Below are 64,525 nucleotides of genomic sequence, written 5' to 3'. Positions count from 1 at the left end.
GTGTTTTTGAGTAAATAATAGGAATTCGTTGATTTGAAAAGCCTAGTTTTTCTATTTTTTTCAAATGTGTAATAATTACTGGTGATGGTTTTCTCATGCGTTTATTAATAAATTGTATGAGTATTTGGCAAAAACCTTAAGTTGGTTTCAGGCTTGAAGTATCCAGTAGAAACAAGAAAATCTATCGTTTTTTGACTTAAATAAAATGTTGATTTCTTTAAATGAGCTAATAATATCATAAAAGAGAACAAAAACTGTAGGTCAATCTTTTCTTTGAATTATTATTTAATTATTTTCTATTTTGTTTTTGTTTTGTTTTTAGATTTCTTTTTTTTTAATGCACATTTGATTGAAAAATAACATCACCGACTCATCTGTTCACACAACAAGCAGGAGTCAAACTTACAATTTTAGTTGGAACCGTAAATTCTCAGGAGGCGGCGCCTCTCCTCCTCGTTCCGCGCCAATGGGAGCAGCCTCCTCAGAAGAACCTGACGACAGAATAAAAAACAATATTTGACTTCACAAGGAAAAACTTCAATCTGCGTGTATAAAATTGTTTAAATAAGAAAATGACGTGAAATTTTAAACGTTGGGCCTACACAAAGCATTTCTACATAGGTCAGTGTAATAGACGGGAAAAGTTTAATGATGAAAACTCTAAAAAGGCTAAAATGTGTCTGTTTTCATTTGAAATCAATTTCAAAAGAGTATTTGTAACTATAAATTGTACTTCTTTGAATAAAAATCGTGGAGAAATGAGGTGTGTCGTATGTGAGAAAGATGACATGTTTTTGAGCAAACACTTTCAACTCACCTGATTTTCCCACGCGATTCTTTGGTCGCACCTCGCCCGAAGTATGGCGGAGTGCCAGACTAGGGGCCTGGGGACAGGGTTGGGGGCAGGTTGGGGGTTCCTTGGAGGGGGTGAGGGTGGGGGGTTATCTTCCTGGGGGGGGTGGGGGGGGGGGTGGTGGGGATTTTGATGTTCCATTTCTTTCTGTTATTCTGCAAAAATGCATGAAACGGTTAACGTTGAAGTATCTACAAGCTGAGTGGTTAGCTTACATTTTATTGCACAATGGGCAAAGAAAAAAAACACTGAAAGCATATTTATCTAACAAACAATGTATCTAACTATAGTTTGTTTCCACACACAACAAATTGTAATATCAAGACAAATGTCTCACCTTGACGGGGTTCTCTTCTGTGATTTGCGTCCGTTAGTTTGAAAAGAAAACAAATATATTGTTAGCATTGTCGTTATTAATTGTAACTATGGATGTCACATCCAGCAAAATTATATCTATTGTAATGATCCGGCCGGACCGTCACTTTAGTGGGGTAGCGAAAGCCAACTGCTCATTTGGATAGCTTCGTTGGAGAGCTGTCCGTGCCCCATACACCGCACGACCCCGGACAGTCTCAAGCAGAATAAACAGGAGGAGAGACAATGTTAGCTTTTAAGCAACAAGCAGTAAGCAGTAAGCAGTAATACCCCCCAACACAAAATCCTCCGGCGGGCGGCCGTGTCGCGCACTCAAGAATGCACGCAGCTTGTAATGGAAATGAATACAATGGAAATGAATAATTAGAACGCAGCAAATTTGTCGTATTTCCTCGCAAGACACAAACTTATGTAGAATGAGGACATGTGTGTTTTTTGAAACAGCGCACGTGCCGCGTGCTTCTGAGACAGTGACAGCCGCGGGCGCGCGCAGGCGGGTGCGACGAGGAGAGAAGAAGAGTGATAAAAGGTTTCCCATATAGAAACTATGGAAGCGATTATGTAGCATATATAAAAAGCAAAGTCAAAACCAGAAATGCTTTTTAATTTTCAAAATGAAGCTGCATTTTTTGACTCAAAAATAAAATGAAAAAGCAATATTTCAAAATGCTTTTTCATTTCTTTCCTCAACACAGCTTATTCTGTCACTTAATTAAAATTAAAATGAAAATGGTATTTGACATTTCATTTTCAAGACGTTCTCTGGTAAATGTGTAGCATAATTTATTTAGAAATGTCTAATTTGACAGTTAAAATGGACCTCATTTTGATGACCTCATCACCGCATTGATGCGGTTATCGTCAAAGCCCTAGATCTAACATAACTTTTTTAAGCAAAAAATGACAAATGTTTCTATTCAAAAAAATGAAAAATGTTTCTATTTGTACATAAACTCAATTAAAAAGGTGTTCAAATCAGAAATATACATTTCTAATTATTACTGAAACGTCCACATGCAAATTTGTTTTTTAAAAATGAGACAAAAATGTGTGTTTTTGAGTAAATAATAGGAATTCGTTGATTTGAAAAGCCTAGTTTTTCTATTTTTTTCAAATGTGTAATAATTACTGGTGATGGTTTTCTCATGCGTTTATTAATAAATTGTATGAGTATTTGGCAAAAACCTTAAGTTGGTTTCAGGCTTGAAGTATCCAGTAGAAACAAGAAAATCTATCGTTTTTTGACTTAAATAAAATGTTGATTTCTTTAAATGAGCTAATAATATCATAAAAGAGAACAAAAACTGTAGGTCAATCTTTTCTTTGAATTATTATTTAATTATTTTCTATTTTGTTTTTGTTTTGTTTTTAGATTTCTTTTTTTTTAATGCACATTTGATTGAAAAATAACATCACCGACTCATCTGTTCACACAACAAGCAGGAGTCAAACTTACAATTTTAGTTGGAACCGTAAATTCTCAGGAGGCGGCGCCTCTCCTCCTCGTTCCGCGCCAATGGGAGCAGCCTCCTCAGAAGAACCTGACGACAGAATAAAAAACAATATTTGACTTCACAAGGAAAAACTTCAATCTGCGTGTATAAAATTGTTTAAATAAGAAAATGACGTGAAATTTTAAACGTTGGGCCTACACAAAGCATTTCTACATAGGTCAGTGTAATAGACGGGAAAAGTTTAATGATGAAAACTCTAAAAAGGCTAAAATGTGTCTGTTTTCATTTGAAATCAATTTCAAAAGAGTATTTGTAACTATAAATTGTACTTCTTTGAAAAAAAATCGTGGAGAAATGAGGTGTGTCGTATGTGAGAAAGATGACATGTTTTTGAGCAAACACTTTCAACTCACCTGATTTTCCCACGCGATTCTTTGGTCGCGCCTCGCCCGAAGTATGGCGGAGTGCCAGACTAGGGGCCTGGGGACAGGGTTGGGGGCAGGTTGAGGGTTCCTTGGAGGGGGTGGGGGGTTATCTTCCTGGGGGGGTGGGGGTGGTGGGGGGGATTTTGATGTTCCATTTCTTTCTGTTATTCTGCAAAAATGCATGAAACGGTTAACGTTGAAGTACCTACAAGCTGAGTGGTTAGCTTACATTTTATTGTACAATGGGCAAAGAAAAAAAACACTGAAAGCATATTTATCTAACAAACAATGTATCTAACTATAGTTTGTTTCCACACACAACAAATTGTAATATCAAGACAAATGTCTCACCTTGACGGGGTTCTCTTCTGTGATTTGCGTCCGTTAGTTTGAAAAGAAAACAAATATATTGTTAGCATTGTCGTTATTAATTGTAACTATGGATGTCACATCCAGCAAAATTATATCTATTGTAATGATCCGGCCGGACCGTCACTTTAGTGGGGTAGCGAAAGCCAACTGCTCATTTGGATAGCTTCGTTGGAGAGCTGTCCGTGCCCCATACACCGCACGACCCCGGACAGTCTCAAGCAGAATAAACAGGAGGAGAGACAATGTTAGCTTTTAAGCAACAAGCAGTAAGCAGTAAGCAGTAATACCCCCCAACACAAAATCCTCCGGCGGGCGGCCGTGTCGCGCACTCAAGAATGCACGCAGCTTGTAATGGAAATGAATACAATGGAAATGAATAATTAGAACGCAGCAAATTTGTCGTATTTCCTCGCAAGACACAAACTTATGTAGAATGAGGACATGTGTGTTTCTGAAACAGCGCACGTGCCGCGTGCTTCTGAGACAGTGACAGCCGCGGGCGCGCGCAGGCGGGTGCGACGAGGAGAGAAGAAGAGTGATAAAAGGTTTCCCATATAGAAACTATGGAAGCGATTATGTAGCATATATAAAAAGCAAAGTCAAAACCAGAAATGCTTTTTAATTTTCAAAATGAAGCTGCATTTTTTGACTCAAAAATAAAATGAAAAAGCAATATTTCAAAATGCTTTTTCATTTCTTTCCTCAACACAGCTTATTCTGTCACTTAATTAAAATTAAAATGGTATTTGACATTTCATTTTCAAGACGTTCTCTGGTAAATGTGTAGCATAATTTATTTAGAAATGTCTAATTTGACAGTTAAAATGGACCTCATTTTGATGACCTCATCACCGCATTGATGCGGTTATCGTCACAGCCCTAGATCTAACATAACTTTTTTAAGCAAAAAATGACAAATGTTTCTATTCAAAAAAATGAAAAATGTTTCTATTTGTACATAAACTCAATTAAAAAGGTGTTCAAATCAGAAATATACATTTCTAATTATTACTGAAACGTCCACATGCAAATTTGTTTTTTAAAAATGAGACAAAAATGTGTGTTTTTGAGTAAATAATAGGAATTCGTTGATTTGTAAAGCCTAGTTTTTCTATTTTTTTCAAATGTGTAATAATTACTGGTGATGGTTTTCTCATGCGTTTATTAATAAATTGTATGAGTATTTGGCAAAAACCTTAAGTTGGTTTCAGGCTTGAAGTATCCAGTAGAAACAAGAAAATCTATCGTTTTTTGACTTAAATAAAATGTTGATTTCTTTAAATGAGCTAATAATATCATAAAAGAGAACAAAAACTGTAGGTCAATCTTTTCTTTGAATCATTATTTAATTATTTTCTATTTTGTTTTTGTTTTGTTTTTAGATTTCTTTTTTTTTAATGCACATTTGATTGAAAAATAACATCACCGACTCATCTGTTCACACAACAAGCAGGAGTCAAACTTACAATTTTAGTTGGAACCGTAAATTCTCAGGAGGCGGCGCCTCTCCTCCTCGTTCCGCGCCAATGGGAGCAGCCTCCTCAGAAGAACCTGACGACAGAATAAAAAACAATATTTGACTTCACAAGGAAAAACTTCAATCTGCGTGTATAAAATTGTTTAAATAAGAAAATGACGTGAAATTTTAAACGTTGGGCCTACACAAAGCATTTCTACATAGGTCAGTGTAATAGAGGGGAAAAGTTTAATGATGAAAACTCTAAAAAGGCTAAAATGTGTCTGTTTTCATTTGAAATCAATTTCAAAAGAGTATTTGTAACTATAAATTGTACTTCTTTGAAAAAAAATCGTGGAGAAATGAGGTGTGTCGTATGTGAGAAAGATGACATGTTTTTGAGCAAACACTTTCAACTCACCTGATTTTCCCACGCGATTCTTTGGTCGCGCCTCGCCCGAAGTATGGCGGAGTGCCAGACTAGGGGCCTGGGGACAGGGTTGGGGGCAGGTTGAGGGTTCCTTGGAGGGGGTGGGGGGTTATCTTCCTGGGGGGGTGGGGGTGGTGGGGGGGATTTTGATGTTCCATTTCTTTCTGTTATTCTGCAAAAATGCATGAAACGGTTAACGTTGAAGTACCTACAAGCTGAGTGGTTAGCTTACATTTTATTGTACAATGGGCAAAGAAAAAAAACACTGAAAGCATATTTATCTAACAAACAATGTATCTAACTATAGTTTGTTTCCACACACAACAAATTGTAATATCAAGACAAATGTCTCACCTTGACGGGGTTCTCTTCTGTGATTTGCGTCCGTTAGTTTGAAAAGAAAACAAATATATTGTTAGCATTGTCGTTATTAATTGTAACTATGGATGTCACATCCAGCAAAATTATATCTATTGTAATGATCCGGCCGGACCGTCACTTTAGTCGGGTAGCGAAAGCCAACTGATCATTTGGATGGCTTCGTTGGAGAGCTGTCCGTGCCCCATACACCGCACGACCCCGGACAGTCTCAAGCAGAATAAACTGGAGGAGAGACAATGTTAGCTTTTAGGCAACAAGCCTGTTTATTCCAGCACACATACATCCCAAACAGCATGGACGGTCACTTCAGCTTCCAGCCCTCTGACTCAAGGTTTCACCCTTAAGGCCCGTACACACCGGGACGAATATTCGCCAGGCGTTATTCGCCAGAGTTTTTCGCCACGTTTTTTGTGTTCACACCCAGGCGATTTTCGCTGACGATGAGTGGAGTGAACATGCAATTTCATTCGCTGACATTAGATGGCGCTTAATGTAAAACAGAAATACTCCTGTACACAAGGTGGCGCTGCGCTACTTTACGCTTCTGAAAGTCGCTTTTCACTCAGAAGAAGAGAGCAAGTATTTACACGCTTGTCAGAATCAAACAAAGAAAACATGAATATTTCAAGCACCAGTAGCTCCAACTGGTGCTTGGTTCGGGGATATTTTAGAATGTCCGTCATTATTGCTTCGCGGCTGTGTGTAGACGCTACTTGGCGTCTATCTTCTTCGCTGGTATGTGTGCTCAGCAAGGCAGTTTTGTGTTTGAGCGCCCCCAAGTTGTGTTTTACTGTAACTTCAGAAGCTCCAGACACGTGAGCAAAAGCGCCATTCTCATTGGTCGAGTAGATTTCGACGCGATGCGTCGAAAAAAAAAAACGAACCCGAGGCGTTTTTTTTTTTTGACGCTTTAACGCCTGGCGTTTTTTCGCGTCGGTGTGCACACTCTCGTTGGTGCCCTTTGTTTAGTCACGAGGCGTTAAACGTCGGCGAAAATCGCCGGCGAAATTCGTCCCGGTGTGAACAGGCCTTTAAGCTCCCCACTTCCCATGAGCCTTTGGGGCTGAAGGCAGCGCTAACCCCCGGGTCGCTACACTATCTATATTTATTAGGGGTGTAACAATAAGCTAAAATTCTCAATAATTTGGTTGGATTCAGAGTTCGGTTCCATGCGGTTCGGTACAGGCCACGGCTGTTAACAAATCCGCTTGATAGAAGTTACTATTTGGGAACCATAAATCTTAACTCTTTCTATTTTCCATCTAACAATCTAAGCATAGTTTACACACACAAAAAATTGTAATCAATGAAACAGAAAAATATAGCTCACCAACTGTATGCCTGGGATGTCAGTCTGACTCTGAATCGTTTTTTCAGCCGTTGGTATTTTATATATAACTGACAAAATACCCGCGTGCCGTTTATTCGGAACATACCATCTGCACGGATATGACTGCTTTGTAACTGTATCTGAAGGATTACAAATCCCGGGTAACATTTCAAATAGTTTAGTTGAAAATTATTACGGAAAACTAATTTGGAATTTGTTGCCCTCTAGTGATAAAAGTCATTAGTAACAGGAAGATTTGTTTTAACCCTTGTGCTATCTTAGATGACCCCACCCTTACATTGACCTGTTCTCCCTACCATGACAAAGGTGGATAAAGGTGGAAAGATTTCATGTAATTCATGGACACCAGTGAAGATCACAAATCATTGAAGAAAAAAGGTTCAGAGCACTGTCCAGTGGGTCTAGAGGCCCACTCCCGATGGTAAAGTGATAGCACAAGGGTACCAAAAACAACTATTTTATTTTTAATTAAATCCAGCTTTCTAGTTTAGCATTACTTTGCCTTTTTTAAGTTCTTGCTGTTTGTTATGCAACAATTGTGATCAAATTAAAGATGTTTTACTTTGCTTGATAGTCAGAGCGCTTCTAGACACACCTGTCCACACTGGAAGTTATGAAAGAAGTCCGACGACCCTGGACTTCTTTTTTTAAACACTGCAGAAGAGAAGAAAATTAAAACGTTTTTGCTATGGAACCGTCCTACATAAATGAATCTTCATAGATAAGCTGCAGTAGAGGTTTCCCCTGGAGGAAGACATTTATTTGAACTTGTTTTAAAAATAAAATACTGTTTATCAGGCCTGACCTTAGTAGATTAATATATTCTTGAATATACCGGTAGTCAGATTCAAGAAAGGCTCTTCAGAAGCATCATAGCTAGAACAAAAGTCTTTTAATGGCGTTTCTCAAAACCTATTACTGGGCCCCCTTTGTATTCATCTACAAACTCATGTAGGTGCTTCAAGTAAGAACTATACATTAAACCAATAAAATATTATTTGTTTTATACATAACCCATTAAAAGAAGACTGGGGCTGGGGGTTAATTTAGACAAAAATGTTTTACTAAATTAATCAAATCAGATGGAAAAATACCATTATAAAACATGAATGATGTATTAGACATTTTTTAAGTAATCCTTTGAAATACAAATAAAAAATGGAGAGAAAAAACAAACATAAGATGTTCTATTAGATGTATGAACTGCTTTGATAATCTTAAATCAAGATACAGTCAATATAAGTCTCACTTTGGATTTATTAAAATTTAATAAACAAATAATCCTCCATACGGCCCACATTTAGATTATTTTATTCCTTTCAAGGTGGCTCGTAGATTGATAAGTTACACAATATCATACAGAAGCTGGATACCAGTACTGAACAAGAACGCTGCAAAAAGAATCCATTTCTCTGACTGGTGGATGTTTGCAGCATGTTGCAGAGCGGCTGGCCTGAGCTGTGAAGGGGGAACGCAACTCTATGCTTGGAATGCCGACGTCACCCCGACAACGAGGGCGGAGCAATCCAGGATGCAGAGGCGTGGCGTGGCGCAGGTAATCCTCACCGGCGCATCCGTCACTTTTCTAATCTGGGCTCATAAATTGGGCATCATGACGACCCTTCTGTGTTAAAATGAACACTTCTGCTCATTTACTTGATTTTATAATGAACAAAAAACATAATGAATAAAGTCGATGAGATGAAGGCACTGAAATTGCTAAACGGCACAGAAAGTGGAACTGTTGGCAAACTTTAACAGAAAAAACAAGTGCATGTAATGCGCCAAGACAAACGAAAATGAAGACAGCGCGGCAGCTGGGAAAGAAACTGCTTCCATGTCTAGTGTTGAGTTTCTTCTGATGCGTTTCTGCAAAGTCTTTTCTCCCTCCATTCTTTGTTATTAATCATCTTCATCCTCCTCCTCGTCATCATCATCTGACGTCTGGTCCTTGGTGTCGAGGTCGTCTTCATCTTCCACCTGGAAGGAGAGAGTCACGGTCTAACTACAGCAGAGACGACACAAAGCTGAGTGACATCTTTCACCAGCTGAAACAGCTCACTGAAAGTCAGAAGAAAACCGTCAATGGGGCTGCCGAACACTGACGCCGACCTAAAACCACCATGTGCCTTGCCCAAGGGAACTTCGACAGATGGGATGGCAGACCGGGAACTGAACCTGAGGCTCTCCAATCAGAGGTCGACCACTACAAACCGTTTTCAGAAGAAATGATCCGAAGCGACGTTTAAGTTTGGTTTACTGCTTGAGTTAACCAGGAAGTCGACAGAAAAACCGCTGAGTGTGACTTTGTTTCAAGTGACAGATATCTTTATTGTATTTTAAAATCTTTGTGTTTTGCTGATTCTGATCTCCTGTTTTACATTAAGCTATAAATGTTGGTGATTAAATGCTTATTTGCATGAATAATAAAATTCATTTATTTTATTATTATTTGCATTTATTTTTATTATTATTACATTCTTTTTACTTTGTTTATTATTTTAACCAATATAATATATATATATATATATATATATATATATATATACACATATATTTATATATATATATATACACATATATTTATATATATATATATATATATATATATATATATATAAATATATATATATAATATTATCATCTTATTAGTTTTATTCTTTCTTTGGGAAGCACTTTGAGATGCTATGAAGCATGAAAAGCGCTATATAAATAAAGTTGAAATAAAGTTGAATTAAATGTTAAAGGACATTTGTTTTAGGCTTATCCTCTTTTTCCATTAGTGCCTACACTTTATTACCAAAAGTATTGGCTCAGCCATCCAAATGATCAGAATCAGTTCTCTAATCACTTTGTCCGGCCACAGGTGCATAAAATCAAACACTTTGGCATGCAGACTGTTTTTACAAACATCTGTGAAAGAATGGGCCGCTCTCAGGAGCTCTGTGTATTCCAGAGTGGAACTGTCATAGGACTCCACCTGTGCAACAAATCCCAGTGAGAAATTTTGGTGGAGGAGGAATTATGGTGTGGGCCTGTTTTTGCAGGACTACTTAGACTACTTTCCTTCCTCTTTATTGTTTTTTGTCAGAACGGGACGTTTCATCTGGAGGAGGGGGCGTATGTGACAGTCTTTACTTCCGCATTGGTGTTTGGATGACAGGTTCATGACGTAAGGTGACAAGGGTGTGTGAATGAAAAGGAGAATAAAGGCTACACCCTAACACAATGAGTTATATCGCCAGAGGAGACCACGTGGCTCCTCATGGGAGGAGAGCACCGTCATCTTGGAGTTACTGCTGCAGTGCATGCATGGGAACATTGCTCCACCACCTTCAGCCAGGCTTCCCAAGTGGGCGTTTCTCCTCTAGCTCAGTGTTTTTCATCCTTTTTTGAGCCAAGGCACCCTTTATCCTTGACAAAAATCCCGTGACACACCAGCATCCAAAAATTTAAAAAGGAGAAACTCTATGGTCTGTATTGATCTAATGTCCCTCCACAATCTCACTTGCATTTTTGTGATAATTGTGGCAGAAAAAACTGGAAGTTTCAGCTGTTTTTTTCTAAAAGATGTAATAAAAGTTAAGTTGGTTTTCAGTAATAATTTTCAACTAAATTATTTGAAATTTTACCCTCTTCCCCGTTCGAACGGTAAAAAACTGAGGGTTCGAACAGGGAAGTGAAACCTGAAGGAAGATCCGCCTTCCACGGTCAGAAAGGTCATTTCAGTTCATGTTCAACTGCTGTTAGGTGACGGAGGTGACAGTGCGTATGTCCACAGAATCAGCATGCCTAGGGCAGACATGAGGTTCCCCCCAGCCCCCCATCTCCTTACGCTCTTTGGATTTGTTGTCATCATCAATGAAGGGAAAAGAGAATTGGATAAGTCGAATGCTGCGTGTCGACATTGTTACACAAAGATAGCGAATGCCACATTAATTTTTTTTCAGGCCAGTGTTAAGTTTTTGATTTCTGGCAGCTAATAGGTTTTCTTATTTTATGAAGCAGATCACCTGAATAAGTCAGTTTTATTTATTTTTATATAAAACCAATAAATGCATTTTGCAAGTAATTTTTTACTGCCTTTTTTGTACTGAAAAATAAAACAAAAATAGATAGAAAAAAACTTTATTAATCTCCCAAGGGAGAAATTCAGGTGTCCGACAGCAAAACACAGACAATAAATAACAATAAAATAATAGTTCATAAATAGTAGTTCATATCAGATTTGTTAAACAGCCGTACCGAACTAATTACACCCAAATGTGTATAAATACATACATACATACATACATAAATATACACACACACACACACAATCTATATTAACAGGCTATCATTCTAACGGCAGAAAGATGATAAATTTGTTATTCTGGGAAGTGTAAATAACTCTGCAGCACAAACAAAATCACGTTTTCAGACTTTACAAGCTCTGTTAAGGAACTTAACCAAAGATATCCTAACAGTAATCTCATCATTGGAGGTGATTTCAATATGGTGGAAGATGAATACCTTGACAGATTTCCTTCAGCATTTCAAAACCATCATTATAATCCTTTTCTTCATTTATGTAGAGATTTCAATGTTTCTGATGTCTGGCGCCGTGATAATCCTGATGTTCAAGCGTTCCCCTGGTTTAAACCAGACGGATCTGCTAAATCTAGGTTGGATTTTTGGTTGACATGAAAATCAACAGAATTTTACATCAATAGCTAAAACTTCAGCTGCACCATTAACAGACCATTCTATGATCAAGCTCATTATTCAATCTCGCAATAATCCTAAAAGCGAAGGTTACTGGAAGTTCAACGCTAGTCTATTAGAGGAGGAATTTTATTCTCAGGCGATTATAAATGAAATCCAAAGGATAACTAACGACTGACAGTTCACCACTCAGAGGGAGAAATGGGAATTTTTCAAATTCAAAGCAAGACAGATTTCAAAAACTCATAGAAAAAGATTGAGCAGAGATGGTAAACAAAAAGAAATGGAAATGATCAGAGATATGAACTCTATTTGTTGTAAATCTCTTGAGTGAAGGTGAGAAACAGAGAGTTGCATTCCTGTAAACCTCTCTGGATAATATGAACATCTCTAAAGCCAAAGGTGCTTTTATTAGATCCATAGCTAAATGGGTTGAAGAGGGAGAGAAAAGTTCAGCTTACTTTTGTAGACTGGAAAAAAGGCGACAAGGGAAAAATGCTGTTATCAGATTGCTAATTAATGGCAGAGAAAGTACAAATATGGAAAACATGAAGAGAGATATTTTCCAGTTTTACAGTGGGTTGTACTCTTCTTCTTATTCATTTCAGGATGCTGATCGCTTCTTCAACCACATCAAGGGTTTGGCTCCTAAAGTGGATGAAAATTTTAAACAAGTGTGTGAAGCAGAAATCACTATGGAAGAAGCAGAAAAAGCCATGAGAAGTTTAGCTGTAGATAAATCTCCAGGATCTGATGGGCTTATCATGAACCTTTACAGACATTTTTGGGAACACTTGAAAGAGCAGTTTTTGTTGGTCATAAGTTGAGTTGAACATCCTTCCAACTACCATGAAGCAGGGTGTCAGTACCCTGATTCCTAAACCTGGGAAAGACGCCAGACTAATTGATCATTTGAGATCAATATCCCTCCTCAACAGTGATTATAAAATTCTAACCAACATTTATGCATCTAGATTAAAAACAGGACTGAATCAGATCATCGCAGACACACAATCAGGGTTTTTAAAAGGACGTTCAATTCACAATAATAGTTCTTGATTTGATTGACTATAATCAATAAATTGAAGATGATGGCTTCATTTTATTTTTAAATTTCTTTAAAGCCTTTGACACGGTTGAAAATGTTATCAATACTTATAAAAAAGCTCTGGTTTCTGTAAACTCAATGTCCCGGGAGAACAGTTAGCCATCACTCAGCTGGCAGACGACACGGCCACATTCATGAAGGACAGTCATTAAATACTGGAGATCATTCAGACTGTGGATTTCTTCTCTAAAGCATCTGGTTAAAACTAAATCTCAGCAAATATGAATTGTTGCCAGTTCACTATTCTGATCAGTCAGTTCTTCATAACACAGCTGTTAGGACTGTTGTGAAATATCTTGGTGTTCATATTACCAAAGATAGTCAAATAATGGAGGAAATGAACTTATGGAAAACTTTAGAGGAATGTAATGTCAATTTAAACATGTGGTCACATTTCTATTTTGGGCAGAGTGTTTCTCACTAAATTAGAATGTTTATCCAGATTCATTTATCCAGCATATTCACTCCCAATTCCCTAAATCTGCAAAGAAAGCCATAAACCAGGCCAAGTTCAACTTAATCTGTAAAAATAAAAATTATTACAAAAAAAGGAACTATAATTCAGGATTACAGTGAAGGTGGACTTAAAGCCATAGACTTTGAAAGTTTGGATGGTATGATTAACATAAATTGGCTTAGGTCTTTTCTGCAAAATGGAAGAAATATTTGTTTTCATATTCCTTCAAACATTTTCTCTCATCTAGGGGCCACTGAGTTCCATCTAAAATGTGAAAAAACTTCCTATTAAACTTTCTACTTCTCATCAGCAAGTGTTACTGTACGGCAAACTCACATACAAACATAACTTTAGTCCACATAAAACTCCCACATGGATGATAATGGAAACATTATCATTCTCTTTCCAGTAACTTTAAAATAAATGATAGAAAACAATACAACAACGTGATCAAAGCAATCCTTCAGACTTTGATTAAAATGTCCTCCAGTTTGGTTCAAAATGTTCAAGTTCTGCTTTTATCTCTGCTGTTCGATGGTCGACCGTTTAATTCAAAACTTCGAAGCTCATTTATACGATCTTTGTTTGTTAGATAATTGTTTCCAACATCTTACAAAAATCTTTCTATATCACGGCGTTACACAAGAGAGGAAATAAGCAAGTAAAGATCTCAGTTTATTAAATATCCAATTTTCCCAAAATACAAAGAAATCCATTTTAAAATAATGAATGCAGTCTATCCATGCAAGGAACTGCTACACATACGTTTTGGTTTTCCTGAAAATAACTGTTCTTTCTGTGACATAAATATTAAAACACTTCATAATATGTTTTTTGAATGTATGTATTTTTACAGTTTTTGGGAGGATTTCTTTTTTTGGTGCTCCTCAAAGTTTCCCTTTGTCAAAGAGATCATGTATTTTTTTGTCTTTCAAGTACATACATACAGCTGGCAATGACATGAAGAAAACTGCAGTGTCAATATAAACTACATCTCTATCCTTCCACTAATGAAATAAAGAAAGAAAAAAAGACTACATACAAACATTATGTTGTTAACCAGCATAGATGAAGTGGGATTGCCACCAGTTTCTGGTTGATCTATAATCAGGCTTTTCAATTTAAAATATCACCAAGCTGCAAGGTTTGTTGGTTCTCTTTTCTTTCAAGGCTTTGAAATTCTGCGGCGACTGATGAGAAGTCAACACTACATGTTCCTGTTGAACCTTCACACTTGCAGAGCTTTTTTGAGGGAGGCTTAGCACCTTGAAGCTCTCCACTCTTTAGTAAAAGTGAAACCTTTGGGTGAAGTCAAGACATGTTTGTCAAAACATACAACTTCAGCCAATCCCCACCACCAAGTTATACACAGAGATTTCTTATCTAACACAAGTTTATTATCTATGAATTGAGGGTTTTTTAACCCCGAAGGCAGCGCACCTTCAGGAAGCCTTTATTTGCAATACCTCTTTGTGCCACGAGAGGTCCCTCTAACACCAACTACTCAACCTGTTTACAGAATGAAAGGATGTAAGAGCTCCAACATTTTTTCCCCAAAAGTTTTCTTTATTCAGAATCCTTTTTGGGTTTCCCATTTTATTGCAGCAGTAATTTAATACAGCCATGGGGTTCCTTTGAATAAAACTCCTCTTCTAATCTTGAGAAAAGTGTTAAAAAGAACACCCAGACAGACAGAATTCATTCATTCATTTTTCTTAACCGTTTTTTCCCTCACAGGGTCACGGGTCTGCCGGAGCCCATCCCGGCCACTTGTATATGATATGGCTTTTGTGTATTGTTATGCCATTGGTTAAACATAATTCTGTTAAAGAACTACAGGGTCGCATTGTTATGACGTCACAGCGGTGCGGGGGGCAGCAGGAAGGAGATGCTAAATGTGTTGACAGGGTGCACAAAAGCAGCAGAAAGTTTAAAACCAAATCACATCCAGTCGTCAAACAGAGCAAATCGTGGAGGCCTCAACACAGTAAACCAAATGCACAGTGTCATAAGTGCGGCAGCTCATCACCCCATCCAAAACGTGAGTGTCCAGCTAATGAAACAGTATGTCATGCATGTGGAAAAAAGGGACATTACATGAGAGTGTGTAAAAATAGGAAGACTTTGAGTGAAGTGGAGGAAGATGTCAATGCCTTATTCCTTGGCAGTGTTACCAGCAACGGAGAGTCGTGGATGGTAAACATAATAAACAACAAAAGTGTGTCATTCAAAATAGACACAGGAGCTGATGTCACAGTATTGCCACTTCAGGTGTTCAAAGAAATCTTCAGAGACAGTTGCCCACCCACTCTTCAAAAACCAACCAAGCCTCTGTTTGGACCTGGAAGAAAGCCGTTGGAAGTCCTCGGGTTCACAGAGATGAGACTAAGGAAATGAGCTAAAGAAGCAAGAGAGGATGTGTACATCCTGAAACACCTGCACACAGCATTGCTGGGGAGACCTGCTATTCACAAGTTGGAGTTAGTTACTCGAATAGACACTCTCAGCATCGAAACACTAAAAGTCAGCTATCCCAAAGCTGTGCAGCGGTCTTGGTGAAGTGAAGCAGCCATACAACATCAAGTTAAGACCAGATGCTCAGCCCTTCTCATTAAAGACACCTCGGAGAGTTCCATTGCCGCTCATGGACAAAGTGAAGCAGGAACTGTCCCGCATGGAAGACTTAGGTGTGATAACCAAAATAGAGGAGCCAACAGACTGGTGTTCTGGCATGGTGGTGGTACCCAAAAAGAAAACAGACAAGGTGCGTATTTGTGTTGATCTCACACACCTCAACCTTTCTGTGTGTCGAGAAAAATACATCCTGCCATCAGTGGAAGAGACACTAGGCAAATTGGCTGGAGCCAGGATTTTCAGCAAATTGGATGCTAATATGGGATTTTGGCAAATTCCCCTTACAGAAGAGTCAGCCAAATACACCACCATTATTACACCTTTTGGCCGTTACTATTTTAGGCAGCTACCTTTTGGTATTGCTTCTGCTCCTGAACATTTCCAGAACAGAATATGAAATGTTTTTTTTTTTTGCATGTTTGGTTTTGTTTTATTCTTTAAAACATCCAAACTGTTTGGTGTTGGCTGTAATGGATACTAACACTTGGCATCATTTGACTGCCATAACGATGATTTCAAAACATTTGTTTACATTTATTATTTATAGGTGTGTTTATTATTTTTTGTTTGTTTGTTTGGCCTTCAGATGCTTATTAAGGCTAATTTCTTTCAAATATTTCCTTTTTCTGCTTGTTTTAGGGTTAGTTGTTAGTTGTTTTGTGCTTGAGCGCTTTAAAAAACCGTGGAGTTCATTTTGGGGTGTTCTGTGGTTGTGATTCGGTTGAGGTTTAGATGAACTCTGAACCCGATCGATTTTAACCCTTCTAACTTCCACTCCTGTGTTTAGTTCTTTGGGTCTGAAGTCTCTTTGTGTGAGCTGTCTAACATGCTTTTGATGCCTCTGCTCGCGTGTCAGAAGCTCCTCGTCAGACTCACTGTTTGGTTTTCTGCAGGGCAGCAAAGTCCAGACCAGGGTGGGCCTCCTCATGCTGCTGTGCACATGGATCAGCAACTGTCCCATTGCTGTCACGCACTTCCTGCATAACCAGGATAACGTTCCCTTTGTATCCTTCATCACAACCTTTTTACCTTCTCCCCCCTTTGACCTCTGAGTCTACATTTCTGCTTAAATGCATCTTCACATCAAATCCGACCTCTGAGCGTAAAGAGGACCCATGTGTTTATTGCTGTGGAGGGAGCCCCTGTCCTCCACTGGCTTCTCTGCATGAGCCTTGACTCTGAGTCCTGCAGCTGACGGCTCAGATCTCTGAGAACCTGGGAGAAGACGAGAGGCTGGTGCAGGGCCTTTGTGCGCTGCTGCTCGGCATCTGTATCTATCATAACGATAACTCACTGGAAAACTACACCAAGTACGTGTCTTTGAGTCACTTTAACATTCTGTTAGACTCGATGTTTGAATGAAAACACAGATTTTCTTCCCGTCGTCTTCAGGGAGAAGCTAAAGCAGCTGATTGAGAAGCGCATCGGAAAGGAGAACTTTGTGGAGAAGCTGGGCTTCATCACCAAACATGAACTGTATTCGCGGGCGGCCCTAAAGCCGCAGCCCGTCTTCCCGTCGCCGGAGCAGATGCTGTTCGACCACGAGTTCACCAAGCTGGTCAAAGACCTGGAAGGTCAGGGAGGCCGCCGTCCTCATGTGCAAGTGATGGTTTGAGTCCCAGCTGACCTAACGCTGCTCATCACAGGGGTGATCACCAAAGCGGTTCACAAGTCCAGCGAGGAGGACAAAAAGGAGGAAGAGGTGAAGAAGACGTTGGAGCAGCACGACAACATCGTAACTCGATACAAGGAGCTGATCAGAGAACAGGTTTGTCGAATTTGGCTTCTAAAAATGTTGCCCATTAGTCGGGGATTTGCTGTAGTCTCCAGATAACATCAGAGTTTGGACTGTGTGACTCAGGATGCTCAGATCCAGGAGCTGAAGGAGCAGGTAGCAGCTCTGTCCTCCCAGCACGAGCAGATGCAGGCCACTGTCGCACAGCAGCTATCCCAGATCCAGCAGCACAAAGACCAGTACAACATCCTGAAGCTGAAACTAGGTCAGTCCTCGTCCAACACGCAAAAGCTCACTCTGACACTTTTTACAGTTTCTATAACCTTTTTGTTGGTTTATAAATGATGGAGACATTCATGTCTGATCCTTTTTACGCTAAAGAGCAGCTTATGTTATTAAAGGAAATTCATTTTCTTGTCTCTTATCTGCCTTTGAGGGAAAAGCTTCCACTGTAGCTGAAGACTGGATTTGTAGGGTTTTTATTTACACTTTGAAAGGTTTGAGTCACACGTCCCACAGAAAAAGTCCCTTTTCCCTGAGCTTTTTCAGATTTTTAGTTTTTGATGATGGCTTTTGGTATGAAACGTTGCTGATTATTGTAGTCCTTTTTTTCCTGTTTTCCAGAAATGTAAAAGAAAGTCACTTCTTGGTTTTCAAAGCTTAACTTTGTTCCGTCTGTCGTGTTGCAGCAGAAGCTTTTTATTGCAGTTAAGACACAAACATGAATAACAACACAATTTGCCATCAACTCCTGTGACCAATCACCTGCTTCCTGGCCCTTCTAGGCATTCTGGGTAGTGTAGTCATATCACATTACATAATATTTGTTACTGTGCCTGATTGAAAAAAAAAACAGCCAGTAATCTTAAAATATTTTCTTGATTTCCTTTGATGGTAAATAATATTTTCAGTCTGTAAATTCTCCCAATTGCCTTAATGGTGGTGTAGTGGTTAGCACTCTCGCCTCACAGGAGAAGGTTTGAATCCTGGCCGGGTTCTTTCTGTGTGGAGTTGGCATGTTCTCCCATGCATGTGAGGGTTTTGTGGCTTCCTCCCACAGTCCAAAAAGCGTCTTCATAGGTTCACTGATGACTCTAAAATGTCCCCAGGTGTGCTTGTGTGAGTTTGTGTACCTGCAACAGACCGGCGACATGTTCAGGGTTTTAACCGCGCCTTTGGCTTGTGACCCAAAAAAAGGTTTAGCAGCTTCTGATGATGGAAGAAAATTCTCCAAATCAAAGTCTTGTTTAGCCTTTTAGAGTTCAATGAGACAATTTTGAGCAGACATTTTGATTTGAGAGATAAATCTTCATGTCTGCGAACCACAGCAGGTCTATAGTGCTGAATCAGCAGCTTCTATCTGACTCTCCTGTTTGTTTAAACAGAAACGGTGTTCCCGTCAGCCCTCTATAGAAATGAGACTCGTTTTACCTCAGAATTTAATCGATGCTTTAAGAACAGGTGTGTGGTATGTCTGAAGGATTGGAGTGTTTTGGTATGTAATCATGTGTATTGTCATCTTCAGGTAAGGAGAGTCCGAGTCAGGGGGACGGCTCCCAGCAGAACGGACTGCAGACCGAGGAGCTCTCTCAGCTCAGAGAGGAGCTGGACGAGCTCCGCAAGCAGCACGCAGTCCTGCAGACGCAACTCGCCGAGCGAGACGCACTAATCACCACCCTGGTTAGTAGATCTAGAAGATTGAGTGAGTGTGTGAGTGAGTGAGTGTTTGTATGTGTGCTGGGATGAGGAGGATTCTAAAAACGTCATGAAATAAACCAGTAAATAAAATAATTTCTGCTGATTTGAAAAGTGACATTTTTGTTCAGATCTGAAGAAAAACCATTGCATCCGTTTTTGTCACCAGCTGTAATCTACTTCAATTTGAAGGTTTAAATGTCTTGAAATGTGATTCCTGGTATTTAATGTTTATTTATTTCATTGTAACTGTAGCAGTCGAGCTCCCAGACGACAGAGAGCCCGGCAGGAGGATCAGACAACACAGAGCTGCTGCAGGTGAACTGGGACTTTTTTATGTGCTGATACGAGTTTGCTCCAGTTAGTACATGAGAACAACGCCAAACTGTAAAAAGATCCGGTTCATGTCATGTCTGTCATGGAGACTTTAAAAAAGCACGAATACAGATACGCCACAGGGCAGTGTGCTGAGCCCTCATCTTCTTCACTTTGCTCCCTGTTTTTACTTTGAAAATCCTAATGGATGTGGACCATCAGAGCAAGTGGTGCTCGGACACAAACCTCATGGAAAAAGCCTTCCAAAGCAGACCTGAAGGATCTCCTGGTTCAGATCATTGCAGATCCAGTCTTGATGGTAGAAAGAAGAGTTTGCTGACTATCACCAGCTGGTTAAGACTTTTCTGCAATAAAGGTGTAAAAAACACAAACAAACCCCAAACTGCCTCCCTCCATCCTGTGAACATCTGCAGGAGCTCAGTTCCTCTTGACTGTTTGTCTGTCCGCTGCTGAAAGACCAGATCTTTCCCTAGAATTGTTGGAGTTGAGCATTTCAAACAATCTAAAAAGAGACGATCAGAACAGATGAACAGTTTGAACCGTTTCCATCTGGCAAACCGTTCAGAGCGCTAAAGTCTGGGACTAATGCTTTCTATAGTCGTGCATTTTAACATAACTAAAATACTGCTATATTTTTCTCAAGTGATCGTTTTTTGTTAAGTCGCAAAGTCGGTTTGGTGAGATTTTTTTATCATTCTCACTGATCAGCTATCAGCTCAGTTTCAGTTTAGCTGTGTGGGACTTTGATCTCAGAGCTATTTAATACCCCGCCTGTGGTTTTTACACAAACCACCTGGGGCCTGTTTCAGAAAAGAGGTTAAGTGTAAACTCTGAGTGCGTTAACCCTGAAATCAGGGAAACCCTGGGTTTTCTGTTTCAGAATGGGAGGTTTGTTAAACCAGAGAAAGCAGATTAAGTCAAACCCGTTTCTGAAAGAGAGGTAACTTATACTCGGAGTCAGTGTCTATGGTTACTTATGCTGTGAACCTAACCTGGTCGGGAGCAGGTTTTACTCTGTAAACTCAAGGTTTCTGCCGGTCCCCTCCCCTTTTTAAAGACGAAGCGGTATGTTTCGCTTTAACCTTCATTGCCCACATTTCCGTCACACAGAGACGGTCTAAGTGACAAGAATGGCTTGTTCTTTCTTGGAGGACCCAATAGACGAGGAGGCTGCATTAATTCGTAGAGAATTATATTTACCTCGTACGAGGATTTTGAGAAGACTCGATTTTTTGTCATTTCCCCATACGTTTTTGTTTGAGCGTTACCGTTTTTCGTTGCAGTCAATTACATATATACAATGAAAACAACATTAGATATGTATTGCTATGTAGATGTTTCATATGTCAAATATTGTCAACAAAGCCTACATCCATGACATGCTCAAATTTGACCTGATTGAATTATGTTTTTATACTTCATTTTTAGCTGCTGCCATGTTTACAATGATTTAAATGCAAACTTAGGCATTAACTTGAGCAGCTATGTTGTCCCACGCTAACTGTCTCTGTTTTGCAGATGCAGCGGTGTTGCTTTTCTTCTGGAATATATGCTCATATTCACTGTAACTCTGCAGCAGCACGTCAAGTTCAGCTGGAGAAAAATACGCAGACCTCTTTTTTTCACGGTTGCCATGGTGACTCGTGATATCTGCGCTCCATTGATAATGGCTTCTTATAGACGCGGTGCGCACGCTCAACTCCGAATCAGTCCACTCAGAGTTGATTGACCTAACGTGGATCAGCTTCTCTGAAACAGAAAACTCAGAGTTGTTAATCTCCCGATTGACCAACTCAGAGTTCAAGTTCAACCTCAGAGTTGGTTGAACCTCCTTTCTGAAACAGGCCCCTGGTCTGAGAAAGTCTGTAGTTGTTCCAGCAGGAGGAGTAAACTCACCGCCTGTGAGGCATGACTTACAGAGGTACCTTTGGTGCTGAACCTTTATTTAACTCTCAGGAGTCTAAGGTGGAATTCAAAGTTTTTGTCTCCTTTGGAGTTTGATGTTTTCACCTTAAAAACTGTTGGTCATTTTTTTTCAGTACGACTTTACCAGGGTGTTTTAGTTGTCATTTTGCTGTATGGTATTAACGCATTTGACCTGAAATCATACTAAAAGAAACCCAAACTCATGCAGATTTATTTTTTTAGCTTGAAAATACAAATGTTTTGTATAATTTATGATTAACTATGTAGACATTGGGCAAAGCGTTCAATGCAAACAAACTGTCAGACCTTTCAGTACAGATATGGGTTCAACCAACTCTGAGGTTGAACTTAAACTCTGAGTTGGTCAATCGGGAGATTAACAACTCTGAGTTTTCTGTTTCAGAGAAGCTGATCCACGTTAGGTCAATCAACTCAGAGTGGACTGATTCGGAGGTGAGCGTGCGCACCGCGACTATAAGAAGCCATTATCAATGGAGCGCAGATATCACGAGTCACCATGGCAACCGTGAAAAAAAGAGGTCTGCGTATTTTTCTCCAGCTGAACTTGACGTGCTGCTGCAGAGTTACAGTGAATATGAGCACATATTCCAGAAGAAAAGCAACACCGCTGCATCTGCAAAACAGAGACAGTTAGCGTGGGAAAACATAGCTGCTCAAGTTAATGCGAAAGTTTGCATTTAAATCATTGTTATGAAATATTGACTGTAATAACTTTTTAAACAGCGTAAGAAGTGAAATAAAAAATGGCGGTATTTAGGTGTACTTTTGAAGTGTCATTCCTGGTGTAAATGCATGAAATGCTGCATAGTGTACAGAATCAATCTGGGGGGAAAATGCATTTAACGTCGGTAATGTTTAGAGGACTTTTTTGTTAACCTTCCCCTCTTGCAAACGTTGGTCAGTTTAATATTAATACATGCAATTGTGTTTTTAAAAGTGAACTTTTGTGTACTTTTGAACCTTTCGCTGCGCGAAAACTTCTCCTTTCTTTTCTCTCGTCTTTCCGACCGTGGTCAGAAGCGCAGGGGAGATTTCCTTCAGGGCCGAAGGGAATTCTCCTTCGGGGTTCACTTCCGTTCGAAACCCTCAACCTCCAGAGCGGATTAAGAATGACTCCAAAACAGTTATTCTGGGAATGACACCTTCTCTTTATTTAACTAAGTGCTCCGTCCTCCGAACACACAATATATACCACGCTCACCCCCCCCCCCCCCATCTGCACCTGCAATCGCCCCTCCCCTTCTCTCTCGTGGATCGCACCCCGCTCAGCACACACACGCTGCAACACTACCCTTGTATTGATCAAGTGGTATAGGTTTATATGGGAATAAGAAAGTAAGCAGTACTAGCAAATTGTGTTTCCAAAAAGTAATTGTTACATTAATCTAATTCAATGTCCCTGATTTCATTTTTATGTAGATGCAATCCTGCAGGAATTAAAAGAACATGGCAGCAGCTAAAAATGAAGTATAAAAACATGATTCAATCAGGTCAAATTTGAGCATGTCATGGATGTAGGCTTTGTTGACTATATTTGACATATGAAACATCTACATAGCAATACATATCTAATGTTGTTTTCATTGTATATATGTAATTGACTGCAACGAAAAACGGTAACGCTCAAACAAAAACGTATGGGGAAATGACAAAAAATCGAGTCTTCTCAAAATCCTCGTACGAGGTAAATATAATTCTCTACGAATTAATGCAGCCTCCTCGTCTACTGGGTCCTCCAAAAAAGAACAAGCCATTCTTGTCACTTAGACCGTCTCTGTGTGACAGAAATGTGGGCAATGAAGGTTAAAGCGAAACATACCGCTTCGTTTTTAAAAAGGGGAGGGGACCGGCAGAAACTTTGAGTTTGGAGAATAAAACCTGCTCCCGACCAGGTTAGGTTCACAGCATAAGTAACCATGGACACTGACTCCGAGTATAAGTTACCTCTCTTTCAGAAATGGGTTTGACTTACTCTGCTTTCTCTGGTTTAACAAACCTCCCATTCTGAAACAGAAAACCCAGGGTTTCCCTGATTTCAGGGTTAACGCACTCAGAGTTTACACTTAACCTCCTTTCTGAAACAGGCCCATGGTATCAGAAGAAAAAAGCTCTACAAAACATTTGTTGCCCTCCCTAAAGTGTTTTGTTTTTAATCTGAACACATATTTGGGAGTGTTCCGGTTCTGGGTTACACAACAGGACATGTGGCGTGCCTCTCTGCGAATACAACTATCTTCAAATTACTTAAAAAGTTGATTTTTCTCCAAAAAACAATACGAAGACCTCAAAAAGTCTCTTGACATTATTCAAGAAACGCTGAAAAGTTTATGGATCAAGTGTCGGCTAAGGTAACGCCACTTTGGGATATGATGGAAGAGTTCCGAAGATTTCGGGCTTTAAAACGAGCAGCGAGAAAACCGGGTCGAGATTCTGGAGAAAAGACTGGACGATGTGGAACAGCAAGTAAGGATGAATAATGTCCTTCTCACTGGAGTACCAATCAAGCCTCGAGCGAAGCTGAATACAGCTGGAGCTAGCACTGCTAATGCTAGCGCTAGCGTAGCTAGCAGTGCTAATACGGAGATCGGTGCAGAGTCTCTGGTGCAGCAAATACATTCATTTCTCACATCTAAAGGAATTTCCCTGGATCTCAATACCATCGAGACCTGCCACCTGCTCCCCAGGATAAAGGAGACGGATAAACCAGCGATCCTCATCAGGTTTGTGAATCACAAACACAAGCTAGCTTTGATGAATCAACGCAAAAATCTCAGAGGATCTGCTGTTTATCTGAACGACTATCTGACTAGAAGGAATGCTGCAATCTCAAAACATGCACGGCTTCTCAGGAAGCGTAAGCAGATTGAGAACACTTGGGTTAAAGGCTGCAGGATTTACGTCAAACCACTCGGTCCACTGGACCGGGCCAAGGTTGTGGTTGTGAACATCATGAAGGACTTTGAGAAGTGCTTGATTACGGTTGTATGAAACAACGTGGAGTAATAAATCAAAGAGCCAAATAATTTCAAGAAATATGACGCCTGGATTCCTCACTTTCTCCATACGTCTGACGTCACCTGAATAACAGCAGAGTTCTGACCTGCAGACAACTTGACCTCAACTTTCACCGCAGCTGATATCAGCTGAAGGATATGGACCTGAATCTAATGTCTGCAGACATAGCATCGAAGAGAAATGTTAACTGTTTAAACCCAGAAGATCGGCTGTTATCAATAAAAGAAGAAATGCCAACCTTGGACAATTCGACAGTTTATGGACCCTTTTTATTTTTTCCCCTACAGCATTACTTTATTATAAAAAAAAATAAAAATACAAAAAAATATATAAAAAGAGTAAAACAAATGATTAATCACTTTTGAAAATTGTTAAATTGATTGACTTTTGATATTACTTCACTAGCTCCTAAAATTGATAAATTGATTCAAAAATCTTTCCTAATGTAGCATAACTTTGCACGTTTTTAACTTTTGATACTTGATGAAATTTTGCTATGAAATTTCCTGAAACAGTGTTGTGTCTATTTTACTGATATAGTATTATGTTTTAAAGCATATGAATGACTTTTAAAAGTAACATAATTTGCATATATTTCAGATGACTGATCTGCATTTGTCATGTTGATTTCTAAAATAGTTATTTTTGACGTAGTACTTAAGTAATTCATCTTTGGCATGTGCTTTATTGATACCTTATGATTGTTAATTCTGTCTGATAAAACCTAGGAACCGGATATTGATAAATCATGTAATAAAATGGTTATAGTATAACGGGGTGGGATTATATAAGTTCGCTTCCTTCCACTCCCTTTCAAGCAATATTTATTAATTATGTTTAATTATCCTAAGTTTGATTAGTTATTGTATGAATGTATAACTGATGATTATATTGCTTTTGTGTATTACTTCTATTTGATTGCTTGAAATAAACCATTTCAAATCAAAATATTTGGCGAACATTAAAGCCATTTTTAAGCAGCCAGAAATGCCTTCTCAAATTCTCTGAAATTCACAGACTTTTACCCATAATCCTTTCATCAATCCCTTTCCAAGAAAAGACTGGTTAATGCTAGACGTGTCAGGTTTTAGACACAAATAGTTGTATTTCTTTACAGTCATCAAGGCGCTAATGGGAGTTCCTTGTTTGTCTTCTGTTGCTGCAGGAGCTGGAGGCTATTTTTGTTTAAAAGGAGAAATTGTTTTTTTTGTCGATAAAGTTCAAGTTTTTTCAAGAGCCCTCCCCAACCTGTGCGGCGCGTAGCGGAGAGATAGGCCTGTTTAGGGCAGAGACAGCAAGCACGCGCAGCAAAGTAGCCATTAGCTGAAAAACTACGGTGAAAAACTAAAATAACGGTGCAAACCTGTTGTCTAGCCAGACCGGAAGAGGGGTGTGAGCCAAATAAGATTTTATGCCATTACGAGACGAGTTTTGGTGAGTTTTGTTTTGTATTTTGCCTACTTTTGTGGCGTGGGTTTTGCCGTGATGAGGCGAGCCCAGTTGAGACCAATTTAAGTTGTGAAAAGACGACAAAACAGTACTTTTGAGTTATTTATAATTTTTTTTTGACACTTCGAAACATGAATGTATTTTATTTGATGTATTTTGGGTATATTTTGTGTGAAAAGAAGCTAATTTTGCAAGTAGAGTTGGATGTATGAAAAAGAAAAAAGATCAGCCGCCATTTTAAGTTCTAAAGAGTCACGTAGCCTTCTAGTGCGGCTCCGCTTTCATTTTGGAGTGGTTTTATTTTGCATATGGACTAAAATTATTTTTATGGCCTGTCCTGCAGGCCAGGTTTTTGATTCCCCCCGAGAGTAATTGGGAGATGGTTCCGGACCGGATCGTTCTGGACTTCTCCTGATCCATGGATGGCGAGCCTACCCAAGGAGCACAATAATCCGGACTGGCTGTAGAGCATCACGTGGTCCTTTACTTTTCCTCACTACTACAAAATCTCTGCCAAGGTCGCGGTAGGAGATTGAACACTAACTGTGGATCCAATACACTTTAAAGGAGCACTACCAAAAACTGGATACATCTGCTAACAAACTTTAAAGGGTTTTGCTAAGCAATTGGGCATTTAGAAAAACAGTTCTTTGTTTGCTTTGCATATTGAATTGTCTTTTGTTTGATATCTGATATTTTGTAACTTTAAAGGATACTTTTGGTGTAAATTTAAAGTGACAAAACTGATTTTAAAAAAAGTGAAAAGGGTAAATAAAGTGAACTCAAAAGAAAGCTTAAAACTAAATTTAAGTTAAATAAATTTAGTTCTGTAACTAAAATCCCTTTAAACTAAATGACCGGTCATCTTTAATTAAAATAGATTGAAACTGAAATTAACTTGAACAAAACCTTTTATTTGAACTTTAACTGAAAAAGTAAAGGAACAAAACAACATAAAGGGTGTTTAAGAGGTGTCTTAACATTACTTAAGAACCATATTTGTATGTTTATTGTTGTTTGTCAATTGTTCAGTAAACTGCCGGCTTTTTCTTTTCCATTCTACCTTTATATTGATTCTTGGCTCTTTTATTCAATACACACCACTCCGTGCGAACCTATATCTGGTCCAGTAGCTTGACTACCTCTGCCTAATAGCATAGGTGCTACAAATTCTTGGCGAGCCAGCCAGGAGTGGTTCGTATATAATTTTCAGAGCTCAAATTTGACTAAGAACTGAACAAAAAATGGAAGCCGTGCAACGAAGTAATGTTAAGATACCAAACTCACTTCTTATTACTGGTTTAACTGACACTGAATCTGATGAATAGCTTTTTGACTTCCTCAAACAATATGAGTCCATTCAGACAATGGTACCTGTAGATCCCCCGTGTCCAGAAAAGGGCAAGCAGTCCTTTCTTGAGTATGCGTCCAGTGCACCAGTGCAGGCATTATCTAGCTTACTGCCATACAGATTCTCACCCAAGAACAAACCTGACATACTTTACCTTGTCGAGGCATTAAGCTCAGTTTACAGCCCCGTAGTTAGTTAGCAAGACAGCTACTCAGACTTACCTGACTGAACTGAGAGACATTGCAAGACTGACAGGTAAAGACTTTGCAGACTTACTGAGAGACGAACTTTCCTCTATAAGCCAAGTAGTTAACCCTGATGAAAATGACTCAGGTGACCGCCAGGACTCACCCCTCTCAGTCCTCTGCAAGAGAACCCACCAACTCTTGAACCAGTCCACCCACTGATCCAAGCTCCAGTTGAGAATCCCCCACAAGTGCAGGTCAATGTTAAGACACCCACTCTCAAACCTTCTGAAGTAAACCCACCAGAGCTTCAGAAAGTAATAGTGGAACATGTGCTGAGAACTGAAGACTTCAATGCTCAGATGAACACTCCTTTCAGATTGAGACCCTTTTCAGGGCGCTGTCCCCACCCAAACAACGAAGTCGACTATGAGAGCTGGCGCTCGAGTGTGGAACTCCTTTTAAAAGACCCCAGACAGCCTGATTCATGCAAATCCAGGAGGCTCTACGAAAGTCTCTCTTCACCTGCTGTCGATCTGGTAAAGCACATACCTACCGAGTCACCTCCTTCCACCTACTTGAAAATACTCGACTCTGCCTTCGGTACGGTTGAAGATGGAGACGACCTCTTTGCCAAATACTTGAACACTGTGCAGAATAATGGTGAGGCACCATCGTCTTACCTCCAGCGTCTTCAAGTCATGCTGAACACCACGTTCATAAGAGGTGGTGTTCCTGCTGGTGAACTGGACAAGCAGAAAAGGCAAATTCCACCTAACTTTTCCGAACTTCTTCTCATGCTCCGGACTGCTGAGAAACAGCACTTGAATACAACAAAACCAAAAATGTTTTCCAACTACCAAGGCGCTCAGTCCCAAAGTCCAGAGCGAGATACATCAAAAACTGTTGACCCCCTTTCTGAAATACAAGACCTCAAGAAGCAGATCGCCAATCTGCAGTCCCATCTTGCATCTCTAAAGAACAAAAAAGACTCAAACAGTAAAGTAAAGTCAAAATCCGCAAAATCGACCAAGACAAAAGTCCCCCCTGAAAGTCTTAAAACTCCAAAGCCACAGCCTTCAGAACAAAAATCAGAACCTCATCCAAGAAATCGTCCAAAGCCCTGGTACTGCTTCAGATGTGGGGAGGATGGGCACATCAAGCCCCAGTGTGAAAATGAGCCAAACTCTCCCCTAGTTGCTGAAAAAAAGAAACTCTTAAGAGATAAGCAGATAGTATGGGACAAAGTGAATGGACAAGAACCTACTTTTTTAAACTAAAGAGGGCTCCAGTTGTGGGACAAATTGGAGCTGAACCAAAGACAAAGAGTCCCAAGAAAAAGAAACGCGTCTTGAACTTCCACACACAAGCTGAAATGTCACTTTCTCTTCCAAAAGGTCTTGTTGGAGCGAAGTGCACTGCCCAAGTAGCCATTGACGATCAAGTGTGCAGCTGTCAATTTTTTTTTCAAATTCAACAACAAACGAACAACAAAGATTTTTTTCTTTACATTTTTTTCCGGTTTCAATAACAAAGTTTTTTTTTGTTTTTTCAAAAATAAAAATTTTAATTTCAACAACAAAAGTTTGTTTTTTCAAAACATTTTTTTTTTCAAATTCAACAACAAAGATTTTTTTTTCCAATTTCTTTTTTTCAACTTTAACGACAAACAAAGATTTGTTTTTCAAATGTTTTTTTTCAAATTCAACAACAAACAAACAACAACAAAGATTTTTTTCTTAACATTTTTTTCCGGTTTCAATAACAAAGATTTGTTTTGTTTTTTCAAAACAATTTTTTTTTCAAATTCAACAACAAACGAACAACAAAGATTTTTTTCTTTACATTTTTTTCCGGTTTCAACAACAAAGTTTTTTTTTGTTTTTTCAAAAATAAAAATTTTAATTTCAACAAAATGTTTGTTTTTTAAAAACATTTTTTTTTTCAAATTCAACAACAAAGATTTTTTTTTGTCCAATTTTTTTCTTAAAGCGGGCTGTGTATTCAAATCGGCGGCGCCTCTCCTTGTTGCTTGTGGCTAAGGCCAGGAGCCTTCGAAGGAGAGCCTGACGACAGAATAAAATCAACAAATGACTTCACAAGGAAAAACTGGAAACAATCTGCGTGTATAAAATTGTTTAAATAAGAAAATGACTAGAATTTTTTTGGGGCTTCACACAAAGCATTTCCATTGTATTGATTTCTATCATTCAATTCAAACTTACAGGAAAAAAGTTTCCAATGAGATTATGTTTCCATTATCATTCATAATATGTAATAATGACCAAATACCATTATCGATCTAATTTTTGTAAAAATGTTGATTTGTTCCTACATAAATTATACCGGCAGCTCCATATGGGAGTGTTATGTGGACTAAAGTTATGTTTGAATATGAGTTTGCCGTACAGTAACACCTGCTGATGAGAAGTAGAAAGTTTAATAGGAAGTTTTCTGTAATCAAAATCACATTTTAGAAGGAACTCAGTGCCCCCTAGATGAGAGAAAATGTTGGAACAAATAAGAAACCAAATATTTCTTTCATTTTGCAGAAAGACCTAAGTCAGTTTATCTTAATCATACCATCCTAACTTTCAAAGACTATTAAGTCCACCTTCACTGTAATCCTGAATTATTGTTCCTTTTTTAATATAATGAGTTTTGTTTTTCCAGATGAAGTTAAAATTGGCCTGGTTTATTGCTTTCCTTGCAGATTTAGGAATTGGGAGTAGAACTGTGACTGTGTCTGCGCGTTGCGTCTTGTGTAGGACTAGGAGAAAGAAGCGCGCACACGTGTGTTGGGGGGTGCGTGTTGATTCTTCTGCCCTCTGGCTGCATGTGAGGCTTCGCCTGTGCTCTCTGGTACAGACATCTTCCCAGAATATTAGATATTGCCCAGTAATAAACAGACTGCAGACACTTTGTCACCTCTCCGGTAGTCGTGAAGCCTGACACCCATGAAGAACGCGGGGCAGGAGGCTCCGCCGTTGTTTATTCAGACACGTAACTTTGCTGCAAACAAAATAGTTCCCAACAAGAAAATGAAGTGATATTCATGGAAATCTAACAGCGTGTGTTCATGTTTGGTGTTACAGAGTGACTGAGATCAGTAATCCCCCCCCCCCCCCCCCCCAACACAAAATCCTCCGTTGGGCGGCCGTGTCGCGCACTCAAGAATGCACGCAGCTTGTAATGGAAATGAATACAATGGAAATGAATAATTAGAACGCAGCAAATTTGTCGTATTTCCTCGCAAGACACAAACTTATGTAGAATGAGGACATGTGTGTTTCTGAAACAGCGCACGTGCCGCGTGCTTCTCTGAGACAGTGACAGCCGCGGGCGCGCGCAGGCGGGTGCGACGAGGAGAGAAGAAGAGTGATAAAAGGTTTCCCATATAGAAACTATGGAAGCGATTATGTAGCATATATAAAAAGCAAAGTCAAAACCAGAAATGCTTTTTAATTTTCAAAATGAAGCTGCATTTTTGACTCAAAAATAAAATGAAAAAGCAATATTTCAAAATGCTTTTTCATTTCTTTCCTCAACACAGCTTATTCTGTCACTTAATTAAAATTAAAATGAAAATGGTATTTGACATTTCATTTTCAAGACGTTCTCTGGTAAATGTGTAGCATAATTTATTTAGAAATGTCTAATTTGACAGTTAAAATGGACCTCATTTTGATGACCTCATCACCGCATTGATGCGGTTATCGTCACAGCCCTATATCTAACATAACTTTTTTAAGCAAAAAATGACAAATGTTTCTATTCAAAAAAATGAAAAATGTTTCTATTTGTACATAAACTCAATTAAAAAGGTGTTCAAATCAGAAATATACATTTCTAATTATTACTGAAACGTCCACATGCAAATTTGTTTTTTAAAAATGAGACAAAAATGTGTGTTTTTGAGTAAATAATAGGAATTCGTTGATTTGAAAAGCCTAGTTTTTCTATTTTTTTCAAATGTGTAATAATTACTGGTGATGGTTCTCTTATGCGTTTATTAATAAATTGTATGAGTATTTGGCAAAAACCTTAAGTTGGTTTCAGGCTTGAAGTATCCAGTAGAAACAAGAAAATCTATCGTTTTTTGACTTAAATAAAATGTTGATTTCTTTAAATGAGCTAATAATATCATAAAAGAGAACAAAAACTGTAGGTCAATCTTTTCTTTGAATTATTATTTAATTATTTTCTATTTTGTTTTTGTTTTGTTTTTAGATTTCTTTTTTTTTAATGCACATTTGATTGAAAAATAACATCACCGACTCATCTGTTCACACAACAAGCAGGAGTCAAACTTACAATTTTAGTTGGAACCGTAAATTCTCAGGAGGCGGCGCCTCTCCTCCTCGTTCCGCGCCAATGGGAGAAGCCTCCTCAGAAGAACCTGACGACAGAATAAAAAACAATATTTGACTTCACAAGGAAAAACTTCAATCTGCGTGTATAAAATTGTTTAAATAAGAAAATGACGTGAAATTTTAAACGTTGGGCCTACACAAAGCATTTCTACATAGGTCAGTGTAATAGAGGGGAAAAGTTTAATGATAAAAACTCTAAAAAGGCTAAAATGTGTCTGTTTTCATTTGAAATCAATTTCAAAAGAGTATTTGTAACTATAAATTGTACTTCTTTGAAAAATAATCGTGGAGAAATGAGGTGTGTCGTATGTGAGAAAGATGACATGTTTTTGAGCAAACACTTTCAACTCACCTGATTTTCCCACGCGATTCTTTGGTCGCGCCTCGCCCGAAGTATGGCGGAGTGCCAGACTAGGGGCCTGGGGACAGTGTTGGGGGCAGGTTGGGGGTTCCTTGGAGGGGGTGAGGGTGGGGGGTTATCTTCCTGGGGGGGTGGGGGTGGTGGGGGGGATTTTGATGTTCCATTTCTTTCTGTTATTCTGCAAAAATGCATGAAACGGTTAACGTTGAAGTATCTACAAGCTGAGTGGTTAGCTTACATTTTATTGTACAATGGGCAAAGAAAAAAAACACTGAAAGCATATTTATCTAACAAACAATGTATCTAACTATAGTTTGTTTCCACACACAACAAATTGTAATATCAAGACAAATGTCTCACCTTGACGGGGTTCTCTTCTGTGATTTGCGTCCGTTAGTTTGAAAAGAAAACAAATATATTGTTAGCATTGTCGTTATTAATTGTAACTACGGATGTCACATCCAGCAAAATTATATCTACTGTAATGATCCGGCCGGACCGTCACTTTAGTGGGGTAGCGAAAGCCAACTGCTCATTTGGATGGCTTCGTTGGAGAGCTGTCCGTGCCCCATACACCGCACGACCCCGGACAGTCTCAAGCAGAATAAACAGGAGGAGAGACAATGTTAGCTTTTAAGCAACAAGCAATAAGCAGTAATACCCCCCAACACAAAATCCTCCGGCGGGCGGCCGTGTCGCGCACTCAAGAATGCACGCAGCTTGTAATGGAAATGAATACAATGGAAATGAATAATTAGAACGCAGCAAATTTGTCGTATTTCCTCGCAAGACACAAACTTATGTAGAATGAGGACATGTGTGTTTCTGAAACAGCGCACGTGCCGCGTGCTTCTGAGACAGTGACAGCCGCGGGCGCGCGCAGGCGGGTGCGACGAGGAGAGAAGAAGAGTGATAAAAGGTTTCCCATATAGAAACTATGGAAGCGATTATGTAGCATATATAAAAAGCAAAGTCAAAACCAGAAATGCTTTTTAATTTTCAAAATGAAGCTGCATTTTTGACTCAAAAATAAAATGAAAAAGCAATATTTCAAAATGCTTTTTCATTTCTTTCCTCAACACAGCTTATTCTGTCACTTAATTAAAATTAAAATGAAAATGGTATTTGACATTTCATTTTCAAGACGTTCTCTGGTAAATGTGTAGCATAATTTATTTAGAAATGTCTAATTTGACAGTTAAAATGGACCTCATTTTGATGACCTCATCACCGCATTGATGCGGTTATCGTCACAGCCCTATATCTAACATAACTTTTTTAAGCAAAAAATGACAAATGTTTCTATTCAAAAAAATGAAAAATGTTTCTATTTGTACATAAACTCAATTAAAAAGGTGTTCAAATCAGAAATATACATTTCTAATTATTACTGAAACGTCCACATGCAAATTTGTTTTTTAAAAATGAGACAAAAATGTGTGTTTTTGATTAAATAATAGGAATTCGTTGATTTGAAAAGCCTAGTTTTTCTATTTTTTTCAAATGTGTAATAATTACTGGTGATGGTTCTCTCATGCGTTTATTAATAAATTGTATGAGTATTTGGCAAAAACCTTAAGTTGGTTTCAGGCTTGAAGTATCCAGTAGAAACAAGAAAATCTATCGTTTTTTGACTTAAATAAAATGTTGATTTCTTTAAATGAGCTAATAATATCATAAAAGAGAACAAAAACTGTAGGTCAATCTTTTCTTTGAATTATTATTTAATTATTTTCTATTTTGTTTTTGTTTTGTTTTTAGATTTCTTTTTTTTTAATGCACATTTGATTGAAAAATAACATCACCGACTCATCTGTTCACACAACAAGCAGGAGTCAAACTTACAATTTTAGTTGGAACCGTAAATTCTCAGGAGGCGGCGCCTCTCCTCCTCGTTCCGCGCCAATGGGAGCAGCCTCCTCAGAAGAACCTGACGACAGAATAAAAAACAATATTTGACTTCACAAGGAAAAACTTCAATCTGCGTGTATAAAATTGTTTAAATAAGAAAATGACGTGAAATTTTAAACGTTGGGCCTACACAAAGCATTTCTACATAGGTCAGTGTAATAGAGGGGAAAAGTTTAATGATGAAAACTCTAAAAAGGCTAAAATGTGTCTGTTTTCATTTGAAATCAATTTCAAAAGAGTATTTGTAACTATAAATTGTACTTCTTTGAAAAAAAATCGTGGAGAAATGAGGTGTGTCGTATGTGAGAAAGATGACATGTTTTTGAGCAAACACTTTCAACTCACCTGATTTTCCCACGCGATTCTTTGGTCGCGCCTCGCCCGAAGTATGGCGGAGTGCCAGACTAGGGGCCTGGGGACAGTGTTGGGGGCAGGTTGGGGGTTCCTTGGAGGGGGTGAGGGTGGGGGGTTATCTTCCTGGGGGGGTGGGGGTGGTGGGGGGGATTTTGATGTTCAATTTCTTTCTGTTATTCTGCAAAAATGCATGAAACGGTTAACGTTGAAGTATCTACAAGCTGAGTGGTTAGCTTACATTTTATTGTACAATGGGCAAAGAAAAAAAACACTGAAAGCATATTTATCTAACAAACAATGTATCTAACTATAGTTTGTTTCCACACACAACAAATTGTAACATCAAGACAAATGTCTCACCTTGACGGGGTTCTCTTCTGTGATTTGCGTCCGTTAGTTTGAAAAGAAAACAAATATATTGTTAGCATTGTCCTTATTAATTGTAACTATGGATGTCACATCCAGCAAAATTATATCTATTGTAATGATCCGGCCGGACCGTCACTTTAGTGGGGTAGCGAAAGCCAACTGCTCATTTGGATGGCTTCGTTGGAGAGCTGTCCGTGCCCCATACACCGCACGACCCCGGACAGTCTCAAGCAGAATAAACAGGAGGAGAGACAATGTTAGCTTTTAAGCAACAAGCAGTAAGCAGTAATACCCCCCAACACAAAATCCTCCGGCGGGCGGCCGTGTCGCGCACTCAAGAATGCACGCAGCTTGTAATGGAAATGAATACAATGGAAATGAATAATTAGAACGCAGCAAATTTGTCGTATTTCCTCGCAAGACACAAACTTATGTAGAATGAGGACATGTGTGTTTCTGAAACAGCGCACGTGCCGCGTGCTTCTGAGACAGTGACAGCCGCGGGCGCGCGCAGGCGGGTGCGACGAGGAGAGAAGAAGAGTGATAAAAGGTTTCCCATATAGAAACTATGGAAGCGATTATGTAGCATATATAAAAAGCAAAGTCAAAACCAGAAATGCTTTTTAATTTTCAAAATGAAGCTGCATTTTTGACTCAAAAATAAAATGAAAAAGCAATATTTCAAAATGCTTTTTCATTTCTTTCCTCAACACAGCTTATTCTGTCACTTAATTAAAATTAAAATGAAAATGGTATTTGACATTTCATTTTCAAGACGTTCTCTGGTAAATGTGTAGCATAATTTATTTAGAAATGTCTAATTTGACAGTTAAAATGGACCTCATTTTGATGACCTCATCACCGCATTGATGCGGTTATCGTCACAGCCCTAGATCTAACATAACTTTTTTAAGCAAAAAATGACAAATGTTTCTAATCAAAAAAATGAAAAATGTTTCTATTTGTACATAAACTCAATTAAAAAGGTGTTCAAATCAGAAATATACATTTCTAATTATTACTGAAACATCCACATGCAAATTTGTTTTTTAAAAATGAGACAAAAATGTGTGTTTTTGAGTAAATAATAGGAATTCGTTGATTTGAAAAGCCTAGTTTTTCTATTTTTTTCAAATGTGTAATAATTACTGGTGATGGTTCTCTCATGCGTTTATTAATAAATTGTATGAGTATTTGGCAAAAACCTTAAGTTGGTTTCAGGCTTGAAGTATCCAGTAGAAACAAGAAAATCTATCGTTTTTTGACTTAAATAAAATGTTGATTTCTTTAAATGAGCTAATAATATCATAAAAGAGAACAAAAACTGTAGGTCAATCTTTTCTTTGAATTATTATTTAATTATTTTCTATTTTGTTTTTGTTTTGTTTTTAGATTTCTTTTTTTTAATGCACATTTGATTGAAAAATAACATCACCGACTCATCTGTTCACACAACAAGCAGGAGTCAAACTTACAATTTTAGTTGGAACCGTAAATTCTCAGGAGGCGGCGCCTCTCCTCCTCGTTCCGCGCCAATGGGAGCAGCCTCCTCAGAAGAACCTGACGACAGAATAAAAAACAATATTTGACTTCACAAGGAAAAACTTCAATCTGCGTGTATAAAATTGTTTAAATAAGAAAATGACGTGAAATTTTAAACGTTGGGCCTACACAAAGCATTTCTACATAGGTCAGTGTAATAGACGGGAAAAGTTTAATGATGAAAACTCTAAAAAGGCTAAAATGTGTCTGTTTTCATTTGAAATCAATTTTAAAAGAGTATTTGTAACTATAAATTGTACTTCTTTGAAAAAAAATCGTGGAGAAATGAGGTGTGTCGTATGTGAGAAAGATGACATGTTTTTGAGCAAACACTTTCAACTCACCTGATTTTCCCACGCGATTCTTTGGTCGCGCCTCGCCCGAAGTATGGCGGAGTGCCAGACTAGGGGCCTGGGGACAGTGTTGGGGGCAGGTTGGGGGTTCCTTGGAGGGGGTGAGGGTGGGGGGTTATCTTCCTGGGGGGGTGGGGGTGGTGGGGGGGATTTTGATGTTCCATTTCTTTCTGTTATTCTGCAAAAATGCATGAAACGGTTAACGTTGAAGTATCTACAAGCTGAGTGGTTAGCTTACATTTTATTGTACAATGGGCAAAGAAAAAAAAACACTGAAAGCATATTTATCTAACAAACAATGTATCTAACTATAGTTTGTTTCCACACACAACAAATTGTAATATCAAGACAAATGTCTCACCTTGACGGGGTTCTCTTCTGTGATTTGCGTCCGTTAGTTTGAAAAGAAAACAAATATATTGTTAGCATTGTCCTTATAAATTGTAACTATGGATGTCACATCCAGCAAAATTATATCTATTGTAATGATCCGGCCGGACCGTCACTTTAGTGGGGTAGCGAAAGCCAACTGCTCATTTGGATGGCTTCGTTGGAGAGCTGTCCGTGCCCCATACACCGCACGACCCCGGACAGTCTCAAGCAGAATAAACAGGAGGAGAGACAATGTTAGCTTTTAAGCAACAAGCAGTAAGCAGTAATACCCCCCAACACAAAATCCTCCGGCGGGCGGCCGTGTCGCGCACTCAAGAATGCACGCAGCTTGTAATGGAAATGAATACAATGGAAATGAATAATTAGAACGCAGCAAATTTGTCGTATTTCCTCGCAAGACACAAACTTATGTAGAATGAGGACATGTGTGTTTCTGAAACAGCGCACGTGCCGCGTGCTTCTGAGACAGTGACAGCCGCGGGCGCGCGCAGGCGGGTGCGATGAGGAGAGAAGAAGAGTGATAAAAGGTTTCCCATATAGAAACTATGGAAGCGATTATGTAGCATATATAAAAAGCAAAGTCAAAACCAGAAATGCTTTTTAATTTTCAAAATGAAGCTGCATTTTTGACTCAAAAATAAAATGAAAAAGCAATATTTCAAAATGCTTTTTCATTTCTTTCCTCAACACAGCTTATTCTGTCACTTAATTAAAATTAAAATGAAAATGGTATTTGACATTTCATTTTCAAGACGTTCTCTGGTAAATGTGTAGCATAATTTATTTAGAAATGTCTAATTTGACAGTTAAAATGGACCTCATTTTGATGACCTCATCACCGCATTGATGCGGTTATCGTCACAGCCCTAGATCTAACATAACTTTTTCAAGCAAAAAATGACAAATGTTTCTATTCAAAAAAATGAAAAATGTTTCTATTTGTACATAAACTCAATTAAAAAGGTGTTCAAATCAGAAATATACATTTCTAATTATTACTGAAACGTCCACATGCAAATTTGTTTTTTAAAAATGAGACAAAAATGTGTGTTTTTGAGTAAATAATAGGAATTCGTTGATTTGAAAAGCCTAGTTTTTCTATTTTTTTCAAATGTGTAATAATTACTGGTGATGGTTCTCTCATGCGTTTATTAATAAATTGTATGAGTATTTGGCAAAAACCTTAAGTTGGTTTCAGGCTTGAAGTATCCAGTAGAAACAAGAAAATCTATCGTTTTTTGACTTAAATAAAATGTTGATTTCTTTAAATGAGCTAATAATATCATAAAAGAGAACAAAAACTGTAGGTCAATCTTTTCTTTGAATTATTATTTAATTATTTTCTATTTTGTTTTTGTTTTGTTTTTAGATTTCTTTTTTTTAATGCACATTTGATTGAAAAATAACATCACCGACTCATCTGTTCACACAACAAGCAGGAGTCAAACTTACAATTTTAGTTGGAACCGTAAATTCTCAGGAGGCGGCGCCTCTCCTCCTCGTTCCGCGCCAATGGGAGCAGCCTCCTCAGAAGAACCTGACGACAGAATAAAAAACAATATTTGACTTCACAAGGAAAAACTTCAATCTGCGTGTATAAAATTGTTTAAATAAGAAAATGACGTGAAATTTTAAACGTTGGGCCTACACAAAGCATTTCTACATAGGTCAGTGTAATAGACGGGAAAAGTTTAATGATGAAAACTCTAAAAAGGCTAAAATGTGTCTGTTTTCATTTGAAATCAATTTCAAAAGAGTATTTGTAACTATAAATTGTACTTCTTTGAAAAAAAATCGTGGAGAAATGAGGTGTGTCGTATGTGAGAAAGATGACATGTTTTTGAGCAAACACTTTCAACTCACCTGATTTTCCCACGCGATTCTTTGGTCGCGCCTCGCCCGAAGTATGGCGGAGTGCCAGACTAGGGGCCTGGGGACAGTGTTGGGGGCAGGTTGGGGGTTCCTTGGAGGGGGTGAGGGTGGGGGGTTATCTTCCTGGGGGGGTGGGGGTGGTGGGGGGGATTTTGATGTTCCATTTCTTTCTGTTATTCTGCAAAAATGCATGAAACGGTTAACGTTGAAGTATCTACAAGCTGAGTGGTTAGCTTACATTTTATTGTACAATGGGCAAAGAAAAAAAACACTGAAAGCATATTTATCTAACAAACAATGTATCTAACTATAGTTTGTTTCCACACACAACAAATTGTAATATCAAGACAAATGTCTCACCTTGAGGGGGTTCTCTTCTGTGATTTGCGTCCGTTAGTTTGAAAAGAAAACAAATATATTGTTAGCATTGTCCTTATTAATTGTAACTATGGATGTCACATCCAGCAAAATTATATCTATTGTAATGATCCGGCCGGACCGTCACTTTAGTGGGGTAGCGAAAGCCAACTGCTCATTTGGTTGGCTTCGTTGGAGAGCTGTCCGTGCCCCATACACCGCACGACCCCGGACAGTCTCAAGCAGAATAAACAGGAGGAGAGACAATGTTAGCTTTTAAGCAACAAGCAGTAAGCAGTAATACCCCCCAACACAAAATCCTCCGGCGGGCGGCCGTGTCGCGCACTCAAGAATGCACGCAGCTTGTAATGGAAATGAATACAATGGAAATGAATAATTAGAACGCAGCAAATTTGTCGTATTTCCTCGCAAGACACAAACTTATGTAGAATGAGGACATGTGTGTTTCTGAAACAGCGCACGTGCCGCGTGCTTCTGAGACAGTGACAGCCGCGGGTATCGAATTACATAAATGCCAAAAATTGAAAGGGCGTAAAGACAACTAAGCGGGCGTATTTAGAAACTGAGTGAGTGAACCTTAAAACTGTGATGGCGCAATTCTAACCAAGCGACCCCGTATTTTACAACTGAACGGCTGAAATCCTAACTGAGCAGTGATCCTGCTCGGTCAATTCTCCTTTGCGCCCTCACCTGGATTTACGCTCAGTGTTAAGGGGGCGTTTTTGTCCCTTGGGGGCGGCATTCAGGGGTGTGTTTGTCACTTAGGGGCAGGAACCTTTCTGGTTGATCTGATTGGCTAAAATGTACATCTCAAGCAGCGGGGCGGGACTTTCATTTTGGGGCTTTAATAGAAATCGAACGGCGGCTGTAACGTGGATTAAAAGCATTAAAACGGTAACAAATGCAGTGAATTTCACATCAGAAAAACTTACACCACAAATAAACCCGCTGCACTTTCTTACCTTAGTTTTGGGTCGTTGGTTAATGTTTTAATCCACGTTACATCCGCGTTTTTTTTTATGATTGCCTCTAACAGGGGGGGACAAACAAGTTTGACACGAAGAGCCGACATCTCTAACTCTGATAGTCAATGAGCCACAACACACACTGACCTGCCAGACACACACACAATTAAAGCCATTTTATTTCTCATAACCCCCTCCTCTCCTTACAACAGCACTGGATTAAACGGCGCCGTTTCAGTTCTGAGTGTTTTTTCTGTATTTAACGTTAACACACATACCGGTGAAACATGCATGCTGGTGTGTGTTTAAAAAAGGAAGCGAGCGCAAAACTGAGTTGGTTGTGATTTATTTTTTCAGTCATCAATCAGCATTTAAAATCCATCAAAGTCCTCATCTTCTGCATCTGGAACAGCTGGACTACATTTCTATCAGACACGCCGGCTTCCCTTTCCTCATCAGAGTCCGTCTCTTTGCTATGCGGCTCCAAAGAACAGTGAAAGCAGACACCTCAGGCCAAGTTTAAGTCCTGCAGTCCCAAAGTAACTTGCCGGCGCTGCGTCCCGGTAAGGGGGAGGAGGATGGCTCTTTTCACGGTCATCTGCTGGAAGTAGCAGCGCTGAGCCTCGAGTCGTTCTTCCAACACAGGTCTTTCCTTTTTCGCGGAAACTCAGCTGCTGCTGCGTCTTCTTGTCTTGTCGGAGTTGGTTTTCCAGCGTTCTCACTTCCGAACCATGGATTCATTATTTTAAAATCTCTGGCAGCTGAGGTTCGATAAGTTAGAAAGATCTTCACAGATTCAGATTTCCTGCTTCAATAACTCTTCTGATCAACGTTCAAATGTGTCAGCAAGTATCTCAATACTTTTGTATTAACACAGAGAGTGAACCACAAATGCATTTTTAAAGAAAAAAGATCGTTTTTTTGCCTTTTTATCAGAATTGTTCGCTTCAAGCTGTGAATGCAGACATGCAGCAGCCGGCTGCCAAGGGACCGTCAACAAAGTGCAACCTCTGTGAACTGTGAAACACCACTGTGTAAAAATCAATAATCTTACAAAAAAATCATAAAATTATCATAAAGCATATTATTGTTACAATACATATTTTGTAGGAAAGTCCATCTTTATTTTATCTTGTTGCATATACTTTTTCAAATTTTAATAGATATGAATCATGACTAAAGTTATCAGTAACTTGACATGACCTTATTGTCATACTAACATAAAGAATGTCAATAGTTCACTTTGTTTATTTATAGGAATTTTTCATATTTACAAATGGATCAGATTTGGTCAAAAATCCTCAATAGCTCTGAAGATGCCAGATTTTTTTTTTTTGCATAATCTTTATTTTAGTAGGAAAATATAATATAATAAAATGAAATAAGGTCATGATTACTCAGTACAGGAAGTTTTGTGTCAGTAACTACAGCATCTTCAAAGCCATTGAGCATTTTTGACCAAATCTGATCAATATTTAAAAATGAAAAATTCCTAACAATAAACAACGTGAATTATGACATAATCTTTGTTGCAGTAGGACAATAAGGTCATGATTAGTCAATACAGGAAGTTTGGTGACAGAAGCTTTAGTATCTTCAGAGCTATAGTGCATTTATGTTATGATTCATATCTCTATTAAATTAAAAAAAACTATATGCAATAAAATGGAGGTTGACTTTCTAACAAAATTTAGTATAATAAATAATAATGTAGCATGACTATGCTGACGAGTCTTCATTACCAGTTCATATAAATATAGACATTTATTCGCTTTTTAAAAGTTCACCGATTTTTACAGAATGGTGTTTCACAGAGGTTGCACTTTATTGACGGTCCCTTAGCAGCCGGCTGCTGCATGTTTGCATTCACAGCTTAAAGCGAACAATTCTGATTAAAAGGCAATAAAAACGATCTTTTTTCTTTAAAAATGCTTTTGTAGTTTACTCTCTGTGTTAATAAAAAATGAGTGAGATACTTGCTGACACATTTGAACGTTTATCAGAAGAGTTATTGAAGCAGGAAGTCCGAATCTGTGAAGATCTAATTTAACCGAACTGCAGCTGCTCTATTCCCGTGTTCCTCCGCGTAGCTGATAGCTGCAGTTTAAACTATGCCTCATAATCGTGTCTCTTTGCATTTCCAGGGTTTCCAAACGAAGTTGTTCTGCATTATTCACATATCTGCTCCTTTGTACTATGTTCCTCACCTCTCTCCATACCGTCATCATGCTGTTCTTAGATCCTCTTTACCGAAGTCACACAACAACACATTAGGGCCGCTCTGTACATTTTGGAGAAAATGTAAGACCTTAAGAACCATAAGGTTGTGAAAGTACTGAATATAGAAAATATGATAAAAGGCAGAGAGCTGCACGCAGCTCAAGAGCCGCCTGTTAACCCCCCCGCACTGAAAAATGATGGTCCCGCCCCTCTGCCTCGCCGATAAGCCATGCAAATTTCAGCCAATCAGATCAACCAGAAAGGTTCCTGCCCCAAAAGTGACAAAAACGCCCCCTTAACACTGAGCATAAATCCACATGAGCGCGCAAAAAGGAATTGACCGCGCAAGATCACTTCTCAGTTAGAATTGCGCCTGCGCGGTTTGAAGGTTCACTCACTCAGTTCCTAAATACGCCCGCTTAGTTGTCTTTACGCCCTTTCACTTATTGGCAGAAACGTAATTCCATACGCGGGCGCGCGCAGGCGGGTGCGACGAGGAGAGAAGAAGAGTGATAAAAGGTTTCCCATATAGAAACTATGGAAGCGATTATGTAGCATATATAAAACGCAAAGTCAAAACCAGAAATGCTTTTTAATTTTCAAAATGAAGCTGCATTTTTTGACTCAAAAATTAAGTGAAAAAGCAATCCACCAAAATGCTTTTTCATTTCTTTCCTCAACACAGCTTCTGTCACTTAATTAAAATGAAAATGGTATTTGACATTTCATTTTAAAAAAGGTCCATGGTAAATGTGTACCAAAATTCATTTAGAAATGTCTAATTTGACAGTTAAAATGGACCTCATTTTGATGACCTCATCACCGCGGTGATGCGGTTATCGTCACAGCCCTAGATCTAACATAACTTTCTTGAGCAAAAAATGACAAATGTTTCTATTCAAAAAAATGAAAAATGTTTCTATTTGTACATAAACTCAATTAAAAAGGTGTTCAAATCAGAAATATACATTTCTAATTATTACTGAAACGTCCACATGCAAATTTGTTTTTTAAAAATGAGACAAAAATGTGTGTTTTTGAGTAAATAATAGGAATTCGTTGATTTGAAAAACCTAGTTTTTCTATTTTTTTCAAATGTGTAATAATTACTGGTGATGGTTTTCTCATGCGTTTATTAATAAACTTACTATTTTAGTTAGGACCGTAAATTCTCAGGAGGCGGCGCCTCTCCTCCTCGTTCCGCGCCAATGGGAGCAGCCTCCTCAGAAGAACCTGACGACAGAATAAAAAACAATATTTGACTTCACAAGGAAAAACTTCAATCTGCGTGTATAAAATTGTTTAAATAAGAAAATGACGTGAAATTTTAAACGTTGGGCCTACACAAAGCATTTCTACATAGGTCAGTGTAATAGACGGGAAAAGTTTAATGATGAAAACTCTAAAAAGGCTAAAATGTGTCTGTTTTCATTTGAAATCAATTTTAAAAGAGTATTTGTAACTATAAATTGTACTTCTTTGAAAAAAAATCGTGGAGAAATGAGGTGTGTCGTATGTGAGAAAGATGTGTTTTAGAGCAAACACTTCCAACTCACCTGATTTTCCCACGCGATTCTTTGGTCGCGCCTCGCCCGAAGTATGGCGGAGTGCCAGACTAGGGGCCTGGGGACAGGGTTGGGGGCAGGTTGGGGGTTCCTTGGAGGGGGTGGGGGTGGTGGGGGGGATTTTGATGTTCCATTTCTTTCTGTTATTCTGCAAAAATGCATGAAACGGTTAACGTTGAAGTATCTACAAGCTGAGTGGTTAGCTTACATTTTATTGTACAATGGGCAAAGAAAAAAAACACTGAAAGCATATTTATCTAACAAACAATGTATCTAACTATAGTTTGTTTCCACACACAACAAATTGTAATATCAAGACAAATGTCTCACCTTGACGGGGTTCTCTTCTGTGATTTGCGTCCGTTAGTTTGAAAAGAAAACAAATATATTGTTAGCATTGTCGTTATTAATTGTAACTATGGATGTCACATCCAGCAAAATTATATCTATTGTAATGATCCGGCCGGACCGTCACTTTAGTGGGGTAGCGAAAGCCAACTGCTCATTTGGATGGCTTCGTTGGAGAGCTGTCCGTGCCCCATACACCGCACGACCCCGGACAGTCTCAAGCAGAATAAACTGGAGGAGAGACAATGTTAGCTTTTAGGCAACAAGCCTGTTTATTCCAGCACACGTACGTCCCAAACAGCATGGACGGTCACTTCAGCTTCCAGCCCTCTGACTCAAGGTTTCACCCTTAAGCTCCCCACTTCCCATGAGCCTTTGGGGCTGAAGGCAGCGCTAACCCCCGGGTCGCTACACTATCTATATTTATTAGGGGTGTATCAATAAGCTAAAAATCTCAATAATTTGGTTGGATTCAGAGTTCGGTTCCATGCGGTTTGGTACAGGCCACGGCTGTTAACAAATCCGCTTGATAGAAGTTACTATTTGGGAACCATAAATCTTAACTCTTTCTATTTTCCATCTAACAATCTAAGCATAGTTTACACACACAAAAAATTGTAATCAATGAAACAGAAAAATATAGCTCACCAACTGTATGCCTGGGATGTCAGTCTGACTCTGAATCGTTTTTTCAGCCGTTGGTATTTTATATATAACTGACAAAATACCCGCGTGCCGTTTATTCGGAACATACCATCTGCACGGATATGACTGCTTTGTAACTGTATCTGAAGGATTACAAATCCCGGGTAACATTTCAAATAGTTTAGTTGAAAATTATTACGGAAAACTAATTTGGAATTTGTTGCCCTCTAGTGATAAAAGTCATTAGTAACAGGAAGATTTGTTTTAACCCTTGTGCTATCTTAGATGACCCCACCCTTACATTGACCTGTTCTCCCTACCATGACAAAGGTGGATAAAGGTGGAAAGATTTCATGTAATTCATGGACACCAGTGAAGATCACAAATCATTGAAGAAAAAAGGTTCAGAGCACTGTCCAGTGGGTCTAGAGGCCCACTCCCGATGGTAAAGTGATAGCACAAGGGTACCAAAAACAACTACAGTATTTTATTTTTAATTAAATCCAGCTTTCTAGTTTAGCATTACCTTGCCTTTTTTAAGTTCTTGCTGTTTGTTATGCAACAATTGTGATCAAATTAAAGATGTTTTACTTTTCTTGATAGTCAGAGCGCTTCTAGACACACCTGTCCACACTGGAGGTTATGAAAGAAGTCCGACGACCCTGGACTTCTTTTTTTAAACACTGCAGAAGAGAAGAAAATTAAAACGTTTTTGCTATGGAACCGTCCTACATAAATGAATCTTCATAGATAAGCTGCAGTAGAGGTTTGCCCTGGAGGAAGACATTTATTTGAACTTCTTTTAAAAATAAAATACTGTTTATCAGGCCTGACCTTAGTTGATTAATATATTCTTGAATATACCGGTAGTCAGATTCAAGAAAGGCTCTTCAGAAGCATCATAGCTAGAACAAATGTCTTTTAATGGCGTTTCTCAAAACCTATTACTGGGCCCCCTTTGTATTCATCTACAAACTCATGTAGGTGCTTCAAGTAAGAACTGAAACATTAAACCAATAAAATATTATTTGTTTTATACATAACCCATTAAAAGAAGACTGGGGCTGGGGGTTAATTTAGACAAAAATGTTTTTACTAAATTAATCAAATCAGATGGAAAAATACCATTATAAAACATGAATGATGTATTAGACATTTTTTAAGTAATCCTTTGAAATACAAATAAAAAATGGAGAGAAAAAACAAACATAAGATGTTCTATTAGATGTATGAACTGCTTTGATAATCTTAAATCAAGATACAGTCAATATAAGTCTCACTTTGGATTTATTAAAATTTAATAAACAAATAATCCTCCATACGGCCCACATTTAGATTATTTTATTCATTTCAAGGTGGCTCGTAGATTGAAGCTGGATACCAGTACTGAACAAGAACGCTGCAAAAAGAATCCATTTCTCTGACTGGTGGGTGTTTGCAGCATGTTGCAGAGCGGCTGGCCTGAGCTGTGAAGGGGGATTGCAACTCTATGCTTGGAATGCTGACGTCACTCCGACAACGAGGGCGGAGCAATCAAGGATGCAGAGGCGTGGCGTGTCGCAGGTAATCCTCACCGGCGCATCCGTCACTTTTCTAATCTGGGCTCAAAAATTGGGCATCATGACGACCCCTCTGTGTTAAAATGAACACTTCTGCTCATTTACTTGATTTTATAATGAACAAAAAACATAATGAATAAAGTCGATGAGATGAAAGCACTGAAATTGCTAAACGGCACTGAAAGTGGAACTGTTGGCAAACTTTAACAGAAAAAACAAGTGCATGTAATGCGCCAAGACAAAGGAAAATGAAGACAGCGCGGCAGCTGGGAAAGAAACTGCTTCCATGTCTAGTGTTGAGTTTCTTCTGATGCGTTTCTGCAAAGTCTTTTCTCCCTCCATTCTTTGTTATTAATCATCTTCATCCTCCTCCTCGTCATCATCATCTGACGTCTGGTCCTTGGTGTCGAGGTCGTCTTCATCTTCCACCTGGAAGGAGAGAGCCACAGTCTAACTACAGCAGAGACGACACAAAGCTGAGTGACATCTTTCACCAGCTGAAACAGCTCACTGAAAGTCAGAAGAAAACCGTCAATGGCGCTGCTGAACACTGACGCCGACCTAAAACCACCATGTGCCTTGCCCAAGGGCACTTCGACAGATGGGATGGCAGACCGGGAACTGAACCTGAGGCTCTCCAATCAACCTACAAAACGTTTTCAGAAGAAATGATCCGAAGCGACGTTTAAGTTTGGTTTACTGCTCGAGTTAACCAGGAAGTCGACAGAAAAACCGCTGAGTGTGACTTTGTTTCAAGTGACAGATATCGTTATTGTATTTTAAAATCTTTGTGTTTTGCTGATTCTGATCTCCTGTTTTACATTAAGCTATAAATGTTGGTGATTAAATGCTTATTTGCATGAATAATAAAATTCATTTATTTTATTATTTGCATTTATTTTTATTATTATTACATTCTTTTTACTTTGTTTATTATTTTAACCAATATAATATATATATATATATATATATATATATATATATATATATATATATATATATATATATATATATATATATATATATAATATTATCTTATTAGTTTTATTCTTTCTTTGGGAAGCACTTTGAGATGCTATGAAGCATGAAAAGCGCTATATAAATAAAGTTGAAATAAAGTTGAATTAAATGTTAAAGGACATTTGTTTTAGGCTTATCCTCTTTTTCCATTAGTGCCTACACTATATTACCTAAGTATTGGCTCAGCCATCCAAATGGTCAGAATCAGTTTTCTAATCACTTTGTCCGGCCACAGGTGCATAAAATCAAACACTTTGGCATGCAGACTGTTTTTACAAACATCTGTGAAAGAATGGGCCGCTCTCAGGAGCTCTGTGTATTCCAGAGTGGAACTGTCATAGGACTCCACCTGTGCAACAAATCCCAGTGAGAAATTTTGGTGGAGGAGGAATTATGGTGTGGGCCTGTTTTTGCAGGACTACTTAGACTACTTTCCTTCCTCTTTATTGTTTTATGTCGGAACGGGACGTTTCATCTGGAGGAGGGGGCGTATGTGACAGTCTTTACTTCCGCATTGGTGTTTGGATGACAGGTTCATGACGTAAGGTGACAAGGGTGTGTGAATGAAAAGGAGAATAAAGGCTACACCCAAACACAATGAGTTATATCGCCAGAGGAGACCACGTGGCTCCTCATGGGAGGAGAGCACCGTCATCTTGGAGTTACTGCTGCAGTGCATGCATGGGAACATTGCTCCACCACCTTCAGCCAGGCTTCCCAAGTGGGCGTTTCTCCTCTAGCTCAGTTTTTTTCATCCTTTTTTGAGCCAAGGCACCCTTTATCCTTGACAAAAATCCCGTGACACACCAGCATCCAAAAATTTAAAAAGGAGAAACTCTATGGTCTGTATTGATCTAATGTCCCTCCACAATCTCACTTGCATTTTTGTGATAATTGTGGCAGAAAAAACTGGAAGTTTCAGCTGTTTTTTTCTAAAAGATGTAATAAAAGTTAAGTTGGTTTTCAGTAATAATTTTCAACTAAATTATTTGAAATTTTACCCTCTTCCCCGTTCGAACGGTAAAAAACTGAGGGTTCGAACAGGGAAGTGAAACCTGAAGGAAGATCCGCCTTCCACGGTCAGAAAGGTCATTTCAGTTCATGTTCAACTGCTATTAGGTAGACGGAGGTGACAGTGCGTATGTCCACAGAATCAGCATGCCTAGGGCAGACATGAGGTTCCCCCCAGCCCCCCATCTCCTTACGCTCTTTGGATTTGTTGTCATCATCAATGAAGGGAAAAGAGAATTGGATAAGTCGAATGCTGCGTGTCGACATTGTTACACAGAGATAGCGAATGCCACATTAATTTTTTTTCAGGCCAGTGTTAAGTTTTTGATTTCTGGCAGCTAATAGGTTTTCTTATTTTATGAAGCAGATCACCTGAATAAGTCAGTTTTATTTATTTTTATATAAAACCAATAAATGCATTTTGCAAGTAATTTTTTACTGCCTTTTTTGTACTGAAAAAAAAAACAAAAATAGATAGAAAAAAACTTTATTAATCTCCCAAGGGAGAAATTCAGGCGTCTGACAGCAAAACACAGACAATAAATAACAATAAAATAATAGTTCATAAATAGCAGTTCATATCAGATTTGTTAAACAGCCGTACCGAACTAATTACACCCAAATGTGTATAAATACATACATACATACATACATACATACATACATACATACATACATACATACATACATACATACATACATACATACATACATACATACATACAATCTATATTAACAGGCTATCATTCTAACGGCAGAAAGATGATAAATTTGTTATTCTGGGAAATGTATATTACTCTGCAGCACAAAACAAAATCACGTTTTCAGACTTTACAAGCTCTGTTAAGGAACTTAACCAAAGATATCCTAACAGTAATCTCATCATTGGAGGTGATTTCAATATGGTGGAAGATGAATACCTTGACAGATTTCCTTCAGCATTTCAAAACCATCATTATAATCCTCCTCTTCTTCATTTATGTAGAGATTTCAATGTTTCTGATGTCTGGCGCTGTGATAATCCTGATGTTCAAGCGTTCCCCTGGTTTAAACCAGACGGATCTGCTAAATCTAGGTTGTATATGGTTGACATGAAAATCAACAGAATTTTACATCAATAGCTAAAACTTCAGCTGCACCATTAACAGACCATTCTATGATCAAGCTCATTATTCAATCTCGCAATAATCCTAAAAGCAAAGGTTACTGGAATTTCAACGCTAGTCTATTAGAGGAGGAATTGTATTCTCAGGCGATTATAAATGAAATCCAAAGGATAACTAACGACAGACAGTTCACCACTCAGAGGGAGAAATGGGAATTTTTCAAATTCAAAGCAAGACAGATTTCAAAAACTAATAGCAAAAGATTGAGCAGAGATGGTAAACAAAAAGAAATGGAAATGATCAGAGATATGAACTCTATTTGTTGTAAATCTCTATTGAGTGAAGGTGAGAAACAGAGAGTTGCATTCCTACAAACCTCTCTGGATAATATGAACATCTCTAAAGCCAAAGGTGCTTTTATTAGATCTAGAGCTAAATGGGTTGAAGAGGGAGAGAAAAGTTCAGCTTACTTTTGTAGACTGGAAAAAAGGGGACAAGAGAAAAATGCTGTTAACAGATTGCTAATTAATGGCAGAGAAAGTACAAATATGGAAAACATGAAGAGAAATATTTTCCAGTTTTACAGTGGGTTGTACTCTTCTTCTTATTCATTTCAGGATGCTGATCGCTTCTTCAACCACATCAAGGGTTTGGCTCCTAAAGTGGATGAAAATTTTAAACAAGTGTGTGAAGCAGAAATCACTATGGAAGAAGCAGAAAAAGCCATGAGAAGTTTAGCTGTAGATAAATCTCCAGGATCTGATGGGCTTATCATGAACCTTTACAGACATTTTTGGGAACACTTGAAAGAGCAGTTTTTGTTGGTCATAAGTTGAGTTGAACATCCTTCCAACTACCATGAAGCAGGGTGTCAGTACCCTGATTCCTAAACCTGGGAAAGACGCCAGACTAATTGATCATTTGAGATCAATATCCCTCCTCAACAGTGATTATAAAATTCTAACCAACATTTATGCATCTAGATTAAAAACAGGACTGAATCAGATCATCTCAGACACACAATCAGGGTTTTTAAAAGGACGTTCAATTCACAATAATAGTTCTTGATTTGATTGACTATATCAATAAATTGAAGATGATGGCTTCATTTTATTTTTAAATTTCTTTAAAGCCTTTGACACGGTTGAAAATGTTATCAATACTTATAAAAAAGCTCTGGTTTCTGTACACTCAATGTCCTGGGAGAACAGTTAGCCATCACTCAGCTGGCAGACGACACGGCCACATTCATGAAGGACAGTCATCAAATACTGGAGATCATTCAGACTGTGGATTTCTTCTCTAAAGCATCTGGTTAAAACTAAATCTCAGCAAATATGAATTGTTGCCAGTTCACTATTCTGATCAGTCAGTTCTTCATAACACAGCTGTTAGGACTGTTGTGAAATATCTTGGTGTTCATATTACCAAAGATAGTCAAATAATGGAGGAAATTGTCATGGTGCCTCTGTCAGACTCCTCCCCCTCTCCCCTCTGCTTGGCCTAATTCACCGCAGCTGCCGCCACTCTACTCATCAGCCTGCCAGATCTTCATAAGGAGCTCCAGGACCAGTATTCAACGCGAGTTCGTTGCCTCTAATGGTGCTTAGTCTGGCTTCTGTTCGTCTCATGTTAAGAATCCCTCGTCTTCGTCTCACGAACCTCTTGTCCTGTTCCAGGAATACCTACTCCCACGAGTGGACGGTAAAGCTGATTCGCCGAGCAGAAACCCTCCTGAAACTCACATTCTCAGTGGAGCCTTTGGTCGAACATCAAGCCACGTCTCACGCCACGGTCCGGCGGTACCTCCTGTCCTCGTCTGGTGTTCAGATCCCCGGACTCCCTCCAGCCACGTCGCCTCCCTGCCGTACCAAGATTACATCACCAGCTGAATCAATAAACCCACTTCTTGCCATAACTCACCTCCTGTCATCATTCCGGGTTCCAGCATCTGGGTCTGCCTAGCCAGTCATGACAGAACGAACTCGCCAAAACCCCGACCCAGCTGACCCGGAGGATCTGCGTCACACGATCTCCCAGCAAGGAGTATTTCTAGAACTCCTCTACAGCTCCATGTCCCGTATAACTGCTGTTCAAGAGGACCTGATCTGCCGTTTCCAAGGTATCACGCAAACCCTCACTGAGCTAACCGGGCATTATGCTAACTCTGCTACAGGACCGCTCCCGTCGGTTTCCGGCAACATCCCCGCTTCCGCTTCCGGTGCTATCCAGACTACCGAAAACTTCCGGCTCCAACCGGAACCATTCTTCGGTGACGTAGAAGCCTGCGGCGGTTTCCTTCTACAGTGTCAGCTAATATTTCATCAAGCCCCCAGGTATTATCATTCTGATCTCAGTAAAATTACCCTTATCATCAATTCACTTCGCAACAAAGCTCTCAAATGGGCCCAAGCCTTCATTGCCTCCAACCCGATTTCTCATCTTCCATACGAACTTTTCATTAAGGAATTTCGTCTTATTTTTTATCAGCCACGCAGACAAGAAGAAGCCACCCGGCACCTCTTACATTTAAAGCAGCATGATCGGTCAGTTAGCGACCATGTTATCGATTTTCGCATTTTGGCTGTAGAAGCCGGCTGGCCGGACATAGCACTTAAGGGTGTGTTTTATCAGTCCTTGAACGAACCAATTAAGGATCATTTATGCACCCAGCCGGAGGCTAAAACATTTGAGGATTTGGTATCTGCCGCGCTCAGGTCAGACACTCGGCTCCGGGAAAGACAGAATGACCGCCACGTGAACCACTGCAAAACCTTAAATAATAACTCCTTTCTTAATTTCCCCGGCAGGATACAACCTAAAATAGGCTCACTCCCTGACCCCAAGACATCGGAAGAGCCCATGCAGGTGGGACACTCAAAATTGTCGGCAGAGGAGCGTCAGCGACGTCGCAAGGAGGGCTCATGTTATTATTGCGGCGCTCAGGGTCATTTAGTGTCACAATGTAGATTGCGGTTAAGCTCCCAAAACCCCCCGTCGGGCGACAGGCCGCGGAGGGAAAACTCCTCTGCTGACTCTACGGCTAACTTTCTCTACATCCCTGTCAAACTCTTTACTACGTCCGAAATTCATATCACCGAGGCCCTCATTGACTCCGGGGCAGAGCAAAGTCTCATAGACCGTGATCTCGTCACTAGATTACACCTCCCCACAGAACCCCTGGACACTCCCGTACAAGCTTCTGGTTTAGGTGGACAACACCTTTCCCGTATTACCCATCGCACCAAACCCGTACAAATACTCACTTCCGGCAATCATAGAGAAAACATCCAGTTCTTCGTCACACAATCTTCTCATACTCCCATAATCCTGGGTTTCTCCTGGTTAAAACTCCACAATCCTCAATTCAATTGGAGTCTGGGTCAAATCACCAATTGGAGCTCTTACTGTCTGGCAAACTGTCTTGCCTCTGCTATCCCCTCCATTCCTCAGTTGTCTCCTGAACACTCTGATGTTAATCTGGACAAAATCCCTGCCTGCTATCATGATCTTCACGAAGTTTTCAGCAAAACCAAGGCCTGCGCTCTACCGTCTCACCGCCCCTATGATTGTGAAATAATTTTACAGCCTGGCTCCACCCTCCCCAAGGGGAGGCTATTCAATCTATCTGGACCGGAAAAACTCGCAATGGAGAGCTACATTCAGGAGGCCCTATCCCTGGGTCACATTCGACCTTCATCATCACCTGTTGGAGCAGGATTCTTCTTCGTGGAGAAAAAGGACAAGACCTTACGCCCCTGCATTGATTACAGAGAGCTCAATCAGATCACGGTGAAAGATAAGTACGCTCTTCCTCTCATATCCACTATTTTTGACTCTGTGCAGGAGGCCCAAATCTTCACGAAGCTGGACCTACGCAACGCGTATCACCTGGTCAGGATGAAGGAGGGGGACGAGTGGAAGACGGCGTTTACCACCCCACCCGGACATTATGAATACCTGGTCATGCCCTTTGGGCTGACCAACGCCCCCGCCGTTTTTCAGAGACTCGTAAATGACGTCCTACGGGACTTTCTTAATCGTTTTGTCTTTGTGTATCTGGACGATATACTTATCTACTCCAAGAACCAGATCCAACACGAACAGCACGTCCGTCAAGTTCTCACTCGTCTACTCGAAAATCAACTGTTTGTCAAGTCAGAGAAATGCGAATTCCATGTTGACCATGTCCAATTTTTGGGGTATATTATTGAACCAGGCCATATTCGACCCGATCCCGCAAAGATTGATGCCGTTGCCAATTGGGAACCCCCCAATAGTCGTAAGAAACTACAGCAGTTCCTTGGTTTCGCTAATTTTTATAGGCGTTTCATCAGGAACTTCAGTAGTATCGCTGCACCCCTCACTCGTCTCACGTCCACTTCTCAGAATTTCACTTGGACCCAGGAAGCTCAAGAAGCCTTTGATCAACTCAAAAAACTATTCGTCTCTGCTCCCATCCTGATTCAACCAGACCCCTCTCGTCAATTCGTGGTTGAAGTGGACGCCTCGGATTCGGGAGTTGGGGCTGTACTTTCTCAGAAAGAGCCCCAAACCGGTAAGCTCAAACCATGTGCCTTTTTCTCTAAGAAGCTATCACCTGCAGAACAAAATTACGATGTGGGGAACAGGGAGCTGTTGGCCATCAAGCTGGCCCTAGAAGAATGGAGGCACTGGCTGGAGGGGGCAGAACATCCTTTTGTGGTTTGGACAGACCATAAGAACCTGGCATACTTGAGGACAGCAAAAAGACTCAACTCCAGACAGGCAAGGTGGTGCTTGTTTTTTGACCGTTTCCGTTTCACTATTACATACAGACCCGGAAGCCGTAACGTCAAACCTGATGCCCTGTCGCGCAAGTACAGCTCCTCCGAACCAACCACCGCCACCATCATTTCTCCCACCTGCATTGTGGGAGCCCTTACCTGGGATATAGAGACTCGTGTCATCCAAGCTCAAGGTGAGGAACCTGGTCACGCCCCTTGTCCTAATGGAACTCTGTTCGTCCCCACTTCCCTCAGATCTGAAGTTTTGTCCTGGGGCCACACCTCCAAAATCTCATGCCACGGGGGGGTCCAACGTACTTTGAACCTGCTCAAGCGTCGGTTCTTCTGGCCGTCTATGGAGAAGGACGTACGAGAATTCGTGGCTGCCTGCTCCACCTGCGCCCGCTCAAAATCTGCCAATACTCCCCCTGCTGGTCTGCTCCACCCATTACCTACTCCCAGCCGTCCCTGGTCGCATATTGCTCTGGACTTTATCACCGGACTACCTCCCTCTCAGGGTAACTCCGTCATCCTCACGGTCATAGATCGGTTCACCAAAATGGCTCACTTTATACCTTTAGCCCAGCTACCTTCAGCCACTGAAACGGCCCAAGTCCTGGTCGATCAGGTGTTTCGGCATCACGGCATCCCCATGGACATAGTATCTGACCGTGGCCCCCAGTTTATTTCCCATGTCTGGAAGGCATTCTGCTCTGCCTTAGGGGCCACGGTCAGCCTCACCTCCGGTTATCACCCTCAGTCCAATGGTCAAGCAGAGAGGGCCAACCAGGAACTGGAGGCGGCACTACGTTGCCTGGCGGCACAGAACGACAAGGACTGGTCCCAGTATCTCGTTTGGATTGAGTATGCCCACAATACTCACACGTCCTCTGCCACTGGGATGTCACCTTTCGAAGCCGCCCTCGGGTACTCACCACCTCTGTTTCCGTCCCAGGAACTCGATTTGGCGGTGCCTTCGGTCCAGGAACATCTCCAGCGTTGCCAACGCATCTGGCGCCAGACCACAGAGGCTCTCCTCCGCACCAAGGAGAGCAACTGTCGCATCGCCAATCGTCACAGGGTGGTGGGACCCACGTACCAGCCTGGTCAGAGGGTTTGGCTTTCCGCTCGCAACATTCCCATACATGCTCACTCCCGCAAGTTGGCTCCTCGATTCATCGGACCATACACCATTGAAAAGATCATCAATCCTACCTGTGTCCGTCTACGCCTCCCTCGAGCTCTCAAGGTACACCCCTCCTTTCATATCTCGCAGATCAAACATGTTCAGGACAGTCCTCTGTGCCCGCCGTCCGCTTCCCCACCACCCGCCCGGGTCATCGACGGCGCCCCCGCCTATACGGTGAGCCGGATCCTGGACATCCGTCGTCGGGGTCGCGGACACCAGTTCCTGGTTGATTGGGAGGGCTACGGTCCTGAAGAACGGTCGTGGGTCTCCCGCTCTCTCATCCTGGACCCGTCCCTCATCGAGGATTTCTTCCGGGCCCATCCTGATCGCCGTCCTGGACCGCCTGGAGGCGGTCGTTGAGGGGGGGGTACTGTCATGGTGCCTCTGTCAGACTCCTCCCCCTCTCCCCTCTGCTTGGCCTAATTCACCGCAGCTGCCGCCACTCTACTCATCAGCCTGCCAGATCTTCATAAGGAGCTCCAGGACCAGTATTCAACGCGAGTTCGTTGCCTCTAATGGTGCTTAGTCTGGCTTCTGTTCGTCTCATGTTAAGAATCCCTCGTCTTCGTCTCACGAACCTCTTGTCCTGTTCCAGGAATACCTACTCCCACGAGTGGACGGTAAAGCTGATTCGCCGAGCAGAAACCCTCCTGAAACTCACCTTCTCAGTGGAGCCTTTGGTCGAACATCAAGCCACGTCTCACGCCACGGTCCGGCGGTACCTCCTGTCCTCGTCTGGTGTTCAGATCCCCGGACTCCCTCCAGCCACGTCGCCTCCCTGCCGTACCAAGATTACATCACCAGCTGAATCAATAAACCCACTTCTTGCCATAACTCACCTCCTGTCATCATTCCGGGTTCCAGCATCTGGGTCTGCCTAGCCAGTCATGACAGAAATGAACTTATGGAAAACTTTAGAGGAATGTAATGTCAATTTAAACATGTGGTCACAGCGAGATATTTCTATTCTGGGTGTTTCTCACTAAATTAGAATGTTTATCCAGATTCATTTATCCAGCATATTCACTCCCAATTCCCTAAATCTGCAAAGAAAGCAATAAACCAGGCCAAGTTCAACTTAATCTGGAAAAATAAAAATTATTACAAAAAAAGGAACTATAATTCAGGATTACAGTGAAGGTTGATTTAAAGCCATAAACTTTGAAAGTTTGGATGGTATGATTAAGATAAATTGGCTTAGGTCTTTTCTGCAAAATGGAAGAAATATTTGTTTTCATATTCCTTCAAACATTTTCTCTCATCTAGGGGCCACTGAGTTCCATCTAAAATGTGAAAAAACTTCCTATTAAACTTTCTACTTCTCATCAGCAAGTGTTACTGTACGGCAAACTCACATACAAACATAACTTTAGTCCACATAAAACTCCCACATGGAAGTGTCGGTTTAATTAATGTAGGAACAAATCAATATTTTACAAAAACTGGATTGATAACGGTTTTGTTCATTACTACATATTATGAATGATAATGGAAACATTATCTCACTGGAAACTCTTTCCAGTAACTTTAAAATAAATGATAGAAAACAATAGAACAACGTGATCAAAGCAATCCTTCAGACTTTGATCAAAATGTCCTCCAGTTTGGTTCAAAATGTTCAAGTTCTGCTTTTCTCTCTGCTGTTCGATGGTCGACCGCTTAATTCAAAACTTCGAAGCTCATTTATACGATCTTTGTTTGTTAGATAATTGTTTCCAACATCTTACAAAAATCTTTCTATATCACGGCGTTACACAAGAGAGGAAATAAGCAAGTAAAGATCTCAGTTTATTAAATATCCAATTTTCCCAAAATACAAAGAAATCCATTTTAAAATAATGAATGCAGTCTATCCATGCAAGGAACTGCTACACATAAGTTTTGGTTTTCCTGAAAATAACTGTTCTTTCTGTGACATAAATAATAAAACACTTGATAATCTGTTTTTTGAATGTATGCATTTTTACAGTTTTTGGGAGGATTTCTTTTTTTGGTGCTCCTCAAAGTTTCCCTTTGTCAAAGAGATCATGTATTTTTTTGTCTTTCAAGTACATACATACAGCTGGCAATGACATGAAGAAGACTGCAGTGTCAATATAAACTACATCTCTATCCTTCCACTAATGAAATAAAGAAAGAAAAAAAGACTACATACAAACATTATGTTGTTAACCAGCATAGATGAAGTGGGATTGCCACCAGTTTCTGGTTGATCTATAATCAGGCTTTTCAATTTAAAATATCACCAGGCTGCAAGGTTTGTTGGTTCTCTTTTCCTTCAAGGCTTTGAAATTCTGCGGCGACTGATGAGAAGTCAACACTACATGTTCCTGTTGAACCTTCACACTTGCAGAGCTTTTTTGAGGGAGGCTTAGCACCTTGAAGCTCTCCACTCTTTAGTAAAAGTGAAACCTTTGGGTGAAGTCAAGATGTCGGAGGGTTTACCTTTTTTTTCCCAAATTTGGTGCATGCTTTGTTTGTTTCTTTGTTTTGTTTTTCTGTGTGCGGTGATGTTTTGGTTTGCTGTGATTTGGTCAATTATTACCGGGTGGAAGGACTTACAGGGACAAAAAAAGGACTAATTGGGAAACCCCTCCCCAACCCCATACGATTGGCTGTGGGCGTCATGCCCTCTCTTAAAAGCCAGAGGGCAGGCGAGAGCAGGAGGACGGCAAAGCTCCGACGAGGAAGAGCCTGAGAGAAGGAACTGCACGGAGACCCAGCAGAGCTACACGGAGGCGCGCTCACTGGAGGAATTCAAACATCCGAGGCAAGTGAGGACTTTGACGGGATCGGTAGAGAAGAAGACGAGCCCTGGACGTGACGCGCTGTGTGGGAGGAACTATTCAACGCGATTTCTCAGCTAAGTAAAGGAACGTGGGCACTTTTAACTCTGGAGAGAGTGTGTCCAGACATTGTAGTGCTGAGAGTAAGGACGTCTCTTTACATCCTCAGTGAACGTCGCAGGGCCAAAGGCTGCAACTAGAGGAGCTGCGCTGGACCTGTCTACACTGAGCTCTGCTCCTACCAGATTCTTCCCTCTTAAGACTTAGTTGGGATTGAAAGCTCTTTTTAATTTATTTATTTGGACTGCTGATCCAGCCTTACCGTTTTTAAAACTGTTTTATCCTGGTGGATTTTATTATTTTGTTGACTGTTGACCCAGTTGTATTTTTGTTTTTATTCTGACCGATTCTTTTATTTATTTTAGTCTGTTGTCCCAGCCGTATTTTTAACCATTTTACTCGGGTTGGGTTTTAACTATTTTTTAAAGATCAAGACTGGACAACTGTATTAATACAACATTTTTCGCTGTATAAAAATTTTTAAACTATACTTTTGCCTGGCATTTTCATTTCTGAACCTTTGGTATCTCTGCGAACCTGACAAAGACATGTTTGTCAAAACATACAACTTCAGCCAATCCCCACCACCAAGTTATACACAGAGATTTCTTATCTAACACAAGTTTATTATCTATGAATTGAGGGTTTTTTAACCCCGAAGGCAGCACACCTTCAGGAAGCCTTTATTTGCAATACCTCTTTGTGCCACGAGAGGTCCCTCTAACACCAACTACTCAACCTGTTTACAGAATGAAAGGATGTAAGAGCTCCAACATTTTTTTTCCCCAAAAGTTTTCTTTATTCAGAATCCTTTTTGGGTTTCCCATTTTATTGCAGCAGTAATTTAATACAGCCATGGGGTTCCTTTGAATAAAACTCCTCTTCTAATCTTGAAAAAGTGTTCAAAAGAACACCCAGACAGAATTCATTCATTTATCTTAACCGTTTTTTCCCTCACAGGGTCACGGGTCTTCCGGAGCCCATCCCGGCCACTTTATGATATGGCTGTTGTGGTGTTATGCCATTGGTTAAACATAATTCTGTTAAAAGAACTACAGGGTCGCATTATGACGTCACAGCGGTGCGGGGGGCAGCAGGAAGGAGATGCTAAATGTGTTGACAGGGTGCACAAAAGCAGCAGAAAGTTTAAAACCAAATCACATCCAGACGTCAAACAGAGCAAATCGTGGAGGCCTCAACACAGTAAACCAAATACAGTGTCATAAGTGCGGCAGCTCATCACCCCATCCAAAACGTGAGTGTCCAGCTAATGAAACAGTATGTCATGCATGTGGAAAAAAGGGACATTACATGAGAGTGTGTAAAAATAGGAAGACTTTGAGTGAAGTGGAGGAAGATGTCAATGCCTTATTCCTTGGCAGTGTTACCAGCAACGGAGAGTCGTGGATGGTAAACATAATAAACAACAAAAGCGTGTCATTCAAAATAGACACAGGAGCTGATGTCACAGTATTGCCACTTCAGGTGTTCAAAGAAATCTTCAGAGACAGTTGCCCACCCACTCTTCAAAAACCAACCAAGCCTCTGTTTGGACCTGGAAGAAAGCCGTTGGAAGTCCTCGGGTTCACAGAGATGAGACTAAGGAAATGAGCTAAAGAAGCAAGGGAGGATGTGTACATCCTGAAACACCTGCACACAGCATTGCTGGGGAGACCTGCTATTCACAAGTTGGAGTTAGTTACTCAAATAGACACTCTCAGCATCGAAACACTAAAAGTCAGCTACCCAAAGCTGTGCAGCGGTCTTGGTGAAGTGAAGCAGCCATACAACATCAAGTTAAGACCAGATGCTCAGCCCTTCTCATTAAAGACACCTCGGAGAGTTCCATTGCCGCTCATGGACAAAGTGAAGCAGGAACTGTCCCGCATGGAAGACTTAGGTGTGATAACCAAAATAGAGGAGCCAACAGACTGGTGTTGTGGCATGGTGGTGGTACCCAAAAAGAAAACAGACAAGGTGCGTATTTGTGTTGATCTCACACACCTCAACCTTTCTGTGTGTCGAGAAAAATACATCCTGCCATCAGTGGAAGAGACACTAGGCAAATTGGCTGGAGCCAAAATTTTCAGCAAATTGGATGCTAATATGGGATTTTGGCAAATTCCCCTTACAGAAGAGTCAGCCAAATACACCACCTCTATTACACCTTTTGGCCGTTACTAATTTAGGCAGCTACCTTTTGGTATTGCTTCTGCTCCTGAACATTTCCAGAACAGAATATGAAATGTTTTTTTTTTTTGCATGTTTGGTTTTGTTTTATTCTTTAAAACATCCAAACTGTTTGGTGTTGGCTGTAATGGATACTAACACTTGGCATCATTTGACTGCCATAACGATGATTTCAAAACATTTGTTTACATTTATTATTTATAGGTGTGTTTATTATTTTTTGTTTGTTTGTTTGGCCTTCAGATGCTTATTAAGGCTAATTTCTTTCAAATATTTCCTTTTTCTGCTTGTTTTAGGGTTAGTTGTTAGTTGTTTTGTGCTTGAGCGCTTTAAAAAACCGTGGAGTTCATTTTGGGGTGTTCTGTGGTTGTGATTCGGTTGAGGTTTAGATGAACTCTGAACCCGATCGATTTTAACCCTTCTAACTTCCACTCCTGTGTTTAGTTCTTTGGGTCTGAAGTCTCTTTGTGTGAGCTGTCTAACATGCTTTTGATGCCTCTGCTCGCGTGTCAGAAGCTCCTCGTCAGACTCACTGTTTGGTTTTCTGCAGGGCAGCAAAGTCCAGACCAGGGTGGGCCTCCTCATGCTGCTGTGCACATGGATTCAACTGCTGTTAGGTGACGGAGGTGACAGTGCGTATGTCCACAGAATCAGCATGCCTAGGGCAGACATGAGGTTCCCCCCAGCCCCCCATCTCCTTACGCTCTTTGGATTTGTTGTCATCATCAATGAAGGGAAAAGAGAATTGTATAAGTCGAATGCTGCGTGTCGACATTGTTACACAAAGATAGCGAATGCCACATTAATTTTTTTTCAGGCCAGTGTTAAGTTTTTGGTTTCTGGCAGCTAATAGGTTTTCTTATTTTATGAAGCAGATCACCTGAATAAGTCAGTTTTATTTATTTTTATATAAAACCAATAAATGCATTTTGCAAGTAATTTTTTACTGCCTTTTTTGTACTGAAAAAAAAAACAAAAATAGATAGAAAAAAACTTTATTAATCTCCCAAGGGAGAAATTCAGGTGTCCGACAGCAAAACACAGACAATAAATAACAATAAAATAATAGTTCATAAATAGCAGTTCATATCAGATTTGTTAAACAGCCGTACCGAACTAATTACACCCAAATTTGTATACATACATACATACATACATACATACATACATACATACATACATACATACAATCTATATTAACAGGCTATCATTCTAACGGCAGAAAGATGATAAATTTGTTATTCTGGGAAGTGTATATAACTGCAGCAAAAACAAAATCACATTTTCAGACTTTACAAGCTCTGTTAAGGAACTTAACCAAAGATATCCTAACAGTAATCTCATCATTGGAGGTGATTTCAATATGGTGGAAGATGAATACCTTGACAGATTTCCTTCAGCATTTCAAAACCATCATTATAATCCTCCTCTTCTTCATTTATGTAGAGATTTCAATGTTTCTGATGTCTGGCGCTGTGATAATCCTGATGTTCAAGCGTTCCCCTGGTTTAAACCAGACGGATCTGCTAAATCTAGGTTGGATTTTTGGTTGACATGAAAATCAACAGAATTTTACATCAATAGCTAAAACTTCAGCTGCACCATTAACAGACCATTCTATGATCAAGCTCATTATTCAATCTCGCAATAATCCTAAAAGCAAAGGTTACTGGAAGTTCAACGCTAGTCTATTAGAGGAGGAATTTTATTCTCAGGCGATTATAAATGAAATCCAAAGGATAACTAACGACTGACAGTTCACCACTCAGAGGGAGAAATGGGAATTTTTCAAATTCAAAGCAAGACAGATTTCAAAAACTCATAGCAAAAGATTGAGCACAGATGGTAAACAAAAAGAAATGGAAATGATCAGAGATATGAACTCTATTTGTTGTAAATCTCTATTGAGTGAAGTTGAGAAACAGAGAGTTGCATTCCTGCAAACCTCTCTGGATAATATGAACATCTCTAAAGCCAAAGGAGCTTTTATTAGATCCATAGCTAAATGGGTTGAAGAGGGAGAGAAAAGTTCAGCTTACTTTTGTAGACTGGAAAAAAGGGGACAAGAGAAAAATGCTGTTATCAGATTGCTAATTAATGGCAGAGAAAGTACAAATATGGAAAACATGAAGAGAGATATTTTCCAGTTTTACAGTGGGTTGTACTCTTCTTCTTATTCATTTCAGGATGCTGATCGCTTCTTCAACCACATCAAGGGTTTGGCTCCTAAAGTGGATGAAAATTTTAAACAAGTGTGTGAAGCAGAAATCACTATGGAAGAAGCAGAAAAAGCCATGAGAAGTTTAGCTGTAGATAAATGTCCAGGATCTGATGGGCTTATCATGAACCTTTACAGACATTTTTGGGAACACTTGAAAGAGCAGTTTTTGTTGGTCATAAGTTGAGTTGAACATCCTTCCAACTACCATGAAGCAGGGTGTCAGTACCCTGATTCCTAAACCTGGGAAAGACGCCAGACTAATTGATCATTTGAGATCAATATCCCTCCTCAACAGTGATTATAAAATTCTAACCAACATTTATGCATCTAGATTAAAAACAGGACTGAATCAGATCATCTCAGACACACAATCAGGGTTTTTAAAAGGACGTTCAATTCACAATAATAGTTCTTGATTTGATTGACTATATCAATAAATTGAAGATGATGGCTTCATTTTATTTTTAAATTTCTTTAAAGCCTTTGACACGGTTGAAAATGTTATCAATACTTATAAAAAAGCTCTGGTTTCTGTACACTCAATGTCCCGGGAGAACAGTTAGCCATCACTCAGCTGGCAGACGACACGGCCACATTCATGAAGGACAGTCATCAAATACCAGAGATCATTCAGACTGTGGATTTCTTCTCTAAAGCATCTGGTTAAAACTAAATCTCAGCAAATATGAATTGTTGCCAGTTCACTATTCTGATCAGTCAGTTCTTCATAACACAGCTGTTAGGACTGTTGTGAAATATCTTGGTGTTCATATTACCAAAGATAGTCAAATAATGGAGGAAATGAACTTATGGAAAACTTTAGAGGAATGTAATGTCAATTTAAACATGTGGTCACATTTCTTTTTTGGGCAGAGTGTTTCTCACTAAATTAGAATGTTTATCCAGATTCATTTATCCAGCATATTCACTCCCAATTCCTAAATCTGCAAAGAAAGCAATAAACCAGGCCAAGTTCAACTTAATCTGGAAAAATAAAAGTTATTACTAAAAAAGGAACTATAATTCAGGATTACAGTGAAGGTGGATTTAAAGCCATAGACTTTGAAAGTTTGGATGGTATGATTAAGATAAATTGGCTTAGGTCTTTTCTGCAAAATGGAAGAAATATTTGTTTTCATATTCCTTCAAACATTTTCTCTCATCTAGGGGCCACTGAGTTCCATCTAAAATGTGAAAAAACTTCCTATTAAACTTTCTACTTCTCATCAGCAAGTGTTACTGTACGGCAAACTCA

At 39.6% G+C, this 64,525-nt stretch overlaps 2 long non-coding RNA genes across 5 annotated transcripts; both read left to right on the top strand.

The window, feature by feature from the left end:
• Positions 1-5,857: 5,857 nt before the first annotated feature.
• Positions 5,858-9,542, top strand: LOC144990286 (uncharacterized). Its single transcript, XR_013654287.1, has 3 exons — positions 5,858-6,091; positions 6,783-8,652; positions 9,085-9,542. It is a non-coding gene; the product is annotated as an uncharacterized LOC144990286 (long non-coding RNA).
• Positions 9,543-25,912: 16,370 nt separating this feature from the next.
• On the top strand, positions 25,913-47,806 carry LOC144990284 (uncharacterized). 4 transcript variants are annotated; one of them, XR_013654285.1, is made up of 3 exons: positions 25,913-26,162; positions 26,521-26,640; positions 46,804-47,806. It is a non-coding gene; the product is annotated as an uncharacterized LOC144990284 (long non-coding RNA). The 4 variants fall into 4 exon arrangements; XR_013654284.1 differs by having other exon boundaries at positions 26,521-26,655; XR_013654283.1 differs by having other exon boundaries at positions 26,521-26,695.
• The last annotated feature ends 16,719 nt before the right edge of the window (positions 47,807-64,525 follow it).

Source organism: Oryzias latipes (genome assembly GCF_053564925.1).
Source record: "Oryzias latipes strain Hd-rR chromosome 1 unlocalized genomic scaffold, Olatipes_Hd-rR_3.1 chr1_Y".
NCBI classification, from domain to species: domain Eukaryota; kingdom Metazoa; phylum Chordata; class Actinopteri; order Beloniformes; family Adrianichthyidae; genus Oryzias; species Oryzias latipes.
This window is presented reverse-complemented; position numbering and strand designations above follow the sequence as displayed.